This window comes from Loxodonta africana, chromosome 3 (genome assembly GCF_030014295.1).
Source record: "Loxodonta africana isolate mLoxAfr1 chromosome 3, mLoxAfr1.hap2, whole genome shotgun sequence".
NCBI classification, from domain to species: Eukaryota; Metazoa; Chordata; class Mammalia; order Proboscidea; family Elephantidae; genus Loxodonta; species Loxodonta africana.
In genome coordinates, this window is record NC_087344.1 from 63,476,060 (window position 1) to 63,548,148 (window position 72,089).

At 43.4% G+C, this 72,089-nt stretch overlaps 1 protein-coding gene across 1 annotated transcript; it reads left to right on the forward strand.

Moving 5' to 3' along the window:
• The first annotated feature begins 13,667 nt into the window (after positions 1-13,667).
• SESN2 (sestrin 2) lies at positions 13,668-36,148 on the forward strand. Its single transcript, XM_003415434.4, has 10 exons — positions 13,668-14,117; positions 21,986-22,051; positions 23,821-24,018; positions 24,332-24,514; positions 24,617-24,829; positions 25,413-25,563; positions 26,260-26,378; positions 26,768-26,958; positions 29,281-29,425; positions 30,106-36,148. Exons 1-10 carry the CDS (start codon positions 14,031-14,033, stop codon positions 30,190-30,192), a joined length of 1,440 nt encoding a protein of 479 aa, XP_003415482.1. The 5' UTR covers positions 13,668-14,030; the 3' UTR covers positions 30,193-36,148.
• Positions 36,149-72,089: the final 35,941 nt, after the last annotated feature.

Consider the following 72,089-nt stretch of genomic DNA (forward strand, 5'->3'; position numbering starts at 1 on the left):
AGCTGCTAATGAAAAACTCTGCAGTTTGAATTGACCAGCCACTCCTTGGAAACTCTACGGGACAGCTCTACTCTGTCCTATAGGTCACTATGAGTTGGAATTGACTCAACAGCAATCGGTTGTTGTTGTTTTTTTTTTAGTTGAGATAATGATATGTTTTTGTTTTATATTCTATTGATGTGATGTATTACATTAACTGATTTGCTAATGTTAAACTAACTGGCATTCCTGGGATAAATCTCACTTGGTTGTGGTGTATAATTCTTTTCCATGTTGCTTGATCTAATTTGCTAGTATGTTGTTGAATATTTTTTCATTCATATTCATAAGACATATCTGTCTGTAGTTTCCTTGTGATTTCTTTGTCTCATTTTGGTATCAGGATAATGCTGGCCTCATAAAATGAGTTATAAAGTATTTCCTTCTCTTCTAGTTCTTGAGAGAGTTTGTGAAGAATTGGTATTAATTATTCTTTAAATATTTGGTAAAATTCAGCAGTGGACTTGGGTTTTTCTTAGTGGGTAATTTTTTTTAATTATTACTAGTTCAATTTATTCACTTATTATAAGTCTATTCATATAGTTTATTTCTTCTTGATTCAGTTTTGGTAGTGTGTATCTTTCTAGGAATTTGTCCATTTGATCTAAGTTATCTAATTTATTGGAATATGATTGTTCATAGTATTCCTTTATAATACTTTTTATTTCTGTAAGGCTGGTTGTAATATTCCCTCTTTCATTTCTGATTCTAGTAATTTGAGTCTTCTCTCTTTTTTTTTTCTTGTAAATCTAGCTAAAGATTCGTCAGCTTTGTTAGTCTTTTCAAAGGCTAGGCTTTTGGTTTCATTGATTTTCTCCATTGCTTTTCTTTTTTTTTTTTTAATAATTTTTATTGTGCTTTAAGTGAAAGTTTACAAATCAAGTCAGTCTCTCACATATTAACTTACGTACACCTCACTACATACTCCCATTTACTCTCCCCCTAATGAGTCAGCCCGCTCCCTTCTTCCAGTCTTTCCTTTCGTGACCGTTTTGCCAGTTTCTAACCCTCTCTACCCTCCCATCTCCCCTCTAGACAGGAGATGCCAACACAGTCTCAAGTGTCCACCTGATACAAGTAGCTCACGCCTCATCAGCATCTCTCTCCAACCCATTGTCCAGTCCAATCCATGTCTGATGAGTTGTCTTCGGGAATGGTTCCTGTCCTGGGACAACAGAAGGTTTGGGGACCATGACTGCCGGGATTCTTCTAGTCTCAATCAGACCATTAAGTCTGGTCTTTTTATGAGAATTTGGGGTCTGCATCCCACTGATCTCCTGCTCCCTCAGGGGTTCTCTGTTGTGCTCCCTGTCAGGGCAGTCATCGGTTGTGGCCAGGCACCATCTAGTTCTTCTCGTCTCAGGATGATGTTAAGTCCCTAGTTCATGTGGCCCTTTCTGTCTCTTGGGCTCATAATTATCTTGTGACCTTGGTGTTGTTCATTCTCCTTTGATCCAGGTGGATTGAGACCAATTGATGCATCTTAGATGGCTGCTTGTTAGCGTGTAAGACCCCAGACACCACACTTCAAAGTGGGATGCAGAAAGTTTTCTTAATAGAATTTATTTTGCCAATTGGCTTAGATGTCCCCTGAAGCCATAGTCCCCAAACCCCACCCTTGCTCCGCTGACGTTTGAAGCATTCAGTTCATCCCCGAAACTTCTTTGCTTTTGGTCCAGTCCAGTTGAGCTGACCTTCCCTGTATTGAGAGTTGTCCTTCCCTTCACCTAAAGTAGTTCTTATCTACTATCTAATCAGTAAAATAACCCTCTCCCACCCTCCCTCGCTCCCCTCTCTGGTAACCATCAAAGAATGTGTTCTTCTCAGTTTAAACTCTTTCTGAAGATCTTATAACAGTGGTCTTATACGATATTTGTCCTTTTGCATGTGACTAATTTCACTCAGCATAATGCCTTCCAGGTTCCTCCATGTTATGAAATATTTCACAGATTCATCGCTGTTCTTTATCGATGCGTAGTATTCCATTGTGTGAATATACCATAATTTATTTATCCATTCATCCATTGATGGACATCCTGGTTGCTTCCAGCTTTTTGCTATTGTAATCAGTGCTGCAATAAACATGGGTGTGCATATATCTGTTCATGTAAAGGCTCTTATTTCTCTAGGATTTATTCCGAGGAGTGGGATTTCTCGGTTGTATGGTAGTTCTTTTTTTTTTTTTTAATAATTTTTATTGAGCTTTAAGTGAACGTTTACACATCAAGTCAGTCTGTCACATATAAGCTTATATACACCTTACTCCATACTCCCACTTACTCTCCCCCTGATGAGTCGGCCCTTCCAGTCTCTCCTTTCGTGACAATTTTGCCAGTTTCTAACCCTCTCTACCCTCCCATCTCCCCTCCAGACAGGCGATGCCAACACAGTCTTAAGTGTCCACCTGATACACGTAGCTCACTCTTCATCAGCATCTCTCTCCAACCCATTGTCCAGTCCCTTCCACGTTTGATGAGTTGTCTTCGGGAATGGTTCCTGTCCTGGGACAACAGAAGGTTTGGGGACCATGACTGCCGGGATTCCTCTAGTCTCAGTCAGACCATTAAGTCTGGTCTTTTTATGAGAATTTGGGGTCTGCATCCCACTGATCTCCTGCTCCCTCAGGGGTTCTCTGTTGTGCTCCCTGTCAGGGCAGTCATCGGTTGTGGCCGGGCACCATCTAGTTCTTCTGGTCGCAGGATGATGTAAGTCCCTAGTTCATGTGGCCCTTTCTGTCTCTTGGGCTCATAGCTGTTGTGTGACCTTGGTGTTGTTCATTCTCCTTTGATCCAGGTGGGTTGAGACCAATTGATGCATCTTAGATGGCCGCTTGTTAGCATTTAAGACCCCAGATGCCACATTTCAAAGTGGGATGCAGAATGTATTCATAATAGTATTATTTTGCCAATTGACTTAAAAGTCTCCTTAAGCCATAGTCCCCAAACCCCCGCCCTTGCTCCGCGGACCTTTGAAGCATTCAGTTTATCCTGGAAACTTCTCTGCTTTTGGTCCAGTCCAGTTGAGCTGACCTTCCGTGTATTGAGTATTGTCCTTCCCTTCACCTAAAGTGGTTCTTATCTGCTAACTAATCAGTAAGTAACCCTGTCCCACCCTCCCTCCCTCCCCGCCTTATAACCACAAAAGTATGTGTTCTTCTCAGTTTATACTATTTCTCAAGATCTTATAATAGTGGTCTTATACGATATTTGTCCTTTTGCCTCTGACTAATTTCACTCAGCATAATGCCTTCCAGGTTCCTCCATGTTATGAAATGTTTCAGAGATTCGTCACTGTTCTTTATCAATGTGTAGTATTCCATTGTGTGAATATACCACAATTTATTTAACCATTCATCCGTTGATGGACACCTTGGTTGCTTCCAGCTTTTTGCTATTGTAAACAGAGCTGCAATAAACATGGGTGTGCATATATCTGTTCCTGTGAAGGCTCTTATTTCTCTATGGCATATTCCGAGGAGTGGGATTTCTGGGTTGTATGGTAGTTCTATTTCTAGCTTTTTAAGAAAACAGCAGATAGATTTCCAAAGTGGTTGTACCATTTTACATTCCCACCAGCAGTGTATAAGAGTTCCAATCTCTCCGCAGCCTCTCCAACGTTTATTATTTTGTGTTTTTTGGATTAATGCCAGCTTTGTTGGAGTGAGATGGAATCTCATCGTAGTTTTAATTTGTATTTCTCTAATGGCTAATGATCGAGAGCATTTTCTCATGTATCTCTTAGCAGCCTGAATATCTTCTTTGGTGAAGTGCGTGTTCATATCCTTTGCCCAATCGTTGTTTGTCTTTTTGTGGTTGAGTTTTAACAGAATCATATAGATTTTAGAGATCAGGTGCTGGTCAGAGATGTCATAGCTGAAAATTTTTTCCCAATCTGTAGGTGGTCTTTTTACTCTTGGTGCAGTCTTCAGATGAGCATAGGTGTTTGATTTTTAGGAGCTCCCAGTTATCTGGTTTCTCTTCGTCATTTTTAACAATGTTTTGTATTCTGTTTATGCCTTGTATTAGGGCTCCTTATGTTGTCCCTATTTTTCCTTCCATGATCTTTATCGTTTTAGTCTTTATGTTTAGGTCTTTGATCCACTTGGAGTTAGTTTTTGTGCATGGTGTGAGGTATGGGTCCTGTTTCATTTTTTTGCAAATGGATATTCAGTTATGCCAGCACCATTTGTTAAAAAGACTATCTTTTCCTGAATTAACTGACACTGGGCCTTTGTCAAATATTAGCTGCTCATATGTGGATGGATTTATATCTGGGTTCTCAATTCTGTTCCATTGGTCTATGTGCCTGTTGTTGTACCAGTACCAGGTCGTCTTTGACTACTGTGGCTGTATAATATGTTCTAAAATCAGGTAGAGTGAGGCCTCCCACTTTCTTCTTCTTTTTCAGTAATGCTTTACTTATCCGGGGCTTCTTTTCCTTCCATATGAAGTTCGCGATTTGTTTCTCCATCACATTAAAAAATGTCATTGGAATTTGGATCAGAAGTGCATATAGATGGCTTTTGGTAGAATAGACATTTTTACTACTCCATTGCTTTTCTATTCCGTATTTCATTTATTTCCAGTCTTATCTTTATTTTTCTCTTACTTCTGCTTGCCTTAGGTTTATTTTACTCTTCTTTTTCCAGTATCTTAGGGTAAAAAGTTATGTTGATCTGAAATCTATTTTCTTAACATATGCGTTTACAGCTATAAATTTCCTGCTAAGCCCTGCTTTAGCTATATCACATAAGTTTTGGTATGTTGTGCCTTCATTTTCATTCATCTTGAAGTATTTTCTGATTTTCCTTTTGATTTCTTCTTTGTTCCATTATTATTTATGGGCATGTTGTTATTTTCCACGTATTTGTGATTTTCCAAATATTTTTTCTGTTATTTATTTCTAATACCATTCCATTGTTGTCAAAGAACATACTTTGTATTGTTTGTACTATTTTAAATTTATTGAGGTTTGCGTTATGGCCTAGTGTATGGTCTATCCTGTAGAATATTCCATGTTCACTTGAGAAAAATGTATATCCTACCATTTTTGGTTGGAGTGTTGTATAGATGTCTTTTAGGTGTAGTTGGTTTATAGTGTCATTCTGACTGTTTTTGACAGCTTAGTGGTTGCTTGAGTGGATGGAATGATTTGTGGAGCTCCTTATGCCACCATTTTCAATCACTGGGCTGCTTTTTAAAAATGCAAATTTCTAGCCCTTACCGCAGATCTCATGAATCCGAATATTGGGGAAAGGTCCAGGATTCTGCATTTTGGCAAGCTCCCAAATATTTCTTATACTCCAGAGCTACCATTAATGTGATTCAGCTCTAACAAGGGTCTGCTTTGTAAATTTCCAATTCCTGAGAAAAACTCAAGTCTAACTTTGGTCAGAGAATCACACTTATCCTAAAGGCTAGGTGATTACGGTTATTGTGCAGTCCCAGCTGTGGAGGCAGCAGGGCCTGCTCCTGTATATATGGGGCAGTTTCCAGAAGAGGGAATATGAGCCAGGCAAATATTTCAAGAGTTGTCTACTGTGGTCATTAACTCGAAGACCCTGATGGAATCTATTCTGAATGTTTGTCATCATTTCTCATCACTATGCTCTCATGTTTAATAAAGAACTAAAAGTGACTTATCACCTCAGAACAGTGTTACTTGGCCTAGTGCATCTTCTTCCATTTTCCCAAATGGATTAAGACAGGAAGATCCTGGCACTGCCATAAATGGCTCTGATAATGTCGGTTGTGTTCTAGCTGGTGTCTCTATGTTTCTCATCCCAAGAAACCTAAAGCTAGTTAGCTCTTGTGAGAAAGATGTAATGCACTGAGAAATCACCTGGTCTGTGAAAGAGGTGGAATTCTTCTAGAAGTATATCATTCATTTATTAAAACAAATACTTATTGAATGCCTACTATGTGCCAGATGCTGTGCTAGGTGCCAGGAATAGAACAGAAAACCAAACAAAGTCCTGCCTTCATGGAGCATACAGTATGTGAGAGAGGCAAAAAACAAGTGTTTTGTGTAAGAGGAAAGAAAAACGAAGCAGAATAAAGGGACATATAGTGACTGAAGATGAACTATTTTATATAATATGATCTGGAAGGTTGTCACCTTATAGATTGAACTGATAAGGGCGAGACTTGAAGGATATAATAGCTTGAGGTAGTAAAATATAGTGCATTCCAAGTCGAGGTCTAATAACAAGGGCAAAGGCCCTGAGACGAGAGTGGCTTGACAGTGTTAAAGAACAGCAAACTGGCCAGTATAGCTGGAGCAAAGTGAGCAAGAGGGAGAGAAACAGGAAATAATGAGTGAGAGCCATATGTGAGTACACATTCCATGGCAAAATTTCCATTTCTGGACATTATATCACATTTGGTTTGATGCAAATTGGTTGACTTTGGCCTGGTCTTATCAAGAAAAATAACATTCTGAGTCAATGAATGAAGAACTAAATGAGGTAGTTAAAAAAGCCCAGATAGTGTGATGAGAAACCCTGGTTCTAATCCCAGTTGTTCCCTGCTTTATGCTTTGACCTTGTGCAAGGGTATGTGTAAGCAAGGGTGAGCAAGAGTGGAGGTAAGTGAAGGTGTTAAGAAGGAAGTAATGTTAAGAAATCTGAACTTGACCCTGTCCAGAGGTATGAAACTCAGGTTCCTATGGAGGCCAGGCAGATGATGCAAATGAGCCAAATGGCCCAAGTGTTACTGTTATGGGAGCTGAGAACTGGAGAATATAGGCTCAGCTACTCATTTTTTTTTACTCAGGTTGAGTAAATCTAATTTTTAAATTTTAGCAATTATTTATTTATTTTACACCCAGAGTTCTGAACTACATATATCAGCAGACCAAATATGATCCTTTGTATGTCCAACCACACCCTGGGCAATGGGGAGCCACAAGATTTTTATACCCAGTATTGACTTGGTCCTACTATTTTCAGTTGTCTTTGCTTATCTGAGCTATTTAAATTTGCTTCTGATTCTTCACCTGATTTGTCTTGGCAGCCAGATTTTTGGACATTATTCAGCTCTGTACCTGCCCCCAAAGCACAGTGCCAGGTCTAACCATCTTAACCATCAAAGAAAGAAACTTAAAAAATGGTAAACTGAAAAATAAACTTAAAAAAGCATTGAGAGTCTTAAATGTTTGTTCATAGCCTTCAACTCATGAGTTTTCTTCTAGGAATTTAACCTAAGGAACTAGTCAGGGATATATAATGCAATATTTTTATATGAGATTTTTATTTCATCTCGGTGTATAATAGTGAAAAAATTAGGAAGAAAACTCTAAATGTCCAGTAAGAGGGATTAATCACCAAATTATTGCATGCATAAACATTCTGCAACCATTGCAAATTATGTTTAAAAATAATATTTAATATTATGAAAACTATCATAAAATGTACTAAGTGGAATAAACAGGCTATATAGTTATTCATTGTGAGAAAAAATTAGCATCAATTAAAGATAGAATAAATATATATTAATATATGTAATATAATAAATGCATATTAATAACTAAATGCAAATAAATAAAAATCAACATGTAAGAGTAGTTTCCCCTGTATAGTGGAATTAGGATTTGAAGCTTTTTTTTTGTCTCTTTAGAAGCATCTTTTTTTTTAATTACAAACTTAACACGTGGGGTCGCTATGAGTCGGAATCGAGTCTGTGGCAACTGGGAGTAATAATAAAAAAACATCTGGGCATTAAAAAAAATCAAATTTAAAAAAGGGTGTAAAACAGCCTTAAAACTTTTCCATTCTTCCTCCACCCAGGAGGTAATCAGTGTTAACACTTTAACTGTGCATCTTTCCAGATTTTTGTTTCCTCTGTGTAATCACGTACACATCTATGAGATCGTTCTATATGTATCATTGTGCAACTTGTTTTTATGTTTTGTTTTAACCTAACCTTAAATCCTGCCCACCTTTCCACGTCAGATCATTTCAGGGTACGTAAAAGCTACCTCCTCCTGTTTGATGTTCCATTGTGTGAACAAATCCGTTTATTACTTGAACCAGTCCCCTATGATGCGTATTTTAGGCCCTTACAGTTTTATGCTTTTACAACAAAAGAGCAACCAACGAACAGGAGTAAATACCAGCTTAGGACAGAAAGCCTGAAAAACATCGAAAAACACAAAGGGGAGAAATAGCATTTCGGGTTCTTTTTTACCTTTATACTTTTCTGTATTTTCTAAACTTTCTGCAATAAATACAAATCACTTATAATTTTGAGGGGCAAACAAAACTAAAACCAAACGATCGTTGTAAAGAAAAAATTCAAAGCGGACACGGCAGTCCCGGCCCCCTCACGCGAAAGCAGGGCTAGGCGGAGAGAGGGGAGGGGCGCCGCAGTCTGCACCAATCAGAGCCCCGTTGATAGGTAGAGCCAGAAGAATTTGGAGACACTCCCCGCCCCGCAAACAGCGTCAATCAGCTTCCTCAACCAGCCTGGAAACCGACCCTGGCCTATCCTGCGCCCGCTGAAGGCTGCTATTGGCTGACAGAAAACCCCGCCCATCTTCCTGCTGATTGGCCTTCGTCGCTTATGTAAGAGGAGCCTGTTGCTGAGCGAAAAAGTGAAGGCTTTAGCTTTCGCTGAGCAAAGAAATAAGGGCTGCAAAGGTATTGGGCGCCCTTGCGTCAGAAAAGCAACAATACTAGCCACCGTTTACTAAGTTCCTGCTAAATGGTAGGCTTCGTGCCCCAAACTTAAATATGAATGGTAATGGCTACCTTTCTTTAGCACTGGCAGTCACTAGGCTAGACGTTTTAAAATAAGAACACTTAAACTCCGCATCAAGCCTTATTAAGGGATTTGTATTCATTAGCTCTCATCCTCATTATAACAGCCCTGTGAGGTAAACTTTATAGCCATTATACACAGGAGGAAACCGGTTCTGAGAAGTGGCTTAACTTGCCCAAGTTCACATAGAAAAGGTTAGAACTAGAACCTTCAACTCAGATAGCCTGACTCCACGCCCAGCTTTTTTTTTTTTTTGGAGCGAAACGAAGTCTGGAGGGTAGAGCGAGGTGGGACAAGATGGTGGCAAGGGCTAGGGGCATTGTTCCAGGGACAGGACTCAGATCAGCTCTCTGGGGACATATAGGTCCTCTAAGAATGGAAAGGAGGTGGGAAAGAGAGGGGAATACACTAGAGCAAAGACAAGTTGTTCTTTCTGGAAATGTGAGGCTCCTAGGACAGCCTATTATAGTGCAAGTAGCCCTGGACTAGAGGCCTGGACCCCAGGGTTCTAGTCTCTGCTCTGTGGCCATCTTGCTCGGTGACCCTGGGCAAATTCTTTTCTCTCTGTGCCTCAGGTTTCCAGTCTGTAAGACAAAGAAACAAATGGGAAGTGCATTCAGGCTATAAAGTCTCCTGGGAGTCTGGTCCCTCTGGGCAGCAGGGGAATGCTCTGCAACCACGCTGTCTTTATTTAGCTGTCACCTAGCCGTTTTCCAGGACTTCCCGGCGGTGACATGGAACCTCACAATCCTGTAAACTCAAAACTGGGGTGACCCTCAAGCCACCCCTTTTACAAGCCTGTTCGGGCTCAGCTGTAGCAGAGTCCGGCCTGCAGGGGGCGCCGAGGGCTCCCTCACCCGACAAAACAAGCTGGTCAGTTTTCATATTGTATTTATTAAGAAGGGAGAGTTTTTTCAAACTTGAAGTTTTTGTCCTTAGTATTCAGCCGAGGAAACAGAATTATATGCATTGCCCAACACCAGTACTCTCCACAGTGGCTCTTGAGGGTTAGAGCTAATTTCAATTCCTTTTGTTTTGCAAACAAGGAAACATCCTAAAAGCTGAAAAAATTCACCTTGGGTCACACAGCTAAAAACTAGCACCTGAGTTTCCTGATTCCTGGGCCATACTCCTTCTGTTCCACTTACCCAGGAGGTAGCTGGCTTCTTCTCCAAGGGTCTGTGGAGCCTGCCCCCTAATTCGCAGCTCCAGGAGACAATTCCAATTGTGATTCTGAAGCTTGACAGTTCTGGACCTGTCAGCTAGGTGAGTGAAGGACCTCCCTCAGCACGTAGCACCATGCCCGCTTAATGAGTAATTAAAAAGAATGAATCTGTGAATAAACCATGGAGGGTGGGTCTCCCTTGGCTTTATCAAACCAGATGGGATTTGGCTTCTTACCTGAAAGCTCCCCCAGGGCCAGAATTGTGTTCTGAGATGAGAGTGGAAATGGGGAGAAACAAGAACAATATGAAGAACCAAAAAAAATGACATCTGGGGTGATAAATCACTGCCCCAGGAATAGTCAAGATACAAGGTCATTATAGTAAAATGACCCCAGAATATGTGATTGGAAAATTAATCCAGGAAGAATGAAAATAGAACACATGAGGACTACCATTAGAGTCATAATCTGAGAGGGGTCCGAGACTGAGGAAATCTCAGAAATACTTCAAGCCAAATCTAGATGTCACTTCAGGCCTGGAATATGATTGAGGAATAAAAAAGCTTTGGCCAATCAGTGTCCTCAACACAGCTGGTGCAAGAGAGTATGGCAACAGGAGGGAGGAGATCTTTACAGAACTCAAAACTCAAGGTGAGGAGAGCGAAACACAAAGTGTGGAGGAGAGGGAATGTGTCCAGCCTGTGTCACCAGGCCACACCTCACGGGGCTGGATGCTTCACTACTGAATTTCCAGAGCCCAGCACAGTGCCTGGTATACACTAACCAGTTGCCATTGAGTCAGTTCCAACTCATGGCGACCTCATATGTCTCGGTGTAGAACTGTGCCCCACAGGGTGTTCGATGTGCTGATTTTTTGGATGTTGCCAGGCCTTTCTTCCAAGGCACCTCTGGGTAGACTCAAACTACTAACCTTTCAATTAGCAGCCAAGCATGTTAACTGCACCACTCACGGACTCCTGGTGTACATTAGATGGTCAATAAAACTTACTGAATTGAAAGAGGGAGGGAAGCAGCCAGGGCCCTAACCAGCAGGTTTGCCCTGAATAGAGCCAGTTCAATGATTCACCTTTTCCTTGGTTCCTTTTGCTCAGATTCCAGCTGTCCTAGTCACCTTCAGATGATAACTTGGCTTTTCATGGAGACTTTCTCACAAGAAGGGATGTGCCGGCCCACCAAGTATAAGCCACCTGACAGTAATGTTTTTTGCTCTCAATTAATATATTAGAATTCTGCTTTAAGCATCAGTTTCTTATACCAGCCTGCTCCTTACATGTTCACTTCCATCTTTCATTAGTGACACAGTGGTGTTTTTTGCTTTGGAGTCATTCCTGCCTGGGTTTGATTCCTTGCTCGGCCTATTATGAGCTATCTGACCTTGGTCAACACACTTCTTGAGTCTCAGTTTCCTTATGTGTCAAATAGGAGCATACTGCCAACCTCAGAAAGTTGTGGTAAGAGTTACATGAGACAACGGATGTATCCTGGACCAATGTCAGTGTCCCTGCCTCTTCCAATCTTTCCTTCCTTGGAGACTGGGTCACAAAAGAGCATCCACTTTAGAATATCAGTATCTCTGCTTTTCCTTTTCACAAAATTACTAACTTTGTAAGTGAAACCATGGGAATGATTTAGTCACATCCTTGAAGATTCTGAAGGGTTATTCTACAGAGGAAAGTAATTAAAACTCATTACTTCAAAATATTTACTGAGGATCCACTGCATGCTGTTAGGGAATACAGAGACAATTAGACAATTTCTGCCTTAAAGGAGCTCTGGCACAGCCTGGTGCAGTCAAAAGAAGATCTCTTGTGATGTTGGACAAGCAATTTTACCTGTTTGAGCTTGCTCCCTAACTTTGTAAAAGTAATTGATAACATATTCCATTGTTATCTGGAGGGAGAAGGTAAACATACAGACATGATAGCAAAGCTGTATCCAGTTTAGAAACCAGAAGTATAATAAGGTAGAAACAATGTGTTGTAGGAGTTGAGTAAGAGAGATTACTTTTAGCTGGGCCGAAAAAGCAACACCTGGAGGAGGAAGTGGTAGCTGGAAACCTTCATTCAGACCACGAAGAACTGAAGGCATTGAATTCTGGATTGGGTTTCAATGGGCAGAGATTTGCAGAGAGAACTACTGGAAGAAAAGCTTGAAGGTCAAACAAGGACATGGGTGTGGCAAGTAGAACTGGAAAGGTAAGTTGAGGCAGGTCTTGGTAGGCCTTGAATGTCAGTCTAGGGGTTTGACCTTTATTCTGTAGTTGATGAAATACCATTAAAGCTTTTTGATCTGAAGATTGACATTACAGAGTAAATTTTTTCAATGAACGTTCAATCTGACATAAGGTGGTTTAGAGGAGAATTCCATTCAAAGGAAAATTCAGTTACCAAGGGTGTATTATTGGCAGGACATTGTGCTAGGAGGAATAGGGCAGGAGACAAAGATGTCAAGGAACTCAAAAGGGTCAGATGAGACCTATACACAGAAAATTACCATACAGGGTAGAGTATGGTAAGTGTTATAATAGAGACCCAGCCCAAGTGCCTTGGGAACTCGACAGAAGGTGAAATTAATTTCCATCTCCCAAAAGGCTGGAGGCAGGAGACCAAGTCAGAGGCTCATCTTTGGAATCATAATCCTAGACTCTATCAGAGAAGACCCCTGCTCTGCCAGGATCCATGTCCAGGGTAGACAATGCCTTTAAAATTGAAACAAAAAGTGGAACTCAAGAAAATCTGTGAAGGCTCTGAGTGAAGAGGATGGGGGGGGAATTCAGCTTTGAGGTGTTGGTGGGGTGACTTCCTTGCCAAAAGCCAGGAAGTGGATGAGATCAGGGAGTGAGAGTGTGCCTGGAGAGAAGAATAAAAACAGAAACTTGGGGAACACCCACTTTCAGGGGGTGGGGGGAGAAAGAGGAGTCAGAGGAGAGGCCAGAGAGAGGGGAGAAGAGACCCAGCACAACACCTTGTCACAGTTTCAAGTAGGTGGCTGGCAAGAATGGAAAACAGGACCTGAGGTCCCAGGGAAGCAGAGGGAGGAAACTGCGGCAATAGGGATTGAGGTTAGACATAGGTTGCCAATGGCATTTCAATGAATGAAGGCTTTTTCCAGAGACTCCCCAAATAGGGTGGTTTCCCTATTCGTGGTACATTTGAAAGTTGAGTCCTCCCGGAGCCTAGGGGGAATAGGGCTCTGCCCTCTGACTTCCGAAGATCTGATGTTCAGCTCTACTATTGTAGTTGTTGTTAGGTGTTCTCAAGTAGTAGAAATACTCTACTATTAGCACCATTGAACAAAGTGGGCCAAAACCTCTCCTAACTCTAACCAGTCTCTCCAGGAGCGAGAAAGTTGAAGGATGCACTTGGGAGGGATTTCACACTTGGCTCTCAGGTCCAGCCTGGTGAAGTCCCGTTTCATCATACAGTCCTAATGACTCTCCGGGCCGTCACTCTCGTCTGGTATTGCCTGCGCTCTGACAAAACCCTGTTGCAAAAGTTTGCAGCATTCGTTTGGGCCAGACTACAGCTCCCAGAGTTCCCGGGCGCTTCCCGGTGCCGATTGGCTGAGTAGTCGGCCCTAGAGGGAGATGTCGCCCCGCCTACCCGGGAAACAGGCATCTGATTGGCTGTGGCGCGGGGCTTTTGTGTCCCCGCCCTCCCCCGGGGACCGCAGCGGGCTGAGTGTCAGAGCCGAGCGAGCGCTGGCAGTTCCGCGGCGGGGATGCTGAGGAGCGCAGAGTCCGCGAGCAGCCCTGGCCATTGCGGACTTCCGAGGCGCCCCGGGCCGTGAAAACCCCCGCGCTGCGACCAGTCGTCGGAGCCCGAAGCCATTTACCGTTCCAGAAACCGGGCTGGAGGAGAATCCAGTGCAGCAGCGGCCGTTCTCGGATTCTGGGCTTTCGGAGCGTTCTGGAGCCCCGAGAGGCACCTCAGGGTTCTAGAACCTCCCGTGCTGCCCGGGGTCCCGGCTTCCTACGTGCGTCCGACCAAACTCCCGCTCCGGTGCACCGGTCGTCTGCGAGCAGAGGCTCGATCTTGGCGCATACCATGATCGTTGCGGACTCCGAGCGCCGCGCGGAGCTCAAGGGCTACCTGCCGTTCACCCGGGGCGGCGGCGGCGCTGGAGCCGGAGAGGTAAGCAGAGGCCGAGCGACGCCACTCTTCTCTTGAAGCCCGAACCGCGTCCAAGCCTCGGGCTGTCCCGAGATAAGTCCGTGCGCCCCGCGAGCTCGGGGAAGCGGGGCGAAGCGCGTAACCCAGGAGCAGGGTTGCATCAACTGGCAGCCTTGGCCCTCGCCCCCCTCCCCCCGGGGCTGCGCAGCCCTCCCAGCTCCCTCGGACCCCTGGCCAATGAGAAGGGAGCCTTCCCGAGGTTCTCTAGTGTCTGGTCTCTTGTCGAGAGCGTCTTCAAGTCCAGGCAAATCCCGTCCCGAGCGGCCCGACCGCTCCTCCCCGCCCCCTTCCGTAGATTCCCTTCCTCTTGGCGGGGGCAGGCGGGCAGGGGACTCTTTCTAGGATACGTCCCCGCTCCGATCCCCCAGCGCCGGCAGTCGGGCACCTAGGGCTGGCCGGCGAAGGCCGACCTGGTCCCCCTCCCTGCACCCTCGCTCCTCCTGCACCCCCTGTTTTGGAGAGGGCTGCGGTCTGCTAGCGAGAGGGGGCGGGGCCGCGGGCGCTCCGGGGGCTTGGCTGGCTGCCCGGCCGGTGGTGGCCGCGGCCAGAGATGGCAGGAGAGGGGCTTGGGGTGGGGGGAACCCAGGCTGCGCTCCCAAAGCCTAGCGCAGATTAGGCAGTGCCCTTCTGAGTGGTCTGATGGCCCTGAAGTTTGTTTTGTACCCCGGAAAGGCATTGCGGTGAGGCCAGGAATAAGGTTGGGCCTAATCTGACTGACATTCACCTACAAGCGATAATGGACCTACTAGATGCCAGGCCTGCTTTTTCTCTGAATCCTCAGGACTAAACCAGCAAAATGCGAGCTATACTATAGCCCCCTTTTACAGATGAGAAAATTGAAGCCCAGGAGGGGCTTAGGGAGAGATTCCCTTCTCTAACCTCACCCAGGGAGCTCATTCTTTGGCCTGAGTGTCCCTAGGATTTCAGAGTGTGCTTGGCACTTCAGAGAGTTTTGCTTGTTTCTTTTCTTTCCAGGCAGCTTGAAGCAGGTGTATTCCTGGGGATGGGAGTCAGAATAGTGATAGTCCTGAGCTGTGTGACAGGGAAAATCTCTGCCCTTCTCTGAGCAACATGGTTTCTGGGGCTCCTAGCTTCAGTGGTAGAGGGATTGTGTCCTAGATTTCTGTTAGTTTGAGTTTAATCCCCCCTCCCCCACCGTGGTTTAAGGAGCCCTGCTGACACAGTGTTAAGAGCTCTGCTGCTAACCAAAAGGTTGAAAAGGTTGGTGGTTCAACCCACCAGCCACTCAGGGAGGAAGATGTGGCAGTCTGTTTCAGTAAAGACTTACAGCCTTGGGAACTCTATGAGACAGTTCTATTCTGTCCTATAGGGTCTCTATAAGGACAGAGGGAGGCGAGTCTCAGATCATCTCAATGGCAACAGGTTTGGTTTTTCTGTTTGGACCATAGTTAGGAGCTACATGGGGAGGAATGGCCCCCACTCTTGTTCCTTCTCAGCCATGTGACTTTGACCAAGTCATTTTACTCTCTGAGTCTGTTTCTTTCTTTGTGAAAAAAACAGAAATGTTATTACTGAGAGCACTTGGGCACTGGAGCCAGAGTTAGCTGGGTTCATGTGCCAGCCCTCCCACTCACTCACTGTGTGACCTTGGCCAAGTGATCACCTTCTCTGGTCCACACCTTCTTCACATGGGGATTTGATAGTATCCCTGAATGACAATCGGGAGAATTAACTGAGAATACAAGCAAAAGACCAAAGCACAATGCCTGGAACATAGTAACTGCATCTGACATGCTAACTGTTGTGAGAATGTGGCCATGACATACATTTCCCATTACTCAGTGTCTCACAGGGGGATGCCTGAGCTTACCCTCCTGTCTGAGATGAGAGTAGTGTGCATCCCTCTCTGGGACAGTGCCTGAGAAGTGGTCAGAGGAGAATGGAGTGGCTCAGGTGGCTGGGGCAGGCTGTGAGGGAGTGGCATTTAGATGTCAGCAGTGGGGAAAGCTGGTGGTGTCTGGTAGAAAAGAGGACCTTGTGAAGGAGCTGTGTGCTTAAGCAGGAACCCTCAGAAGACAGTGGGGTGCTCCTGATCTTACAGAGCATGGTACCCAAGGCCCCACTGAAGACCCAGATGTGCAGCCCCCTCAGCACTCTGGTGAGTTCACAACATGCCCTTTGAGGGGGTGAAGGCCTTGAGATAGATGTATCTCCAGTAAGTTCTGAGAGCTTCACTCTAGTGCTGGTAGTATGCTTTCAGAGTCTTATTGGGCTGTTAAATTACTTCTTCAAATATCACTTCCTTGGGGAGGCCTTTCCTCCCCCATCAGATAAGTCCCTTGTGCATACCGACTTCAGTCCCCCTGCCGCTGCCTAGGAGCTTTTGTCCCAATTGTAGTGAAACCGTTGTATAATTTAATTAGGTATTTCTTTTCTGTTTCTCTTGCTGGACTAGAAGCACCCAAAGGATACATCCTGCAGGTCTCATCCCCTGCCCTCCACTGTTCTTAGCACCTAATAAATGCTCATAACTATTTGCCTCATAATAGCTTAGCTGGCACTTACGAACTGTGCAGGCTTTGAAGTCAGATCTGAGCTTGTGCCTGTCTGGGACAGGACCTTTCTGAGCCTTGGTGACTGTGTCTAAAAAGGGATAACAAGACCCGTTTCCCAGGGTGGTTGTGTGAAGTCGGTGAGAGCAGATGCGTGAAGCACATAGCCTAGTGCCAGCTCTTGGCGGGCATACAAGAGTTTGGCGCCTCTCCCCCTCCCCCCATCAGAGATGGTCAGGGGCTGCTTGGGCTGTATCTTCTTCTCAGGTATAAACCCAGGCAGTTGTCAGTTCAGGTGACCAGAGAAGCCGATGAGCGTAGTGGGGCTCTTCCCCTCCCCAGCCAGCAGAGTGACTTTGCAGGTGCCTGTAACTGAGTCCTGGCAGAAGTCACAGACTGGGGCTACTCCAAGAGGCCGACGTAGCTGGTTGACAGAACCCTCGGAAGCCAGACTGAGCTGAATTCAAATCTCCAGGCCTTTGTTCACTCCAACGGGCTATAGTAGTGGAGTGGAAAGGACCTTGGAAGCTAGGCAGACCTGGATTCAAATCTCAAATTGACCACTTCTCACCAAAAAAAACAAACACGTTGCTGTCGAGTTGATCCTGGCTCATAGCAACCCTATGGGACAGAGTAGAACTGCCCCACAGGGTTTCCAAGGATGTAATCTTTATGGAAAGCAGACTGCCACATCTTTCGCCTGTGGCAGAGCGGCTGGTGGGTTCTAACCACCAACCTTTTGGTTAGCAGTCAAGCGCTTAACCACTGTGCCACCAGGGCTCATTGGCCACTTCTCAACTGATGCATAACCTTTGGAACCTTAAACTTTATTTGTGAGCAAAATAGAGATCTCTCCCCACCCCCACTCCTAAAAGCTGATGTAACAATTAAGTGAAACCTGTATAAAGTGCCCAAGCTAATGTAAAAGTTTAGTGTGAGCTTAAGTTAGGAGCCAGACACTGAAATGAGGTGATTATCCTCTTTTTACAACTTGCCTGAAGCCTTGTTTGTTGTTTGACCGCCTGTCTTGTGACCCTATGTGACCCACTCAGTTGGAACTATAGAAACAGCCACCGTTGGCCCTCTCTTGGCCCCACACTAGCTGTACTACCCGTGGGCATGGCACCTGCCCACACTGGGTTTCATTTTCTTCATCTGTAGAGATGGAGATCATCCCTTTATCTGATAATGCTGAACCTGCACCATCCAATATGGCGGCCCCTAGCCAATGTGGCTTCTTAGATTTAAGTAAATTAAAATTAAAAGCTCAGTTTTTTAGTCGCATCCTGGTGGTGTAGTGGTTAAGAGCCCAGCTGCTAACCAAAAGGTCAGCAGTTCCAATCCACCAGCCACTCCTTGGAAACCCTATGAGGCAGTTCTACTCTGTCTTACAGGTTTTGCTATGAGTCGGAACAGACTCGATGGCACCTAACGACAACAGTCACATTTCAAATGTTTAGCCACAGTGGCTCTAAGCTACTGTATTTACTGGGCAGTACAGATATAGAACATTCCATCATCACCGAAAGTTCTCTTGGACTGTATGTGTTACACTGGGGTAACAACAGGAAACTAGATGCAGTGTGTATCCTCAAGATGAGAAAGAACACAGTATGATAGGTGCTGTGACTGAGGGATCCCGGGATCAGTGGGCGGAGAGAAGGGGATTCTCATGGCTGAGGAACCCCAGATGCAAAAGCCTTGAGGCTATTGAGACCTTGAGAAATTTAGAGAATGAGAATCCCAATTCTGTCACCTCCTTCCCAGCTGAGGTGGTGGGAGTGATTTGATTTGATGTCTCTGTGCCTTATTCTTTATCTGTAAAATGGGGGCAATAGTAGCAGTTAATAGGAGTCCCTGGGTGCCACAAGTGGTTAAGCCCTCAGCTGCTAACCAAGAGGTTGGCACTTTGAACCCACCGAGAGGCACCTTGCAAGAAAGGCCTGGTGATCTGCTTCCAAAAGATTACAGCCATGAAAATCCTATGGAGTACAGTTCTGCTCTGACACACATGGGGCCCGTGAGTTAGAATCAACAGTAACTGGTTAGTTAGTTTTGTAGTAGCTCCTTCCTTGGAAGTGTAGGCGGTGCATATGAACTCAGTGCTTAGCCAGTGGTAGCCAGTGTTGTCATTTACTGTCATTATTGACTCCCTACCCCAGGAATAGGAGTCCTTGGGTGGTATAAAAGGTTCAGTGCTTGACTACTAGCAGAAAGGCTGGCAGTTCAAACCCAGCCACAGGCACCTCGGAAGACATGCCTGACAATCTTCTTCTGAAAGGTCACAACCTTGAAAACCCTATGAAGCAGTCTACTCTGCACACATAGGGTCACCATTAGTCAGAATCGACTTGACGGCAACTAACAGCAACTCCAGAAACGAGAGAAGAGCTGGTTTGGAGGTGTCATTTTTTGGCAGTGGGACCCTGCCCATCTGCTTCACCTGGAGTTCTGGGTGTCAAGGTTAGAGAACCATCTAGATTTTCCAGCCATAGATTAGAATCTACTTGGTTTTGTCTTCAGGGCCTTGCACTGTCCCTTCTCTCTGGAATGCTCACCCCCTCCCCCAGATCTTTACAAGCCCTGCTGTCTTCTCATCATTTAGGTATCAGCTCAAAGATTACCTCTGAAGCTGTCTAAACCAAAACCAAACCTATTGCTGTCCAGTCAATTCTGATTCATAGAGACCCTCTAGACAGAGTAGAACTGCCCCATAGGGTTTCCAAGGAGTGGCTGGTGGATTCGAACTGCTGACCTTTTTTAGTTAGCACCCAAGCTCTTAACCACTGCGCATCCAGGGCTCCTGTCTACTCGAACTAAAATACTGCACGCAGCCCTACTCCATCATAACACTACCTCATTGTTGTATTTCATTTGCTTTCTAGAACTTATGATTTGAAATCCTATTCATCTATTGTTTGTCTTACTGCATTATATCGTAAGTTCTACAAGGGCTGAGACTTTTGTCTGGCAAATAGTCATCAAAAACATTTGTTGGGTGAACAGGTTAATTCTGGTTCTACCGGGAAAGCACTTAGCACAATGCTTTATACTTGTTAAAGTGATCAGTAAATAGTACAAAACAAGGGTCCTCTACCCTGACTGGATATTATGCTGGGGCCCCACTCCAGACCAATTAGTAGAATTACTGGAGGTGGGACCTGGGGGTATTTTTTTTTTAAAGCTTCTCCAAGGGATTCCGATATAGGTCTGGATTGAGAGGCCCTTGTTTGGAATTAACAATGAGGTTAATGATAGCTGACTTTTATTAAGTACTTAATGTGATATAGGTACTGTGCTAAGCATTATCGCATTAACTCTCATGACTACTCAGTGAGAATAGGTACTGTTATCCCCATTATTTGTTGAGGAAACTGAGGTTCACATAGCTAGCAGATAGCAGGTGGTAGAGTTGTAATTTGAGCCCAGGCAGTTTGTGTCCAGAGCCTCTATCTTTTAACTGCACTCTACTATGATAATAGTATTAATAATAACTGTTATTGTTATTAGGGCTGAAAATATTGGGGGATCCGGACCCTTCACTTACAGACCCACACATAGCAGCTCCTCCCTTCGCAGCCCCAGGGAAGATTTTGCAGTGAGAAGGGATCCCAAGGCTGCTCGCAGCACCTCTGGTGGGCCCTTCCTGCCTGCCTTCCAGTCCTGCCCCACCCTGTTGTTTCTATCTGTCCTCAGCTCCCCTGAGGGGGAGGCCCAGTGTGTGGAGTCAGCAATCCTTATCTCGCAGACTGTGCTGTTGGGCTTTTTCCCTTAGACGAGGGAGGAGGGGAGCTGAAAGGGGAGTGCTTGGGGATTGTGGCGATTACTACGCCAGACTTGGAACGGCTTGGCCTGGTAGGTCCCAAAAGTGTGGGCTGAAAGGGGCCTGAGTAGTCCAGCCCAGCCACCTTCTCTGTCTAGGATTGAGACTCAGAGAATCTTAGATTACTTTTCCAAGTCTGGATTTTAGTTGGGAAGGGGGACTTTCCCTGTCCAGTGAGGGGCATGACTCTGGTTTTGGTTAACTGTTTCCAAGGCCAGTGCTGAGATGACCCTTCTTCTCCCCTCCCTGTCCCAATTAACAAAACAAATGAATTAAAAAAAAAAAAAAAAAAAAACTCCTCCTAAATCCCATTCTTTTTTGTGTTTAAATCCCATTCTAGGACTGTTGTTGTTAGGTGCCATCGAGTCGGTTCTGACTCAGGAAACACTGCCTGGTCCTGAGCCATCCTTACAATCGTTGTTATGATTGAGCTCATTGTTGCAGCCATTGTGTCAACCCACCTCATCGAGGGTCTTCCTATTTTCCGCTGACCCTGTACTCTGCCTAGCATTCCAGGACTAGGAAAGAAGATTCCCTAAGTACATGACCCTGATGGTTTCTGAAGAGGCTCAAATACATGCAGATAGGAGCAGCTCCTCCCACATGTCATAATAGCTGCTTCCATCAGCCTTGCACACACACCCTGCTCCCATTCCCTCCACACTCTCTGCTTTCTCCATTCGCAGGCTGGTGTGAATGACCTGACTCCACCCCGCTCTCAGCAAAATGTGGTCTGGTAGTAAGGAGACTTGAAACAGATAATTGCAGGATAGTGTTTTTAGGAATGAAAACTGAAAATTGTGGGGTCACAAACGAGGGGCCTTCTGAGGGCCAGGGAGAAGGTTCCCAGACCCTGATATACTGTAACAATTAGCTCTGCAAAAGGAATGACCAGTGGGAGGGGAGTGGGCCTGGGCCACTGGTTTATCTGAGGGGTTATGGGAAGTTGAGACAGGGTTTGAAGCCAGTTGATAAGATCTGTACTTCAGAAAGTTGACTCTGACTGCTGGATAGAGGATGGATAGGAGAGGGCAGGCTGTGGAGGCAGGAAGGCCTTTTGTGGAGCTGGGGGTGGTGGTTCAGACACGGCATGGTGGTAGTCTGTGAGGTGGCAGTGGTGATTTTTCCTGGCTAGGAGTGGTCAAACCATGCCTTATGTGGGTTCTTCAGGGCTGCCAAAAAGGTGGCCCCTGGAGATGTGCGACATGGCGACTTCCCAGATCCCTCTCACCCAGCAATGCTGGGGCTCCTGGGTTGCTGCTCAGTTCCTGATGAAATCAGCCCTCTTGCTATGCTTGAGAATGGACGCGATGGCAATGGGACTGCTCTACCCGCCAGTGTGTTTATCTCCCAACTGAGTCCTTCATGCTGGGTGTACCAGAAAGGTGGTTTAAAGCTCACTGTGGTCTCTTGTGTGAGAAGGAAGCTGGAGAGATAACTGTCCACTTAGCCTTCCCCTCTACACCAACTAACCATGATGTATCTTCTGCCAGGAACAGAGGGAGAGACCGTCTTGGAGAGGCCATCGAGGGCCCAGCGCCTTCATCCCAATGGAGGAGGTAAGCTTGGAAGGGGTTAGGAATCTTTTGTCCTTGGAAAGAAAGGATGGAATATTGAGTAGGCAGGAGTCTTCACATCCCTTGAAATAGCAGCTTTGAAACTACCCCTTCAGATTCCTGACTTGTTTAATCCACAAAACAGCTCTGTAAAATAGGTACTATCAAACCCATTTTACTGGGAAGAAACAGGCTTGAAGAGGTAACGTAGTAATAATACAGCTAGGTAAGAGCCAATTTTTAGATTCCCAGATTAGTGCTCCTTTTTCCTTAAGAAGATAGAACTATCTGTGTTTTATCTTCTTATTCTTTTTCACAGTGCATATATTAAAACTTTTTTTTTCTGTGTTAAAAGTAATATATGTTCATTGTAAAAAAAAAAAATAATAATAATCCAGTATTTCAGAAAAAGCTTTGGTCTCCTGTAATCCCAGCCCCCACAGAGATAATCACAACCATTTGCTGCTGTTTTTGGACTTTTTTTTTCATGCAGACACTTATTTTCAGTACAAAACGAAGGCCATAGTTTACAACTTGGGTTTTTTTGTTTGTTTTCACTTAACAATGCAACTGAGATATCTTTCATCTACTGAGTCAGTTCCTTCTTTCATTTATTCAGTAGATACCAATGGAATGACTAATCTGTGCTAGGCACTGTTCTAGGTGCTGAGAATACAGCAGTGAACAAAACAGCCAAAAATCTTTGGCATCACGGAGCTTACATTCTAACGTGTACATGTGTGTATGTGTGCATCCTTGTATGTGTACGGGGGTGGGGGGAGTGTATTAGTACCTTCAAAATACGTGTATGAAAAAAATAAGTTTCCTCATTTTCCTTTGGCTTTTTATCAGCGAAGATGAATGTTTTGTTTCCTTGTCCTTTTGTTCTCCTAAATGTATAGGCCAAGTGGTGAATGAGCTGGTTAAAGATGTTTAAATGCCCAAATCTCCGTCCCCCTTGTAAATATAAGATGAAGAAGAACCACCCACAGATCTCTTACGTCTGTAGCCAGAATTTTTTAAGCTCAAAGTATTGTTCATATATGTGTGTGTATATATATATATATATTTACCGTTTATAAATAACCAGTCCCCTTTTATAATAAAGAAAAGAAATAGGTTTGGGGGTTAATCTGACATTTGCCAGATCTGTGAGCAAGGACTAAACCTCTCTGGGCCTTGATGTCCTCATCTGTCAACTGGGGAAAATAATAGCATTCACTTTACTGGATTATTGGGATGATTCATTGAGGTAATGCAGGAAAGCTCCAGGCTGCTCAGCGTGAACTCCTTTGCACAGCCCCACCTCCCGCGTGGTTGTATGAATTTGCATTGTTAGAACAAAAGTTTCATGAGGGGAGAAAAAACTGCACTTTAATCTTTGTGCCTATTTCCCTATCTAAAAATGATAAGATGCCTAATACATATTTGTTTAATCACTTAATGAAATAATATCTTTTCCTCCCCTAAAAAACCAAACGCTTTGCCGTCGAGTTCATTCCGACTCATAGCGACCCCGTAGGACAGAGTAGAACTGCCTCATAGGGTTTCCAAGGAGCAGCTGGTGGATTCGAACTGCTGACCTTTTGGTTAGTAGACAAGCTCTTAACCTCTACACCACCATGGCTTCTTCTTCCCCTAGTCTCCCCTTTTTTGGGACGTGATGGTTGTTTTCGTTTTCTTGCTGTTATAAACCCACCACAATGAATATCTTCGTCTCTGGTGGGGAGGGCAGGAGGTTAACCTGTGTTCTCCTTATCTTTTCCTGGTAGATTCTTCAGGAGGGGTCTGAGAGCCTGGAGCAGCACCTGGGGCTGGAGGTGCTGATGTCTTCAGGGCGGGTGGACAACCTGGCAGTGGTGATGGGTCTGCACCCTGATTACCTTAGCAGCTTCTGGCGCCTGCACTACCTGCTGCTGCACACGGATGGGCCCCTGGCCAGCTCCTGGCGCCACTACATTGCCATCATGGTGAGCCTGTCAGGCCTGACTCTTGTTGGGGTGGGCCACACGGAGGCTTCTGCCCTGGGATCTCTCTGCTGGGGGCTTCCCAAGCTGTTTCCATAGACGCGAGAGAGAGAGAGAGAGAGAGAGAGAGAGAGAGAGGAAGCGTAGAGCAGAGGAAAGCCTGGTTCTGTGTGACCATCCATAGAATTTTAGATTTTGGAGTTATCTTTAGTGTCTTGCAACAGTTTGTCCTGTGATGTCTCCTCCATGGGGCATCCACCCTGACCAGGGCACAGAAGGAGGGAGGGTAACCCAGGCTCTGGCCTTCACCCCACAGGCTGCTGCCCGCCACCAGTGCTCCTACCTGGTGGGCTCCCACATGGCTGAGTTTCTGCAGACTGGTGGTGACCCCGAGTGGCTGCTGGGTCTCCACCGTGCACCCAAAAAGCTACGCAAACTCAGCGAGATCAACAAGTTGCTGGCGCATCGGCCATGGCTCATCACCAAGGATCATATCCAGGTGCAGTGGGCAGAGAGGCGGGTCCTCAAGGGACCCCAGGGGCCAGGCTGGGGGCAGCCGAGGGACAGGCACTGAGTGGGTCTGGCCTTCCTTCTCCTCCAGGCCCTGCTGAAGACGGGTGAGCACAGCTGGTCCCTGGCGGAGCTCATTCAAGCCCTGGTCCTGCTCACTCACTGCCACTCCCTGGCCTCCTTTGTATTTGGCTGTGGCATCCTTCCCGATGGGGACCCAGAGGGCAGCCCTGCCCCCCAGGCACCTTCGCCCCCCAGTGAGCAGAGCAGCCCCCCGAGCAGGGACCCACTCAACAACTCTGGGGTAAGTCACCATCAGCTGGGACTTGGGGAGGAAGCCAACATGGCCTCTGGTCCTTTGGTGAAGCTCCTGCTTCCTTGTCTCTTCACACTGAGAGGCCTTAGGAAAGTTATTTGACTTTGAAGCTCAATTTCCTCATCTCTGAAATGGGAATAAAGAGGATTGTAAGGATTAATCACAGTGGGTTGTGAGGATTAAGTGAAATAGCTATATGACTGGCCTCTCAGCATGTAGCCCTGTAGACTCAAAGTCTACTGGTTTTTAGCATTTCAAAAAGATAAAGTGAGGTGACCTCTTACTCCATGAGGTAGTCTTGTTAGTTTTAATATAAAAATACAGTTACTTCAAAAATGTCTTCCCTGTGAGGGAAGCTGATGCTCAGAGAAGACGTGTTTATCCTGTAACTTCTTAAACTTCACTTTTGGAAGCCCGGTCGTGTGAGCCGCACAGCATGTGCCTGGCACAGAGGGTGCGCTGGGCCTTTACAGCCCTCCGGGAAGCCTGCACGTAGGAAGGGTGTGTGGAGTGTTCTGGGGCTGAGGGAGGAAGGAGGAATAGATGGTCACCATTGGGCCCCCTCCACCAGGGCTTTGAGGCCGCACGTGACGTGGAGGCTCTGATGGAACGCATGAGGCAGCTTCAGGAGAGCCTGCTGCGGGACGAGGGGGCGTCCCAGGAGGAGATGGAGAGCCGCTTTGAGCTGGAGAAGTCAGAGAGTCTGCTGGTGACCCCCTCAGGTACAGGATCACAGGCATCCAGGTTCTCGGGGTTCCCCCCTGCTTAAACCACCTCGGGTGAGGACCAGTCACCTCTGTACCCTATACCTCCTCTGCTCTGGAGGCAGCCAGGCCTTGACCATCCTTTCGCTAGGTGTCTGAGCATGGGCTTTGGGATGAGACTGGGGTTTGAATTCTGACCTCTTCCCCTTACTGGCTACTGACAAGTCACAGTCTCAAGGCCTCAGTCTCCTCACATGTCAAGGATTGGTGTGTAGAATAAATGGGGCAGCAGGGTCAAAGCTCTTAGTATAGAGCCTGGCCAAGGATAAGCAGCTCCATAAAAAACTGCCACTATTATTATTGCTTGGAGCCCTGATGGTGCAGTGGTTAGAGTTTAGCTGCTAACCAAAAGGTTGGCAGTTTGAACCCACCAGCCGCTGCATGGAAACCCTATGGGGCAGTTCTGTTCTGTGCTATAGGGTAGCTATGAGTTGGAATCAGCTATTGTGATTACTGGGGGCCTTATCTCCCTTCCTCCCCCAGGCCTGACCCCAACTGTAGCCTGGCCCCACTCACTGTAGTAAGGGACTTTCTCTGGCCCTCTACTCTGTGCCTTCCCCTGCCCCTATTGATCATTATTTAGGAGTTGAGGCCTGCCTGTGTGTGTGCTCCATGCATCAGCCTCATGGTGGCTCTTTCTGACATGGTTTTCAGCTGACATCCTGGAGCTCTCACCACGCCCAGACATGCTGTGCTTTGTGGAAGACCCCACTTTTGGATATGAAGACTTCACCCGGCGAGGGGCTGAGGCACCCCCCACCTTCCGTGCCCAGGTAGGCCTCTCCCTATGAGTCTTGGCCATTACCCCAGATTAACGAATAGGTAGGGGATAGATGGTTTAAGTAATTATGGAGTTGGGCACCTCTCTTCCTACCTGGAATCCCTCAAAATTCCATGAGGGGAGTGGGGGACCCTCTGAATCCTGAAGGAACTCATCTATGCCCCAAACTCAGGGGGTCCTGATCTTAGGGAAGAGGTCATCACCAAGATGCATCCTCCTCAGCTTCTTAGGCCCAGAGCAAGAGGTATGTTATATTTGTGGGGTGGGAAGAGAACATTGTAGAGAGCAAAGGTATGCTCCAGAGGTCCAGAGGATGGGGCCTGGATGGCCAGCCTTGGGCTGCAAAGTCCCTGCTGACTGACCTCTTCCTGTGTTTCTCAGGATTACACCTGGGAAGACCATGGCTACTCGCTGATCCAGCGGCTCTACCCCGAGGGTGGACAGCTGCTGGATGAGAAGTTCCAGGCAGCCTACAGTCTCACCTACAACACCATGGCCATGCACAGCGGTGTGGACACCTCCATGCTCCGCAGGGCCATCTGGAACTACATCCACTGCGTCTTTGGCATCAGGTGGGCACCTGATGTGCCTGATGGGCACCTAGTGTGACCTCACTGAGGGTGTGTGTATGGTGTAAATCCTGCATTGGAACTCCCAGTTCTGTTTCATTTTCCTTCTTTTTTCCTCCTTTCTTTCTGCCTATACTGCTTTTCAAAACAAATGTATTTCTTTGCTGATTATAAAAGATAATAGAAGTGCTCATTATTTGAACCTTCTAAAATGAAACTCTTTAAGCTCTTCTCCTAGAGATAACTATGGCTGTATTTGAAGTTTTATTTCCATTCCAAGGAGCAGTCCTTCCCTCGTAATAAATAAGGACAACATAAATGCCTATAAATGGGGGCCTTTCAATATTGCCACACATGTTCATTCAGTGAAATATTACGCAGCTGTTAAAAATGACAGTAGAAGATTGCATATATTGATGCGGGAGAATGTTCAAAATGAATTGAGAGAAAAGAAAGCTGGTTGTCAAGCAGAATCTTCTTTTTGCTCATTTTTTACTTGAAATGTATACATGTGTGAAAAATACATGGAAGGTTGAACTCTAAAATGTCATTTAATAGTGATTGTCTCTGTATAGTACAGTGTGATGAATTACATTTTCATCTTGTTGTTTAAGTATTTCCTGATTTTTTAAGTAGAGTTTCTTTTTTTTTTAATTAATGAGATTATATTCCACATATTCTGCAACCTACCTTTTCACCTGTTGATCATTGTGAATCACCTTCCTTTCAATATTTCTAGGTCTTTTATACTTTTTAACAGCTCCTGGTATTCTGTTAGGGACGTATCACAGTTACTCAAACGTTCTCCTGTTGGGCACTTAGGGCATTTGCAGTTTTTCACTATTTCAGTCACCATGGGCACTGACTAGCCTTACAGGTGAGAAACTACTTGTCAAGGATGTCACAAATGGATTATTTTTTTACTTAAAAAAAATCTCATTTCCTACTCTGGATTATGGAAAATTCAAAGATTAAGGAGAAAAGCAATTTCCCAAAATTCTACCACTCTATTACAACCACACCCACATCCTGGGATGTTTTTCTCCATTACCTTTTTTCTTTTCTATGCAATTGCTTTCATATAGTTGAAATTATAGTGGTTATTTTATTTTAAATTATCATAGTATGTTTGATGTAAAGATAAACAGCCTGATTTTAGAAAATTCAGGAACCATAAAAACAACACCCATCCATGATCTCAGCAGCTCTTATTGTTGTCAGGTATTTCCTTTCTGTGCTTTTTTGTGTGCAAATAGCCAAAGCGTATATAAGTTCACAAAAACAAGATCTGTTACCATTTTTTTCCTGCTCATTTTACTTATTTTGCTCATTTAATAAAGCGTAAGCATGTTCCAGTGAACACATATTTTTTTTTTCTTTTCTCATTTAACAGTTTATTCCAAGCGTCTAAAAATTACTCCCGATTTTAAAAAATGTACAGGTTCCTTGTAGAAAACATGTGTTTCTGTGTATTCCTGGCTATAAAATCCTATTTCACAGAGTGAGCTGACCTGTACTTCACTGGCTATCCTCTTATTGGTTGTTGGCAAGTTTAGAACCTAGGAAGGGCCAAGAATAGGCGTCTTAATAGGTTGCACAGGCTAGTCTGCTCAGCTCTCAGGTCCAGGCTTCACTCTTCACATGGTCCTTTGTCTTCTGAATCTGTCTCCCAATTTTCAGCCAGCCTTTCCCATCCACGCTGATCTGTGATGCCTTTGGCTGCCCTGGCTCACTGGTCTAGGGAGTGGACAACGTGCCTTCTAGACTTGTCACCAACTTTGACTTTGAACAAATGAATTGTCTTCTGCAGGCCTAAGTTTGCCCATCTGTAAAATGAATACCAGCTCCTTTTGACCCCTTCCCTCTTCCATCTCCAGAGTGGATATTTGCACTGACCTCCTGCCCCACTTTCCGTGGCTGTTACTGTAAAGTAGTAAATACGGCCTTGGCACTGGGCAGAGCTGGATTTGAATTCTGGTTCTAGCTGCATGACCTAGGACAAGTGACTTCACTTCTCTGAATCTCAGTTCCCTCATCTAGTAAGTGGGGATGATGAAACTCATTGTATACAGTAGTTTTGAAGATTCCACGAAGTACTTGGCACATAGTTGGTGCTCAATGTAGCATGCTCATTCTCCGTGCATCCCTATGAGTCTGGTGGCCACTGCTACATGGCATCAGCTTTTTCTCAGGGGAACTGGCTTCTCGTTGCTTCCTGACTTCTGCCTGTTCTCTCTGTCCCTTCCTCTGTAGGGCAAGGGTTGGGGAGGGGAGCTACCTCTAGGAGTAGAGGGTAAGTGACATTGTTGGGGCCTCTCCATCCAGATATGACGACTATGACTATGGGGAGGTGAACCAGCTCCTGGAGCGGAACCTCAAGGTCTATATCAAGACAGTAGCCTGCTACCCAGAGAAGACCACTCGGAGGATGTACAAGCTTTTCTGGAGGCATTTCCGCCACTCAGAGAAGGTACAGCCCATCAGGGAGGGGTGGGCCCCCCTTCCAGGGAGGTGCTGAGGCTAGAGGAACAGAATGGAGTACACAAGTCCAGCCAGTGGAGGGGACAAGGGATCAGGACCCAATAAGGAAACCCCAGACTGAGGCTGTTCTGCCAGGTGGAACACCTGGGCCTATTGTCCTGGGTTTAAGTCCTACTCCACTATATGATTTCAGACCTCATTTACTCATCTGAAAAATAGAAATATGTGTGCCTACTTCACAGCATCCTCAGTGGCAGCCAGGTGGACCTGAGTTAAATGGTAGCACTATCACTCAGTTGCTGTGTGACCCTGGGCAAGACATTTTGCCTCTCTGAGCTTTTTATCTTTACAGTGGGAATAGAAACTGCTTGCATTTCAAGGCTACTGGGAAGAGGAAATGTATTTGAACCCCTGATCCCTAGTAGGTGATCAGTTAGTAGTGGTTCTTGTTATTAGCTTGGGAAGATAAAGATACTAGTCATGACAGGGATGAATGTGCTTCAAATTCTTCAGCAGTCATCACACCAAATTGCTGAGAGCCTTAGGAAAGGGCAGGGCATCTCTGTAGGGATGGTGACAAGGCGAGGGGTCAGGGATAGTGACAGTCTGGGAGGAATGGGGAGGGCAGGGGTTAACGCAGTTGCTAACAATCCATTATCTGTACCCCAGGTCCACGTGAACTTGCTGCTCCTGGAGGCCCGAATGCAAGCTGCCCTGCTCTACGCCCTTCGCGCCATCACCCGCTACATGACCTGACTCCTGCACAGGATCTGGGCCAGGAGCAGCTGACCCTGCAAGGACTTCTCTGTCTGGAGACAGACCCAGACCCTTTTCCTGTCCCACGCCCACCCACCCCACTCTGGGGGTGGGCTTGTGTGTGACCTGCAGCCCCAAGCTACACCCTCCTTTTTCTCACTGGAATGGACAGGATCATTGCACTGACTCTGGGATCCCAGCACTGCCCCTGGGAGCTGGACGAGGACTAGGAGACCCCGGGGGCTATGCCCTTTTTCCTGCCCCTGCCCCCAGAGGCAGAGGGCACAGGAAGGAAAATGGGCCCAGCATGGTCATGTCTACCAGCAGGCTGGGCCTCAGGCACCACGAGTGCTGTGACCTCCCTGGACTGGGAAGTCCCTGGCTGGCCCTGAGAGAGGGGCATACATCTCCAGGGATTGACACTCCAGGCAGCTCTGCCCTCCCTACCCCGCATCCCCAGATTTCATTACCTCCTACCTGCAATTCACCCATCAATGTGAAAGTCAGGGTCCCAGCTGGTCTGTGTGCCTACTCCCCATCATCGTGCTCTGTTGGGCAGTCAGAAGGCCCCTTGTTCCCCAGTTGCCCCAATCCTAGTGTAGTTCTTTTGACCTTCTCCCTCTCCACCCTTTTTTTCCCCTGTCTGATGGTGTGGGACCCCAGGAGAGAGACCAAGCACATCAAAAAAATACATGTTTAGAGACTTTGGGCCTCTGTTGGTCACATTGCCTTCTGAAGAAGAGGGAGTATTAGGTTATAAATTCTCTGCTTTTTGGTTCTTTTTGGTTGTGGGTCAAACCTCCTCGGGGCTCCTTCCCTGGAGCCACAGTCAGGGGAGGGGGAAAAATCTGGTTCTCCCCAGAGTTGCGCCTGCCCTGCAGAGACTGGCACCCCACTCTCCTATCTCCAGTGGGTCTACCACAGATGTTTGCCAAAAAGTCGAACGTTTATTGGTGGCTCAGATGGCACTGTGGCCCAGTGGGAGAGGCAGGAGTCACCAGTGTTCTTGTTTGGGCCTTGCCACCGGCCAGGGTGACTGTGGCTATGTTGTCAAAGGCCTCTGTTTCCGCAGTCGTAGACTAAGAGGTGGTCTCGATTTCTGAGTCATCTGACTCTTCACCCTGGAATTCCCAGGCCAATTTACCAGCACCAAACTGATTTCCATGCAGAATCTTGAAGGCCTCTGGGGACCCCTTTCCTGCTGCCAGTCTGTCCTTGCTGCCTTCTGAAGATCCCTGTCCCCATCCGTTTCTGTCCCCTCTCCTCAGTTTTAGGCAAGTTGCTTGGAGGCAGAAGCAGCCAAGGACTGATCCCAGGCACTTTCTATAGCAAATAAGCTGTGAATTCTGACTTATCTTGCCCTACTTCCAGCAGTATATGCCTCCCCTCTGACTAGTTTGGAGGTGACTGAAGAAAGACAAGGGCCAAGATGCTGCTGCTTCTGACCCTCCTCTCTGGAGCGGAGTGGGAGAGGAGCTGGGTCAGTGTGCCACACTTCATACCCGTGCAGGCACGGAAAGCTACTGGCACCCCCTTCAGGCCTCAGACCCCTCTCTGCAAAGAGACTGGGCAGGAGGGAAAGGGCCCCAGCATTAGGATTTGGGTTCTGGAGGAGACATGATAACTCTGTGACTGTCCCCTGGATGGGTGGGAAGGGTATCCAGTGTTCAAGTGCAGAAATCTTTGGCTTTGCTACCAGTTCCGTATGACGACAAATAAAGGTTCACCGAGGTTTGGTTTTGTACTTCTTGTTAATGGTCTCTTTCTACTTCCTGGGGGCCGTGGTTCACTTCCTAGCACAAACAGGGAGCTGCAATCGCATCATGAACTTGACCTGCTACCCTTGCTCTGCCAGGCCCTTGTACCCAGTGACTACAGGTTTGGGAATGGTTGGCATTGAAAGTACTTCTGTCCCTTGGGTATCCATCTGTAGCTGGCTCGGTGTTATGGAATAATAATGACCGTGTTATTTTTCTGACAAAACCTGGCCCTGTGCTGGCTACTTGGAGGTCATTTCTCTCAACCTGCAGCACTCCTGCAAAAGAACTGAGACTCAAAGGTGAAATGACATTGCCAGGGCCACAGCTAGTCAGTGGTGGAGCCAGGATCCCAACCTGGGTCTGCTTGACCCTGAGGCCTTGGCATTTTACCTTGGTGCTTTTACCACTACTGGGCTCACCTGGAGCGAGGAAGGCTGTTTGAGAATCTCTGGGGAGACCTCTAGTGTCCTCTGCCCCACCACACTGTGCCTACCTGCTTCTGATCCTTCCCTCTCCAGCACCAAGGAGACAGAACCAGGCATCGGGTTAGATGTGACCCCCAAGTTGTACCAGTGCCACTTAGTAGCTGTGTGACTTTGGTCAAGTTTCTTAACTTCTCTGAACACCAGGAACTAGTGAGCTTACCAGGAAAACCACATCATGACTTAAGAGCTAAGCCTTCTTCCACTTCCTCTAAATACCCTGCTATTATACAATGACAGCTGGATTTCCTACAGGAAGCTCTCCCTGATTGACTCCTCATCCCTTTTCCCTTTGAGGTACTTCATTTTTGCCGTATTCCTTTACACTTACTCTTCCTTCTAGAATCATTTGAGAGGGTGTGAAAGTGAATCAGGCTTGGAGTTCAAAAATCAGATTCTAGTCCTGATTTTGCCACTTATTAGTCAAGGGGCCCCAGAGGATTGATTAATCTCATTGTGCCAAACATTTCCTCAGCCATAAAGATGGTGGTAAAATGTTTACCTTGCCTATTGTACCTAAAGATAATGGATGTGTAAGCTATAAGGTGCTGAAGGGGTGCAAGGAATGTGGAAGCTTGATACTTCTGCTTCTCCCAGAGCCGTGTCTTCATTTCTTTCCCAGACAGCATTTACTGAATGTGATTGTGCCAGACGTTTTCAAAATTAATCTCTTACTCTTTACAACAACGCTGGGAGAAAGGGGTGGTGTTCCCATTTTGCAGATATGGAAATGGACCCTCAAGTGAAAGTCTAGGGAATGCCAACGTAACAGACAGAGGTTCAAATTCTAGCATGAACATTTAATGTCTGTTTATGCAAATTACTTTAATCCTCCCTTACATTCTCTATCTTTGGGAAGGAATGAATACCTAGGTCTTGGAGGTTGTGAGGATTAAATAATGCATGAAAACCACCTAGCACTGTTCAGGTAACCTGGCACCTAGCATTAGTGAGCCGTTCAGTATGCCCAGGGTCGAGCTGCTGAACTAGGATTTGAATCCTTGTCAGTCTGATTCCAGAGCTCTTTGTTTTGCATTGTTTTTGTCCCCAAATTCCCTAGGCCTTTGATCTGCATATTTTTTTATCTTGTTCATTTCCATGGGCATGTGGAATTGAAAATGCTAGGCTCCAGATTCTGTCTAATCTGTCTTATCCTTCTGCAGCCTGCAACCCAGGACCTGGGCACACCTAAAATGCAAAGTTTGGAGTTTAGGGGAAGTTGCTGATGGCTAGATTCTTTGTCTCGTTTTTGAAGCCGAGCTTGGTTTGAGAGTGGATAGAAAAAGGAGCTGGATGGGCCTCCAGCAAGTTTGAAAGGTTCACCTGAGTCCTGGACAGGTGGAATGGAGCAGTGCTTCACAAACTTTTATGTGCCTTAGAAGGTGGTTGAAGGTGGAGATTGGAAATTTGCATTTTTAACAGGCTCCCTGGTGTTCTGATGCCATGGTTATTTCTTTCACTCAGCAGATGTTGAGCACCTAATATGTACCATGCCCTGATATAGCACTGAACAGGACAGGCATGTTCCTGCCCTCTTAGGATTCACCATTTAGTGGAAAACATAGACATGGGATCGTTACACAACTAATTATTTAAATTACAATTGTGATCAGCACCTCAAAGGAGAAATACGAAGTGCTGTAAGAGCATTTATTAGTTTCTCAAACCTAGCAGCAGAGACCTTTCCTCCAAGGAAGTATGTTGGACTTCTACAGAAGCTGAAACACATCCAAGAAGAAAATTTCCTACCCACTGAAGCACCTTCTGGGAACCTGAGAGCTCCGTGGAACAGAATTAGAAAACTACTAATCTCCAGTTCTCTGTAGTGGATGCTGTGGTGGGCTACATAGATGGAGGCACTCATTCCTTCCCCCGACCCCGAGCTCCACTGTTGGCTGCTGAAAGATTTCAGCTGAGCCCCTCTCTGGTTGAAAGGAGCTACCTAGCTCAAGGTTTTGCCCCCTACAGGCAGTCTACCTCCAATAGTTGGTTGATTGGAGATGGGTATACAGAGACCTGGCTCCTTTGCCTCCATTTGAAACAACTCCAAAGGATTATCCCAGTTCCAGAGCTCCATGTAGGATTAAGTGAGGCCTCTGTTACAGCTTCATTACAGCCCAACTTCTCCTTTTGTCCAGTCTTGCTTCTCATTCTTCTATGACCTTGATCCCCAATAAACCTCCTGTATGTAAATTTCTATCTCAGAGTCTGATTACCAGTATACTTGACCTAAGATACCCTCTTATGACAGATGGTGAAACTGAAGACCAGAGAGGGGAAATGACTTGCTCGAGGTTTCACAAGCCTGTACCTTCGTAGTTTGTCACCCCCTGTCCCAGAGTCCTATAACTTCTCTCTCCACTTTCTCTTCCTGAGGTTGGAGGTAACAGCTGCAATGCTGAGAGAGGCAGAATACAGTCTCACTCCCATCTCCACCCATATGGCTGGAGGCCTCGGGCAAGTCACTTCCCTCTCTGGGGAGAAGGTCAAGTACACAGTCTGTGTGCCCCATTTTCTTTCAGATCCGCCTGGGCGTGGTGCCCCCGGTCCTGCAAGAAACTGTCTCAACTGGTTATGGCATCGGAAGCCCTTTGCCTCATGTCTGAATCAGCTCTGACCCTGCGATGGGTTCCCATCGATTCTGTCTCATTTCTGAGTATCCAAACTCACATTTCCAGAAGGAATGCCTTTTCCTTGTTCCCATGTCCCGGGCCCTTCCTAATGCTGACTGTTTGGCAGTAAATGAGACAGACACAGCCCTGGCCCTCAAGGGCCTTATAGTCCAGTGGGAAAGACAAACATCGCACAAATAATTGTGATAAATCCTGGAGAGAAAAGCACATGTTGCTACTGAGGGATACAGCACTCTGGACCTGAAGGGTAAGAAGGGATTGGCCAAGGATAGGAGGTGAAAGGAGAGTGTGGAGCAAAGGTTTCTGGCCGAGGAAGCAGCATGGGAGAAGATTTGAAGCAGGAATGAGAAGGCTGCGTGGTAAGGAGAGTGGGAGAAGGGTGAGACTGGAGAAGGGAGCCCAGGGCGGATCCAGCAGGGCCTTGCAGGGCACATTAAGAATTTTGGACTTTGTTCTATGGACAAAATAAAGTTTTCAAAGCAAATTTTGTTGTTTATTACAAAATAGATAATATTTATTAGAAGAGGGAGTGGAGAAGGCAGTAAGACTTATTTAGGATTCCCAATGTGGTGCAGTGACATTTTAGCTCTTCAACACTTCAAAGAGGTCCTTTGCAGAGGATTTACCCAATGCAATGCATCTTTCGATTTCTTGACTGCTGCTTCCATGGCTCTTGAGTATGGATCCAAGTAAAATGAAATCCTTGACAACTTCAATCTTTTCTCCGTTTATCATGATGTTGCTCACTGGTCCAGTTGTGAGGATTTTTGTTTTCTTTATGTTGAGGTGTAATCCATACTGAAGGCTGCGGTCTTTGATCTTCATTAGCAAGTGCTTCAAGTCCTCTTCACTTTCAGCAAGCAAGGTTGTGTCATTTGCATAATGCGGGTTGTTAATGAATCTTTCTCCAATCCTGATGCTACTTTCTTCTTCATATAGTCCAGCTTCTCGGATTATTTGCTCAATATACAGATTGAATAGGTATGGTGAAAGGATACAACCCTGACGCACACCTTTCCTGACTTTAAACCACATGGTATTCCCTTGTTCTGTCCGAACAGCCGCCTCTTGATCTATGTAAATGTTCCTCATGAGCACAATTAAGTGTTCTGGAATTCCCATTCTTCGCAGTATTATCCATAGTTTGTTATGATCCACACAGTCGAATGCCTTTGCATAGGCAATAAAACACAGGTAAACATCCTTCTGGTATTCTCTGCTTTCAGCCAGGATCCATCTCACATCAGCAATAATATCCCTGGTTCCACATCCTCTTCTGAAACTGGCCTGAATTTCTGGCAGTTCTCTGTTAATACACTGCTGCAGCCATTTTTGAATGATCTTCAGCAGAATTTTGCTTGCGTGTGATATTAATGACATTGTTCTATAATTTCCACATTGGGTTGGATCACCTTTCTTGGGAATAGGCATAAATATGGATCTCTTCCAGTCAGTTGGCCAGGAAGCCGTCTTCCATATTTCTTGGCATAGATGAGTGAGCACATCCAGCACTGCATCTGTTTGTTGAAACATCTCAACTGATATTCCATCAATTCCTGGAGCCTTGTTTTTCACCAGTGCCTTCAGAGCAGCTTGGACTTCTTCCCTCAGTACCATCAGTTCCTGATCATACGCCACCTCTTGAAATGGTTGAACATCGACTAATTCTTTTTGGTATAATGACTCTGTGTATTTCTTCCATCTTCTTTGATGCTTCCTGCGTCGTTTAATATTTTTCCCATGGAATCCTTTACTATTGCAACTTGAGGCTTGAATTTTTTCCTCAGTTCTTTCAGCTTGAGAAACACTGAGCGTGTTCTTCCCTTTTGGTTTTCCATCTCCAGCTCTTTGCACATGTCATTATAATACTTTGTCTTCTCCAGCCACCCTTTGAAATCTTCTGTTCAGTTCTTTTACGTCATCATTTCTTCCTTTTGCTTTAGCTGCTCGATGTTCAAGAGCAAGTTTCAGAGTCTCCTCTGATATCCATCTTGGGCTTTACCTTCTTTCCTGTCTTTTCAATGACCTCTTGCTTTCTTCATGTATGATGTTCTTGATGTCATTCCACAACTCGTCTGGTCTTCGGTCACTAGTGTTCAATGCATCAAATCTATTCTTCAGATGTTCTCTAAATTCGGGTGGGATATACTCAAGGTCATATTTTGGCTCTCGTGGACTTCCTCTGATTTTCTTCAGTTTCAGCTTGAACTTGTATATGAGCAATTGATGGTTTGTTCCACAGTTTGTTCTGACTGATGATATTGAGCTTTTCCACTGTCTTTTTCCACAGATGTAGTCAATTTGATTTCTGTGTGTTCCATCTGGTGAGGTCCATGTGTATAGTGGCCGTTTATGCTGCTGAAAGAAGGTATTTGCAATGAAGAAGTCATTGGTCTTGGAAAATTCTATCATTCGATCTCTGGCATTGTTTCTATCACCAAGGCCATATTTTCCAACTAGTGATCCTTCTTCTTTGTTTCCAACTTTCCCATTCCAATCCCCAGTAATTATCAACGCATCTTGATTGCATGTTTGATCAATTTCAGACTGCAGAAGCTGATAAAAATATTGTATTTCTTCATCTTTGGCCCTAGTGGTTGGTGCATAAATTCGAATAATAGTCGTATTAACTGGTCTTCCTCGTAGGCGTATGAATATTATCCCATCACTGGCAGCATTGTACTTCAGGATAGATCTTGAAACGTCCTTTTTGACGATGAATGCAACACCATTCCTCTTCGAGTTGTCATTCCCAGCATAGTAGACTATATGATTGTCTGATTCAAAATGGCCATACCAGTCCATTTCAGTTCACTAATGCCTAGGATATCAATGTTTAAGCGTTCCATTTCATTTTTGATGATTTCCAATTTTCCTAGATTCATACTTCGTACATTCCATGTTCTGATTATTAATGGATGTTTGCAGCTCTTTCTTCTCATTTTGAGTTGGGCCACATCAGCAGCGAATGAAGGTCCTGAAAGCTTTACTCCATCCACGTCATTAAGGCCAACTCTACTTTGAGGAGGCAGCTCTTCCCCAGTTATCTTTTGAGTGCTTTCCAGCCTGGGGGGCTCATCTTCCAGCACTGTATCAGACAATGTTCCAGTGCTATTCATAAGGTTTTCACTGGCTAATGCTTTTCAGATGTAGACTGCTGGGTCCTTCTTCCTAGTCTGTCTTAGCCTGGAAGCTCAGCTGAAACCTGTCCTCCTTGGGTGACCCTGCTGGTATCTGAATACCAGTGGCGTAGCTTCCAGCATCATAGCAACATGCAAGCCCCCACAGTAAGACAAACTGACAGACACATGACCAAAGATGTCACCTTGAAGACTAAGGTGCACCTGACCCAAGCCATGGTATTTGCAATGGCATCATATGCATGTGAAAGCTGGACAATGAATAAGGAAGACCAAAGAAGAATTGACACCTTTGAATTGTGGTGTTGGCAAAGAATATTGAATATACCATGGACTGCCAAAAGAACGAACAAATCTGTCTTAGAAGAAGTACAACCAGAATGTTCCTTAGAAGCAAGGATGGCGAGACTGTGTCTTACATACTTTGGACATATTGTCAGGAGGGATCAGTCCCTGGAGAAGGACATCATGCTTGGCAGAGTACAGGGTCAGTGGAAAACAGAAAGATCCTCAGCAAGGTGGGTTAACACAGTAGCTGCAACAATGAGCTCAAGCGTAACAAGGATTGTAAAGATGGCTCAGGACTGGGCATGTTTCGTTCTCCGTGCGTAAGGTTGCTATGGGTTTGAACTGACTCGATGGCACCTAACAACAACAACAACATGCTGTGCAGTGGTTAAGCGCTCGGATACTAACCAGAAGGTCGGTAGTTCAAATCTACCAGTGGCTCCATGGGAAAAAGATGTGGCAATCTGCTCCTATAAAGATTACAGCCTTGGAAACACTATGAGGTACTTCTACTCTGTCCTATAGGATCACTATGAGTCAGAACTGACTTGATGGCAATGAATTTGGTTTTGGGTTTATGTAGGGGCACTGATGGTTCAGTGGTAGAATTCTTGCCTTCCAGGCCAGAGGCCCAGGTTTGATTCCTGGCCAATGCGCCTCATGTGCAACTACCATTCATCTGTTAGCTGAGGCTTGCTTGTTGCTAAATGCTGAACAGGTTTGAGCGGAGCTTCTAGGCTAAGATGAGCTAGGAAGAAAGGCCTGGTGACCTACTTCTGAAACTCAGCCAATGAAAACCCTCTGGATCACAATAGACCAATCCAAAACCTATCATGGGGTAGTAGTTCATTCCATTGTGCCTGGGGCCACTATGAGTTGAGGGGCAACTCGTCAGCAGCTTACAACAACTGTGCCAGGCACCCGCCTAAGTACTTCACAGGCACGATCTCATTTAATCTTTACAGCAGTTTTACAATGTAGAGGTAATTACTATGCCCATTTTGCAGATGAGTATAATTGAACTTAGGCTCAAGAGTCCCCTCATTCAAAGAAATTTCTTTTGTTTTCCCTCCTCACCCAGAGGATACATCTTCCTTCTTTGAACCCTACAAAATACTTCTGTTTTTCCAAGGCATTTTTTTCTGTCTAATATAATCATTTGTGTGGCCTGCTAACCACCCCATTAGATTACAAGCTTTATGAGGGCAGGACTTTTTGTCTGGCATATTCACTGCTTTATCTCCAGAGCCTAAAATAGGACCTGGCACATAGTAGGTGCTGAATAAATACGTGTGGAATACATGTTCGTATCTGCTAGGATGCCTGATCTCTTGCCGGGCCCTGGGGTAGTACTCAAGAATTAAGTCTCTCGACGTGTGGGCTCAACCTCCTGGCCTGTTGTCTGTTTCATAGCTAGCACTCAGACGCTCAGTATCGGCAAAAGAGCTTGGACTTTGGAACCAGACAGATGAGGCTCAAATCTGAGTACAAGTCCATCTGGAATGAGGCAGAATATAAATAAACAAACCTAAGTACCTGTACGACCTTTAGTAACTCTTTAAAATTTCTTCATCTCTAAAATGGGAACACGACCATCTACGTCAAAAAATTGTTTTCAAATAAGAAAACGTTTATAAAGCACCTGTTTAACTAATTTGGTAGATCTCTTCAGCAGAACACGACGTCATGTTCTTAGACTGATAGCCTCCGTTTCCTCATCTATGAAATGGGAGAGGTGAGGATGCAAAATAATGTAGAATTCCTGCAAACTTGAATGCTTTTTTCCCCAGCCTTGGGTGGCTATCATCTTCGAAACCTCCAGGTCTCACCTTAAATATCAACTCACCAGAGAGTTCTGACTTGCTCCCTGTTTCTCAACCTAACCCACTCCTTCCCATTTCTTTCCTCTTTAGTACTTTTCATAATCTTTTGGGTTTCTTGACTGTCTTCTTGTTCCCTGTTGTATCCCTAATGCTCACTACCGCACCAGAGTAAGTGCTCAATAAGTGTTCATTAATTGCACCAAATACTTATTAATAGCTTATTTATGAGCCAGGGACCGTTCCAGGCAATTCTAACCACAACCCTTGGACATAGGCAGGGCAGCAATTTTACCCATTTTATAGCTGTGGAAGCTGAAGTTTAGAAACATTAACATCACCCAGGGATTTCTCAAGTGAATTAGCAGCAGTTCTAGGTTCATTGGCCAGGGCTCCTTCCACCCACCTCCCCCAGCTTCCCCCACTGCCACCCAAGGGAAAGGGCACAGCAGGAACCAACAAGAAACCTGGATACTAGCCCAGGCTCTGCCCTAATTTGTGGCTGTAAGATTTGGACAAGGCACTACCCTCCCTGAGCCTTGGCTTCCCCATCTCTAAAATGGGTAGAATAATTCTTTTCCTAACTGATGGTTAAGGCGAGAATCAGCTGAGATAATGGGCTAAAAGCATTTAATAAACTGAAAGGCACTATACTTGTATATGCAGGATTTAAAAAATATTAATATGCAGGAAGAACATTGAGTTCAAAGATGAGATAACTCATGGTGGGCTGGAGAAGCCAGGGAAGTTTCCTGGAAGCGATGGCATTTCACCCAGGCCTTGAAGGATAAGTAAGATGTTTGGGAAAAAAAAAAGCTTAGGCCAAATTCACAGACCATCAAAAGCAGTGTCATAAGACCCTCTAGCCTCTATGAGTTTTATATTTTCCCCTGAGGTTGATATTCTCCTTGAATTTGCATTTTCCCTGCCCTGATTTATTTTTCCTTTCAAATCAGCTTTATTGAAGTATAAACCAAAAAACTTGTTGCCGTCAAGTTGATTCTGACTCATAGCAGCCCTATGGAATAGAGCAGAACTGCAGCATAGGGTGGATTCAAACTGCCGAACTTTCGGTTACCAGCTGAGCTCTTAACCACTGTGCCACCAGGGCTCTGTTGAAGTACCATTTGCATATAATAAAATGTATACATTTTTAGTGTACACAGTTGCAACCGAGTTTTTACAAAGGCATACATCTAGGCAACCACCATCTAAATCAAGTTCCTTTGTGCCCCTTCAACGAATCTCCCATCCCCCCTTCCTGGCCCCAGGCAACCACTTAACTGCTTTCTATCACTACAGATCAGTTTTGCCTGTTCTATAATTTCACATAAATGGAATTGCCCAATATGTAAGGGCAGTGGTGGTTCAGTGATAGAATTCTTACCTTTCATGCAAGAGAACCAGATTTGATTTCTGGCCAAGGCACCTCATGCATAGCCACCACCCATCTGTCAGTGGAGGCTTGAGTGTTACTATGATGCTAAACAGGTTTCTGCAGAGCTTCCAGACTAAGACAGACTAGGAAGAAAGGCCTAGCCAACCTACTTTTGAAAATCAACCAATGAAAATCCTATGGCTCACAAGGTCTGATCCTCAGTCAATCCTGAGGATGGTGCAGGGTCAGGCAGTGTTTTGCTCTGTCATACACGGGGTTACCAGGAGTCAGGGATGGCTCAACGGCAGCTAACAACAACATACAGTATGTACTTCTTGGTATGGCTTCTTCTGCTCTGCATAATGTTTTTGAAGACCATTCAGTAGTTCATTTCTTTTTATTGCTGAATGTTATTTCATTGTATGAACATATCACAAGTTTATCTGTTCCCCAGTAGGCAAGCAATTGACTTTTGCAGCTTTGGGCTATTGTAAGTTAAACTGCTGTGAATATTCGGTTACAGATCTTTTTGTGAACCTGTGTTCACATTTCTCTTGGTAAAAATTTAGGAGTGGAATTGCTGGGTTATATGGTAAATGTGTATTTAACATTACCCAAAACTGCCAAACTGTTTCCTAAAGCGAGTGTACCATTTTACATTTACACGACCATCAACAATTTATGAGCGTACTAATTTGTAAAAAGGTATTGGCAACTGTAAAATGGTGTAGCAGCAGCTTCTGACCTCCTCAAACTTCAAAAGCGGGAAGGAGAATCAAGATCAACAGCTTAAGGCTGATTGCTATTAGGCGGAGGTCAAACATACCTCCACCCTCCAATCTTTTTACCAATTGTGACACCAGCCATCCCCCCCTCCACATGGCACTCTTTACTTTTTTGCTGGATTCAATAATTCATTGCAATGGCCACATAAAACTCACAGATAATACTCACAGTTATGGGGTTTATTAGGGAAGTAACAGGTTACAATCTAGGGTCAGGAATGACTCAAAATACAGTTCTTTGGTCAGGATTGCTTCTCAGCCATCCCCATAGGCACGCTGTCCCTGGCTGTTGGCCTCCGAGCCATTGGCCCCTCAGGCCTCTTGGGCCTTTTGGGCTTGCCCGGTTTCTGCCCTGCTTGGGCAAGTGTTACAAAGGTCTTTAGCTCTGCCAACAAGTGCCCAGGGACATCACACTCCGCCAGTAAACCTCAACCCGAAGGCGCTCTGTTCTCTCACCCATAGTAACCACCTTGTTCCACGGGTCAGGAAGCCTATTGTGCCATCTCTCACCAGTCTTCTAGTTGTGCTGCTGCCATTTCTCTGCTGCTGCTTCTCCATGTCTTGTGCCGTCTCCCGTGTTACAGCTCTCTCTCTCTCTGTCTCCTGGGTCTAGGAGGTTCTCAGTGCAAGGACCCCAGGGCCAAAGGACACTATCCACTCCGGTCTCTTCTTTTTGGTGGTAGCGAGGTCTCCTTTTTCTGCCTCTGTGACGGCTCATTTTAAGTCTAGCGGGATGGCAAAATTAACCAATTCCTTTGTTAGGGTTCCATACACCTTATTTGCATGATACCACCCCAACAAGTGTGCTATGCACCTTATTTGCATTAATAGAAAGCCATCCAATCCCCTTGGTAGGCCATAAGCATTTCATTTGCATAGCTCTACCCAAACATTTGGTGAGAGTTACAAGACCACGGAGTGAAAGCCATATAAAAGCTATCCATCTCACTGCACAATTGCTCCACATTCTCTCCAACATTTGTTATAGTGAGTCTTTTCATTTTAGCCATGCTAATGGATTTATAATGGTACCTAATGTTTTTTGAGAGAGCCTTATTGAGGTATAATAGAATTCATACATTAAGTACACAGATTTTTTAGTTTGACAAATGTATATAGGCATGTAACCACTGCCAGAATCATGATATAAAACACTTCAAACTCCCCTTAAAATTTTCTTGTGTTCCTTTGCTGTCAATCCTCCCACCAATCCCTAGCCCCTAGCAACCACTGAGCTACTTTTTTCACTATAGTTTTGATCTTTCTACGATGTCACATAAATGAAATAATTCACTGCATGATCTATGGTAGCTGGCTTCTCCACTAGCATAACGTTTTTGAAATTCATCTATGTTGTTGCCTGATCAGGAGTTCGTTACTTTCTACTGCTCGGTAGAATTCTATTGTGTGGATATATTGTAATTTGTCTACCACTTGTCTGTCAGTTTTTTGTAGTGTGGTGCCTTATGTGTTGCTGTGATGCTGGAAGCTATGCCACTGGTATTTCAAATACCAGCAGGGTCATCCATGGTGGACAAATTTCAGCAGAGCTTCCACACTAAGACAGACTGGGAAGAAGGACCTGGTGATCTATTTCTGAAAATATTGGCCAGAGAAAACCTTATGAATAGCAGTGGTACATAGTGATAAAATGCCAAAGATAAGCCCCTGAGTTTAGAGTTTGGAAAACCAAAAAACCAAACCCAGTGCCGTCGAGTCAATTACAACTCATAGCGACCCTATAGGACAGAGTAGAACTGCCCCATAGGATTTCCAAGGAGCGCCTGGCGGCTGAGTTTGGAAGGCACTCAGAATATGACTGAAGAAGAGCTGCCTCCTCAAAATAGAGTTCACCTTTATGACATGGATGTAGTAAAGCTTTCAGGACCTTCGTTTGCCGATGTGGCACGACTTAAAATGAGAAGAAACAACTTCAAACATTCATTAGTAATCACAACGTGAAATGTATGAAGTATGAATCAAGGAACACTAGAAATTGTCAAAAATGAAATGGAACACATAAAGATCGATATCCTAGGCATTACTGAGCTGAAATGGAGTGACACTGGACATTTTGAATTCAACAATCGTATGGTCTAGTGTGCCAGGAAAGACATATTGAAGAGGAATGGCATTGAATTTATTGTCAAAAAGAACATTTCAAGATCTATCCTGAAGCACAACGGTATTGGTGATGGGATAAACATTGGATACCATTACAAATCCATGAGCATGGCTAAAATAAAAAGACTGACTATATCAAATGTTGGAAAGAATGTGCAGTATGATGGATGACTTTTATATGGCTTTCACCCCATGGTCAGCATAATATCCTTACCGCTACAGGTAAGACCAGTTAATACAACTATTATTTAAATTTGCGCATCAACCACTAAGGCCAAAGATGAAGAAATTGAAGATTTTTACCAACTTCTGCTGTCTGAAATTGATCAAACATGCAATCAAGATGCTTTGATAATTACTGGTGATTGGAACACGAAAGTTAGAAACAAAGAAGAGGGATTAATAGTTGGAAAATATGGTCTTGGTGATAGAAGTGGTACCAGAGAGCACATGATAGAATTTTGCAAGGCCAACGACTTACTCACTGCAAATACATTTTTTCAGCAACATAAATGGTGAGTATACATGTGGACCTCACCAGATGAAATACACAGAAATCAAATTGACTACATTTGTGGAACAGAAAGATGGAGAAGCTAAATACCATCACTCAGAACAAGGCCGGGGCCAATTGTGGAACAGGCCATCAAATGCTTATAAGCAAGTTCAAGTTGAAGCTCAAGAAAATGAAAACAAGTCCATGAGGGCAAAAATATGACCTTTAGTATACCCCACTGGAATTTAGAGATCAACTCAAGAATAGATTTGATGCATTGAACACTAATGACCAAAGACCAGACAATTTATAGGATGACACCAAGGACATCATACGTGAAGAAAGTAAAAGGTTATTAAAAAGACAGAAAAGTGTGGCGTCTAGGGTTTTAAATGCTAACAAGTGGCCATCTAAGATGCATCAATTGGTCCCAACCCACCTGGATCAAAGAAGAATGAAGAACACCAAGGTCACAAGATAATTATGAGCCCAAGAGACAGAAAGGGCCACATGAACTAGAGATTTAACATCATCCTAAGACGAGAAGAACTAGATGGTGCCCGGCCATAACCGATGACTGCCCTGACAGGGAACACAACAGAGAACCCCTGAGGGAGCAGGAGATCAGTGGGATGCAGACCCCAAATTCTCATAAAAAGACCAGGCTTAATGGTCTGACTGAGACCAGAAGAATCCCGGCGGTCATGGTCCCCAAACCTTCCGTTGGCCCAGGACAGGAACCATTCCCGAAGACAACTCATCAGACATGGATTGGACTGGACAATGGGTTGGAGAGAGAGGCTGATGAGGAGTGAGCTACTTGTATCTGGTAGACACTTGAGACTGTGCTGGCATCTCCTGTCTGCAGGGGAGATGGGAGGGTAGAGAGGGTTAGAAACTGGCAAAATGGTCACAAAAGGAGAGACTGGAAGGAGGGAGTGGGCTGACTTATTAGGGGGAGAGTAAATGGGAGTATGTAGTAAGGTGTATATAGGTTTATATGTGAGAGACTGACTTGATTTGAAAACTTTCACTTAAAGCACAATAAAAATTATTTAAAAGACAGAAAAGAAGAAAAAGACCAAAATGGATACCAGAAGAGACTCAGAAATTTGCTCTTAAACACAGAGCAGCTAAAACAAAAGGAAGAAATGATGAAGTAAAAGAGTGGAACAGATTTCAAAGAGTGGCTTGAGAAGACAAAGTAAAATACTATACTGAAATGTGCCGAGACCTTGAGTTACAAAACCAAAAGGGAAGAATACACTGGTATTTCTCAAGATGAATGAACGGAAGAAAAAATTCAAGCCTTGAGTTGCAATATTGAAGGATTCTATGGACAAAATATTGAATGACACACGAAGCATCAAAAGAAGATGAAAGGAATACATAGTCACTATACCAAAAAGAATTGGTATATGTTCAACATTTCAGTTGGTATCATATGGTCAAGAACCAAGCTACACTGAAGGCATTCCTGAAAAACAAGGCCCCAGGAATTCATGGAATACCAACTGACATGTTTCAACAAATGAATGCAACATTGGAAGCACTTACTCGTCTATGGGAAGAAATTTAGAAGACAGCTACCGGGCCAACTGAGTGGGAGAGATCCATATTCACGTCCATTCCAAAGAAAGGTGAACCAACAGAATGGGGAAATTATCGAACAATATCATTAATATCACATGCAAGTAAAATTATGCTGAAAATAATTCAAAATGGTTGCGGTAGCACATCGACAAGGAACTGCCTGAAATTGGAGCCGGATTCAGAAGAGGAAGTGGAACGATGTCAGATGGATCTTGGCTGAAAGCAGGGAATACCAAAAAGATGTTTACCTGTGTTTTATTGACAGTGCAAAGGCATTTGACTGTGAGGGTTGTAACAAATTATCGATAACATTGAGAAGAATGGGAATTCCAGAACACTTTACTGTGCTCATGAGGAATCTGTACATAGACCAACAGGCAGTTGTTTGAACAAAACAAGAGGATACTAACTCAGTGCCATCGAGTCGATTCTGACTCATAGTGACCCTATAGGACAGAGTAGAACTGCCTCCATAGAGTTTCCGAGGAGCGCCTGGTGGATTCGAGCCACCAACCCTTTGGTTAGCAGCCGTAGCGTGGAACCACTACTCCACCAGGGTTTCCAACAGGATACTGCATGGTCTAATATTAGGAAAGGTGTTGGTCAGGTTGTATCCTTTTACCATACTTATTCAATCTATATGCTGAGAAAATAATCTGAGAAGCTGGACTATATGGGGAGAAACGTGGCATCAGGATTGGAGGAAGGCTCATTCAGAACCTGCCATAGGCAGATGACATAAACTTGCTTGCTGAATGTGAAGAGGACCTGAAGAATTTACTGATGAAGATCAAAGACTACAGCCTTCAGTATGGATTACATCTCAACATAAAGAAAACAAAAATCTTCACAACTGGACTAATAAGCAACATCATGATAAATGTGGAAAATATTGAAATTCTCAAGGATTTCGTTTTACTTGGATCCACACTCATTACCCATGGAAGTAGCAGTCAAGAAATCAAATGATGTATTGGCAATCCGCTGCAAAAGATGTCTTTAAAGTGTTAAAAAGCAGTTACTTTAAGGACCAAAGTGTGCCTGACCCAAGCCATGGTATTTTCAGTCGATTCATATGCATATGAAAGCTGGACAATGAATAAGGTAGACTGAAGAAGAATTGATGCACTTCAATTATAGTGTTGCAGAAGAATATTGAATATATTGTGGACTTCCAGAAGAACGAACAAATCTGTACTGGAAGAAGTATAGCCAGAATGCTTCCTAGAAGTGAGTACAGTGAGACTTCGTCTCGCTTATTTTGGACATCATGCTTGGTAAAATGGGGGTCAAGGAAAGAAGACCTTCAACGAGATGAATTGACACAGTGGCTGCAACAATGGGAACAAACATAGCTATTATAAATAAAGCTGCTATTTGTGTGGACATCCATTTTTATTTTTCTTGGGTGAAAATACAAAGGAGTGAAATTTCTGAGACATATGGTAATGTTATATATAACTTTATAAGAAATTCACAAACCATTTTTCAAAGTGCCTATTTTGTTGTTGTTAGGTGCTGTCCAGTGGATTCCAACTCATAGGGACCCTGTGTACAACAGAATGAAACACTGCCCAGTCCTGTGCCATCCTCACAATCTTTGCTATGTTTGACCCCATTGTGGCAGTCACTGTGTCAATCCATATCCTTGAGGGTCTTCCTATTTTTCTTTGAGCCTCTACTTTACCAAGCATGATGTTCTTCTCCAGGGACCGATCCATCCTGATAACATGTCCAAAGTATGTGAGACATAGTCTCAATATCCTTGCTTCTAAGCAGCATTCTAGCTGTACTTCTTCCAAGACAGATTTTTTCGTTCTTTCCGTAGTCCATGGTATATTTGAGACAGAACCCCCACAGTGCTGTATTCTTTACCTGGCTTCCTCCCCTACAGCGTTGTATTGCAAAATCGTTTCCCTTGCTGAGCTCCACCACCAGCCCCACCCCCACCACTGCATTCAGCTTTGCATTTGAATCTTGCTTTTGTTTGGAGGTTATATGTAAACCCCATGGGGGCCTGCGTAGTATGATTAAGAATGTTGCTGAGGGAACTTGTACGAACTCCCTATTTGTAAGCCCTTTGAAAAGTAACCTGCCTGCTTGCCCTTGGTGAGCTGTCTTGGCAGCAATAGCTCTGACTGCTCCATTTCCTCGTACAACGAAATAAAGGTGCCTTTCTTGTTCTCCCACCTCTGTCTCTCGTTTATTGGCCAATACAGGTCATGCCGAGTGAGAACCTGGGGTTTCCACCTGGTGACGTATTCGATATTCTTTGCCAACAGCACAATTCAAAGGCATCAATTCTTCTTTGGTCTTCCTTATTCATCGTCTAGCTTTCGCATGCGTTTGAGGTGATTGAAAACACCATGGCTTGGGCCAGGCGCACCTTAGTCTTCAAGGTGACACCTTTGCTTTTTAACACTTTAAAGGCATCTCTTGCAGCAGGTTTGCCCAGTGCAACAGCTTTGTTGGATTTCTTGACTGCTGCTTCCATGGGTGTTGATTGTGAATCTAAGTAAAATGAAATCATTGACAACTTCAATCTTTTCTTCATTTATCATGATGTTGCTTATTGGTCCAATTGTGAGGATTTTTGTCTTCTTTATGTTGAGGTGTAATCCATACTGAAGGCTGTAGTCTTTCAACTTCGTCAGTCACTGCTTCAAGTTCACTTTCAGCAAGCAAGGTTGTGTCATCAGCATACTGCAAATCATTAATGAGTCTTCCTCCAATCCTGATGGCACGTTTCTCCTCTTATAGTCCAGCTTCTCAGATTATTTGCTCAGCAGACAGATTGAATAAGTATAGTGAAAGGATACAACCCTGAGGCACACCGTTCCTGGCTTTAAACCACGAAGTATCCTCTTGCTCTATTCGAACAAGTGCCTCTTGATCTACATACAGTTTCCTCATGAGCACAGTAAGGGGTTCTGGAATTCTTATTTTTTGCAATGTTATCCATAATTTGTTGTGATCCACAAAGCCAAAAGCATTTGCATAGCCAATAAAACACAGGGAAACATCTTTCTGGTATTCTCTGCTTTCAGCCAGGATCCATCTGACATCGGCAATAATACCCCTCATTCCACACCCTCTCCTGTATCCGTCTTGAGTTTCTGGCTGTTGATGTACTTCTATGACTGCTTTTGAATGATCTTCACAAAAATTCTACTTTTGCGTGATACAAGGATATTGTTTGATAATTTCCGCATTCGGTTGGATCACCTTTCTTTGGAATAAGCATAAATATACATCACTTCCAGTCGGTTGGCCAGGTAGCTGTCTTCCAAATTTTTTGGCATAGACAAGTGCACACTTTCAGAGCTATGTTTGTTTGTTGAAACATCTCAATTGTATTCCTTCAATTCCTGGAGCCTTGTTTTGGAGCCTTGTTTTTCACCAATGCCTTCAGTGCAGCTTGGACCTCTTTGTTTAGTACCATTGGTTCCTGATCATATGCTACCTCCTGGTATAGTGACTGTGTATTCCCTCCATCTTTTTGATGCTTCCCACGTTGTGTAATATTTCCCCTACAGAATCCTTCAATATAATCCTTCAATATTGCAACTCGAAGCTTGATTTTTTTTTCAGGTCTTTCAGCCTGAGAAATGCAGACATGTTCTTCCCTTTTGGTTTTCTAACCAAAGCCCTTTGCACATGTCATTATAATACTTTACTTTGTCTTCTCAAGCTGCCCTTTCAAATCTTCTGTTCAGCTCTTTTACTTCATCATTTCTTCATTTTACTTTCGCTACTCGATGTTCACATGCAAGTTTCAGAGTCTCTTCTGACATCTATTTTGCTCTTTTCTTTCTCTCCTGTCTTTTTGATGACCTCTTGTGTTTTCCTATATGATGTCCTTGATGTCATTCCACAACTCCTCTGGTCTTCAGTCATTAGTGTCCAACACATCAAATCTACTCTTGAGGTGGTCTCTAAATTCAGATGGGATATAAGCCAGGTTGTATTTTGTCTCTCATGGACTCGTTCTAATTTTCTTCAGTTGGCCTTGCTCTGACTGATGATATCGAGCATTTTCCATAGACATATCATGGGTGATTTGATTCCTTTGTAGTCTGTTTAGCAAGGTTCACATGTATAGCCGCTGTTTATGTTGTTGAAAAAAGGAATCTGCAATGAAGAAGTCGTTGGTCTTGCAAAATGCTATCATGCAATCTGTGGCATCATTTCTATCACCAGTGCCATGTTTTCCAAGTACCAATCCTTCTTCTTTGTTTCCAACTTTTGAATTCCAATCACCAGTAATTATCAGTGTATCCTGATTGCATGTTCATTGAATTTCAGATGGTAGAAGCTATTAAAAATCTTCAATTTCTTCAACTTTGGTCTTAGTGTTTGGTGCATAAATTTGAATAACAGTCGTATTAACCAGTTTTCCTTATAGGCGTATTGATATTATCCTATCACTGACAGCATTATGTACTTCAGAACAGACCTTGAAATGTTCTTTTTGACGATGAATGTAACGTCTTCCAGTTGTCATTTCTGGTATAGTAGACCATATGATTACCTGATTCAAAATGGCCAATATCAGTCCATTTCAGCTCACTAATACCTAGGATATTGATGTTTATGCATTCCATTTCATTTTTGATGATTTCCAATTTTCCTAGATTCATACTTTGTACATTCCACATTCCAATTATTAATGGCTGTTTGCAGCTGTTTCTTCTCACCTTGACTTGTGCCACATCAGCTAATGAAGGTCCTGAAAGCTTGACTCCATTTGTGTCATTAAGGTTGACTCTACTTTGAGGAGCCCTCTCTTCTTCAGTTATCTTTTGAGTGCCTTCCAACCTGAGGGGCTCATCTTCCAGGGCAATACCAGACAATGTTCTGCTGCTATTCATAATGTTTTCACAGGCTAGTTCTTTTCAGAAGTAGACCACCAGGTTCTTCCTTTTAGTCTGTCTTAGTGTGGAAGCTCAGCCTATTCACCATGGGCGACCCTGCTGGTATTTGAATACCAGTGGCATAGATTCCAGCACCACACCAACAATCAAGCCCCCACAGTGCGATAAAATGGCAGATGCATAAAGTGCCTATACCATTTTCCATTTGTATCTGCAGTATATGAGAATTTCTGTTGCTCTGCATCCTTGTCAACACTTGTTATTGTCAACCTTTTTAATTGTAGCCATTATTATGGGTGTTAGTGGTATCTCATGGTTTTAATTTGTATTTCTGCAATGTAAAAGCCATCTTTTCATGGCTTATTAGCCAACTGTATCTTCTTGGGTGAAGCGTATCTTGAAATCTTTTCCTCATTTTTCAAAAAATTGGGTTGTTTGTTTTCTTATTATAGAGTATTAAGAGTATGCATATATTCTGGATTTATCCTTTGTCAGACGTATGAATTGCAAATATTTTGTCCCAGACTATGACTTGCCTTTTCATTCTCTGAATAATGTTTCTGGTGAAGAACATTTTAAATCTGATAAAGTTCGATGTATCAATATTTCTTTTTTTATGGTTTGGGCCTTTTCTAGTCTATCTAAGGGATCTTTGTCTACCCAAGGCTCGCAAGGATTTTTTTTCCTGTCCCACCACCCCCTCCCCGTCCCCAATGTTTTAACATTTAGGTCTATGATCTATTTTATGTTAATTTTTGTGTCTGGTGTGAGTTAATAGTAGAGATTCTTTTTTTTCCCACTAAATAGCCAGTTGTTTCAGTACCATTTGTTGAAAAGACTATTCTTAACCCCACTTAATTACTTTGTTACCTTGCTGAAAATGAATTGACAGAACACACATAGGTCTTTTTCTGATTTCTCCAATCTGTTTCAATGATCTATACGTCTATGCTGGCCCTGATATTTAAATTTTTGATCCAGTCTTCACTAGTAAACTCCATAGCTTACAAGTAAACTCCGTTCCTTTGTGGAACCAGGCAGGGGGAAAAAAAAAAGCTTTTTTGTTCACTGTAGAAAATCAGAAAACACAGATAGCAGAAATAAGAAAATCAAAGTAACCAATAATCCCCCTACAGACAGTATTAGTGTTATTTTTTATAGACTTATTTTCCAGATCATCTTTCTATGCTTGGATACCCTATCAAAATGGTAAAATATTAAACATTCTGTTTTATGATCTGTTTTTCCCCCATACTACATTATGAACATCTTTCTAAGTTAATAAATATATTTTTTACAGTATTATTTCTAACAGTTGCATGATAAAGTGCAGAGTTTCTCATTCTAGGCAATGTCAACATTTTGGGTCAAATGATTCTTCACTGGGAGTAGGAGTGGCAGAGGGCTGTCCTGTGCATTTGGAAGGTGTTTGGAAACATCTCTGGCTTCTACTCACTAGATGCCAGTAGCACCATCTGTGACAACCAAAAATGTCTCCAGACATTGCCAAGAGTCCCCTTGATTGAGAACCATTGGTCTAGTGGTTAAAAACATACGCACTGGAGTCAGAGTTCAAATTCCAGCTCTACCGCTTATTGTATGACCTTAGGTGTGTCACTTCACCACTTTAGACTCAGTTTCCTCCTCTGTAAAAAGGGATATTAATAGTACCTATTTTTTTTTTTTTATCTCATAGACTTGTTATATCTGTTCAATTAAATCAACCGGGGATAATTTTGCCCACATGGGTCATTTAGCAAAGTCTGGAGACATTTTTGGTTGTCACAAGTAGGAGGACACTTCTGGCATCTAGCAAGTTGAAGCTAGGAATGCTGCTAAACATCCTACAGTGCATAGGACAGTCCCTTACCACAAAGAATTGTCCAGTCCAAAATCTCAATAGTGCAGAGATTGAAAAATCCTGAACTAAATAACGCTCAATACGACACCTGGCACATATCAACTCCTTGGTAAATGGAAAAGAAATAGACTTTTGAACAAAATGTTTCCAGAAGCAGGAATATGTAGGAGTTTGGTAGATCCAGGTCTCCATGATATTCCCCAAAGATCTAGCTATGAGGCTGTTATGAAGTGAGAGGGCTCACAGTGAGTGAGAAGTGGTTCTGTCACCACAAATTCCTCGGAAACCAAAGGTGAGCAATATGCTCAAGACAAGACCTGCAGCCTGGGACACCTCTGTGTGAGGGAGGATGGGAAGGCTCACAGGTTCCCCTCCCCCGCCTGGCAGCATCTCCCCCAGCTGGAGTTCCAACTGTTGTCTGTGTCAGTGCAAACACAGACCTTTGAGCTGTCCCAGATCCAAGATTTACAGCCTGTGGGCTCCTCCCAGTTTCCCCGAGTGCTTGGAAGACTCATTCCCGGTCAGCAAGAATTAAGTGGGGCCTCCAGAGGGTGTGTGCATCACCTTATCTGATGACACAGCCAGAGTGAACCCGAGAGGGGCAAACCACAGTTCAGGAAAAAGTGCAGCCAAAGCAGGATTTCTTTCAGCTCAACAGAGTCAAGCATTTAGCAACATTCATTGCATTGCATTCAGGAGGGACCGGTCCCTGGAGAAGGACATCACGCTTGGTAAAGGGTCAGCAAGAAAGAGGAAGACCCTCAACAAGATGGATTGACATAGTGGCTGCAACGATGGGCTCAAACATAGCAATGATTATGAGGATGGCTCAGAACAGGGCAGTGGTTCATTCTGTTGTGCATGGGGTTTCTATGAGTCAGAACTGACTCGACAACACCTAACAATAACAACAACATTGTATTCTTACTGTGTCCCAGGTACGGTCCCTCTCCTAAGGGGGAGGCTGTTTGGAATAGTGGTTAGGAGCCCAGTCTCTATCTAGAGAAGGTCATTTGAATCCCTTTACAAGGCATGTCATTGTCTGACACACATAGTATATGTTCAATAAATTATGTGTGTGCCCTTCAGTCCTCATCAAAAATCTATGATGTAAGGGCTACCCTCACCCTTATTTTACAAAAGAGTAAACCAAGGTTCAAAGAGATGAAAGACTTTGCACAATGTCATAGAGGATCACTAGGGAAACAGAAAGATGAATAAGATGCAACAAACTTCAGAGACTCATGCTTTTGGGTGTTGTGACTCATAGTGACCCCATGTGACAGAGTAGAACTGCCCTATAGGGTTTCCAAGGCTGTAATCTTTACAGAAGCAGACAAGGCTGTAACCTTTACATTACAGACCACCACCACTACAGTTCCTTCTGTAAAGATTACAGCCTCGGAAACCTTATGGTGCAGTTCTATTCTATCCTTTGGGGTCGCTATGAGTTGAAATCAACTCAAAGGCACACAACAGCAACAACAACAAATATTCAATTCAAACAATTGAAAAGGCATAAGAGCCAACAAATCAGGTTGGGTGCTGAGCTGTAAACAAACCCCACCATGGCCACACTGGTGGGGAACAGCTGAATCCCCACTGAATATCCTGGAAAGGGTGTGGGCATTTACCTCACAACCTTCTTTCCACCTATTTTATTCTGGAGATCCACGTAGCCTCCTTAATCTTCCATACAGTTCTGGTGGGCCCGACCACCCTTTATATCTCTAGATGTGAACACACAATCTAATCTGGTCTAGCCAATCAGAACACAACAGCAGTTGGTTCCATGATGGAGAAGTAACCCAAGCTGGTGAGACAGTGAGAATCCTCTCCAACTGTTTGTTGAACTCTTGAGGCAAAAGCAGCTCTATTTCACCAGGGAAGTTAACAGAGAGGAAAGCCAAATTCAGAGACAAAAAAAGAGAAAAACCATTTTTCTTCATGATGTTATTTTAGTCTCTAGATCCAACCATGCCTGCCTGAAGTCTTCCCCTAGATGCTTCAATTACATGAGCAATAAAGACAGATTGAGTTGGTCTTTTTTTGTCACTTGCAACCAGAAGAATACCAACTAATACATTTATGAAGAGCCTTGAATGTCATTTTAAGGAGTTCTACGTATGGTCTAGAGAGACAGGAAAGGGAGAAGAAAAACAGGTAGAAAGAAAAAGGAAGTGGGACAATTGCAGAAGAAAGCTCCCTAGGGGCAGAAAGAATTGAAAGGGAAAGTACAGGGAAGTAGAGGGAGCTCTTACTAGATGCCTCTTCTCAGGGGAAGAGGGCAGCTAATTTTTTGCCTCAAGGCAGAGACAGAGGATACAAGAAACTAGGCTCTGCCATCCATTTCTTTATTGAATATAATTCTGATTTTAAGTACGCCAAGACAAGTTTAAAAATGCCTCTGTTTATCACAGAACTTAAAATACAAATGTCATTCAGCATTTAAAGTCACGTTATAAATAAATATGTATGATCTTGGAAAGATATATCCAGTATATGGTTCAGTGTTAAATTAAGTTATAAAGCTGTATATATAGCATGAGCTTTTTTTTTTGTTTGAAAATGTATTTGTATGTTTGTAAGTAAAACGTCTGAAAGACATTGTAGCAGAATATTGTTACCTACCCCAAATCTCTTTCCCTTTTCTTCTTTGTTCATTGAACCCCAAGTTTGTTCAGGTATTCACCTTTCAGGGAAGGGGTCTATATCCAGAGCCTAGCTGGAACTTAACTACAAGTCAATTATGGTAATGCCAGTGACTGGTTTAGTGGGAGCCACGTGATTTTGTTCTAGCCAATAAAACCTGAAGGGGAGTCTGCTGGGGAGCTTCTAGGAAAAGCTTCTTTGCTGATTAAAAAAAAAAGACTTACAGAGGAGGATGTGAAGAAATTGGAACCCTCCTACATTGCTGGTAGGAATGTAAAATGGTGCAACCACATTGAAAACTGTCAGGCAGCTCCTCAAAAGGTTAAACACAGAGTTACCATATGACCCAGCAATTCCACTCCTAGGGAATGTACCCAAGAGAAATGAAAGCGTATGTCTACACAAAAACTAGTACACACACAGATGTTCATAGCAGCATTGTGTATAATAACCAAACAGTGGAAACAACCCAAATGTGCATCAAGTGATAATGGGTAAAGAAATTGTGGTATAGCTACATAATGGAATATTGTTCAGCAATATAAAACAAGGAAGTACTGATATATGTTACAACATGAAATGAGCCTCGAAAATATTACACTAAGTGAAAGAAGCCAGTCACAAAAGACCACATACTGGATGATTCCATTTATATGAAATGTCTAAAATAGGCAAATATATAGGGACAGAAAGTAGACTAGTGGTTGCTAGGGCTGGGGCGGCAGAAGAGATTGTTGGAGGAAAATGGGGAGTGACTACTAATGAGTGCTAAGTTTCTAACTGAGGTGATAAAAATGTTCGAAAACTCATTGTGATGATAGTTGTACAACTTTGTGAACATACTGTATTAAAATACTATATTTTAAAAGGGTGAACTGTATAATTGATGTATGTGAATTATATCACAATAAAGATGTTGAGAGAAAGAGGGCCACTCACAGTATTTCTGTTATTGCATGTATCAATATTTCATTCTCTTTATTGCTGAGTAGTATTCCATGATATGGGTTTCCCATGGTTTGTTTAACCATCCACCCACTGAAGAACATCTGGGTTGTTTCTAATTTTTGGCTTTTTTTTTTTTTTTTTTTATCACTAAAGCTGCTCTAAACATTCACATGTAAGTTTTTGTGTGAACATAAGTCTTCATTAGTCTGGGACAAATGCCCAGAAGTGCAGTTACTGGGCTGTATGGTAGTTGCATGCTTAGTTTTTAAAGAAATTTCCAGACGTTTTCCAGCATGTAGAGCCCAGAATTTTAGTCACAATGTTGTATTGCCTTTGAATGAACTTTAGTAATAAAATTTTTTAGAAACCCATGATACAAGTTATTTTTAATTAAAAAAAAAAAAAAAAAATCACAGGGCCGTTACAGCAAAAGAAAACTTAAAGCAAAAGGCTGCTGAGCTGCTGGTCCAGGGGAAGCAGAAGCACTGAGTCTTTTCTGGGGCTTGTGGTCCCTGGGGCTTCCCAGGTGTCAGGGTCAGTGTGAACATGCTCAGTGCTTACCAAGCCCTCAGGAGGCCCCTGCTCTAGCCTAGAGTGGGTAGAATTTGCCCTTTTCTGAATCAGGGCCCTTTTGGATGTGAGTAACAGAAGCCTGCCCAGCTTTAAGCTAAAATGTGAAATCTATTGTGAAGATCCAGGAAGTGCAGCTGAGCCATGCAAAGGACTGGAGCTAGCAAATGGAAAGTTTTGCAGCTACAATGAGCCATTCCAGGGGGCCAGTCCCCATGGCGCAAGTGTGGCTGCAGGCAAACAGGATTGTTAAGATCTTGGACTCAGGAGTCCAAGGACTTGGGTTGAAATCCTGGTTCTACCACTTACCACTTACAAGATGTGTGACCTTAGGCAAGTTACTTAAGCTCTCAGTACCTAAGTTTCCTTATCTCAAAACGGGGTAATAATAATATCTACATCATTGGGTTGATATGAGGATTGTTGTTGTTGTTTTTAGTTGCTGTCAAGCCAATTCCGACTCGTGGTGACACCATGTGTACAGAGAAGAACAGCTCCATTAGATTTTCAAGGCTATCACCTTTTGGAAGCAGATGAACAGGTCTGTCTTTCAAGGCACTCTGGGTGGGTTCAAACCACCAACTTTTCAGCTAGTAGTTGGGCGCTTAACTGTTTGCACCACCCAGAGACGCCTATATGGGGATTAGAGGAATTCATACATGTAAAATATTTTAAAATAGTGCTGGGCATGTAACAAGTGCTAACATTAGTTATTATAATATTATTCCAGAATTAAATGAGAAGACACGTAAACTCTACCACCAAAACCAAAACCAAACTCCTTGACGTCAACTCGATTCTGACTCATAGCAACGCTATAGGACAGAGTAAAACAGCCCCATCGCGTTTCCAAGCAGCAGCTGGTGGATTCAAACTGCTGACCTTTTGGTTAGCAGCTGAACACTTAACCACTATTAAGACAGGGAGCAAAGACCTGGAGATCAGAGGGTGCCTATTTGAGGAATAGCGAAGAAACTGTTGTGGTTAGAGGAGAAACAAGTAAGAGGGAAATAGACTATACTATCAGGGAGGTAATAGGGGGTTGAGTGTGGAACCTAGAGACTTAGTAAAACAAGGAACAGAGGGGCCCCCAAATCTGCAAACAAAATAACAAGAAATGGTCCAGGTCGCAGAAACAAAGCCATTCCCCAGAACAACCAGGCAGGGTATCTAAAAACAGCCCACAAACTTCTTTAAAGTTGCCTTTCAGAAGCAGTTAGAGAAGACCAGGCCCAGGGACATGCGCAGAACATCCACCAGTGCCCGCTGTGTGACCTTCCACCAGGGGCGGTGAGGGGCTACAGCCCCAGCCGGGGAATGGAACCCAGGGAGCAGGACAGTGCGCAGGTGAGACACCCCATAATAAGTCCTGCTAAGAATCCCAGAGGCCTCGAGGACAGGAGCCATCTTGGAAAGCTGCAATGTGCACACCTTAGTTAACATATCCCCACCTGTGTCTATGAATAAATGTGAATCTTTTCCCACCCAAGAACTTTTAAAAACTCGGGCCTGTCTTTTGCTCTGTGAGGTAAGGGTGTGCGTTGCTTTAGGCCCTCGTCTCCGCATGCAAGCCTCTTCAATAAACCTTTGCTCCTGTGGAAAACTACGTGCCTTACCTGCTCATTCCTGACCAGTGAGAGGCAAGAACCTTATTCCCGTAACACTATGCCACAAGGGCTCCAAACTGTACCACAATGCGTGGCAAATGTTCAGTAAATGTTAGCTCTTAGTATTATTTTTTTAACAGTTTTTTTGAGATATAATTCACATACAGCATAATTCACCCATTTAAAGTTGTGCAGCCATCACCAAAATCAATTTTAGAACACTTTCATTATCCCAAAAAGAAGCCTTGTACCCTTTAGTAGTCATCTCCAATCCCTGCATCCCCGCCCCTTGAGCTGTAAGCAGCCACCATTTACTTTCTGTTCTATAGATTCGTTTTTTTGGTGAACATTTCATGTAAATGGGATCATTCAAAATACATGGTCTTTTGTGACTGGCTTCTTTTGCTTAGCATATATTCAAGGTTCATTCATATTGTCGTGTGTATCAGTACTTCATTTCTTTTTATTGCTGAATAATATTCCATTTCTGTAATATTGCAATATGAATATACCACAAGAATTAATTTTTATAATTGACAATTCTGCCACATCTCTTGTATTAATTTCCTGTTGCTGCTGTTCCAAATACCACAAAATTAGTGGCTTAAGCCAACAACAAAAAAAATTCCTCATATCGTTCTGGAGGCCAGAAACCCAAAATAAGTTTTACAGGGCTAAAATTAAGGTGCCAGCAGGTCTGGTTCCTTCTCAAGGCTCCAGAGAAGAAGCCGTTCCTGGATTTTCCCAGTTTCTGGTAACTCCCAGCATTTCTTGGCTTGCGGCCCCATCATTCCAATTTCTGCTTTCATTGTCACGTTGCCTTCTCCTCTCCTGGTCCAACTTCCTGTGTTTCCCTTTTATAAGCACATTTAGGATTACATTTAAAGCCCATCTGGATAATCCAGGATGATCTCCCCATCGCAAGATCCTTAACTTAATCACATCTGCAAAGTCCCTTCTGCCATATGAGGTAACATTCACAGGTTCCAGGGTTGGGATCTGAATGTATTTGGGGGCCATTATTCAGCCTACCGCACCTCTTGATTAAAAACATCTCCTTCTCTACTAATATTAAGAAATGAATCGAGGCGTGATCAATAGAATAACACTGATACATTTCACCTGGGGCATGTGTCTATACTGGTAGCTTTTCATATTTTTTTTTACTTTATTGTGGTAAAATATACATAACCAAAAGTTTGCGAGTTTAACCATTTTTAATTGCACACTTCAGTAACATTAATTACATTTATTGTGTTGTGCTGCTACCACCACTATCCATTTTCAAAAGTTTTTCATCATCCCAGACAGAAACTCAGGACCCCTTTACCAATAACTCTCATTTCTACTTCCCTCCAGCCCTTGGTAACCACTATGAAACTTTTTTGTGTGTGTGGTAAAACACACACAACAAAACATTTGCCATTTCAACATTTTTCACATGTGCAATTGAGTGACGTTAGTTATGGCCATCACGTTGTGCAAACATGACCACTATTCCTTTCCAGATGTTTCAATCACCCTTAACAGACGCTCAGTGCCCCCTAGGCAATGACTTCCCCTTCTCCCCTCCCTCTTACCCTTGGCAACCAATTAGTAAATTTCCTTCCCTATACATTTGTCTATTCTAGACATTTCATATAAGTGGGATCATACACTGTCATTTTGTTACTGACTTCTTTCACTCAGCATAATGTTTTCAAGGTTCATCCATGTTGTAGCATTTATCAGGATTTCACTTCTCTTTATGGCTGAGTAATATTCCATTGTATGTACGTACCAGTTTATCCATTCATCTTTGATGGACATTTAGGTTGTTTCTACCTTTTGGCTACTGTGAATAGTGCTCCAGTGAGCAACGGTGTACAAGTATTTGTTTTGTGTTCCTGCTTTCAATTCTTTTGGGTATGTGCCTAGGAGTGGAGCTGCTGGCTCATATGGCAATTCTATGTTTAACTTTTTAAGGAACCACCAAACTGTTTTCCAGAGGGGTTGCACCATTTTGCAAGCCCACCAGCAATGGATGAGGGTTCCAATTTCTCTACATCTTGGCCAGCACTTGTTGTTTTCAGTTTTCCTGATGGTAGCCATCCTAGTGGGTGTGAGGTGATATCTCATTGTGGTTTTGATTTTCATTTCCCTGATGACTAATGATGTTGAGCATCTTTTCATGTGTTTGTTAGCCATTTGTATATCTTTCTTAGAGCAATGTCTATTCAAGTCCTTTGCCCATTTTTTAAATTGGTTGCTTTTTGTTGTTGAGTTGTAGGTGTTCTTTATATATTCTATTTATATATTAAACCCTTATCAGATACGTTGTTGTTGTGTGCCGTCAAGTCAATTATGACTCATAGCAACCCTATGGGACAGAGTAGAACTGCCTCATAGGGTTTTCTAGTCTGTAATCTTTACAGAAGCAAATCGCCACATCTTTTCTCCCACAGAGCAGCTGGTAGGTTCCAACCGCTGACCTTTCAGATAGCAACCAAGAGCTTAACCACTGCGTCACCAGGACTCCTATCAGATATATGGTTCCCAAAATATTTTCCCGCATTCCTTAAGTTGTATCTTGACTTTCTTGAGAAAGGTCTTCGATTAATAGAAACTTATCCTGGTGATGAAGTCCAGTTTATTTTTTCTTTTGTTTTTCCTGGCTTTAGTGTCACAGTGGTTTCTTTTTTTTTTTTTTTACACTTTCTAAGTGGGTAGGAAAGTGCCACTACAATGCAAACCCTTAGTTGGCAAGAGGGGAGATTTAGGTTTGGGGTGGAGGTTGAGGCAGATTTTGGCACAGGATCCAATTAACAATTTAAGGAGAATATTCTGTGTTCCAAGACATTTACAACTTTTATCTCTAAAAGGCAATTTTGCAAGGAGGCATTTTATAGAATAAGGATATTGAAATTTAGAGGGGGTGAGCGACATGCTCAAGGTCACAAAGACAGTAAGAGGCAGAGCCAAGATTTGAAGCCAAAAGCCCAGGCCCTGGCCACACATCAACCTGCCTCTTGAGAAACAGGAGCTTGCCAGCCCCTAACACATCCCCCTCTTCCTGACATTGACCTTGGATGGCTGTTGGACTAGAATAACAACCAGGAAATGCTGTACACAGCTTAGACACCCGTGTTCCACCATCCATGACGCCTCAGGGACCAGAGTTCAATCTGCGCCTGGCACTCCCATCAGGGCTTTGACAAGCACGGTGTTTGTTAGACATGATGTCCTTTCAGGGCCCAACCAAACAGCTCCAGCCTGCCTGCACTGACCAGAGGAACAGGACTCCAGCCTGAGTCACTGCCCAGGTTGTTTCACAACCTGTTTGTGAGTCAAAGCAGCAGAGGCAGGGAAGGTCACTGTGAGTGGCTACTGTCTTCTTGAGCTCCTGGTTAAAAGGTGGCTCCCAATGACAGGTGCAAGGAGAGCCCACCTAATTTTTTCCCAGAGGTTCTTTGACTACTTATAGGCTCTCTTCTTGACCTGAAGTACAATGCTGAGCCAAGGGAAGTTTTAATAAGCCTTAGGTCCTCATCTGTGAAATGGGAAATGTACACATATTTCAATTATTATACACAGTACAATACATGCACTATATAATTTAATCTTTAGAGCAACCAATGAGGTAGATGCTATTATTTCTATTTAATAAATGCAGATACTGAGGATCAGAGATGTTATGTCACTCACCAAAGTCGTACAGCAGTTTAGTGCAGGGTCAGGAATCGACCTTAAGCTGTATGACTTAAAAGCTTGGGTTCAGAAAGAAATGGCAAGAGAAAAAAAGTCTGTCTGTAATTCAAGGTTTACCATCCTATGCTGAGTCATTTAGGCAAGTCCCTTCTCCTCCCTGGGTCTTGCTTTCTCCATCAGTTCTGTGTGGTGGTGTTAGGGAACTGAACTGAGATTGATGGCTTCTGTCACTTAAAAGTCTGTGGCCCCGTGATTTCACTTCAGAAGGTCTTTCTCTAAGTCACACATTGGGCATAGTCTCTGTTCCCTACACAGATGCTAGCTCACTTTTGAGTTTCCTCTCAGGAAAGAGCAGACAACAGTGATGAATTGATGAATTATTCCGCCTTAACGATTTCCCAGCAAGTCTCAACTCTTGCTCACCATGTTTTCATGAATTCTACTTACGTTCTTAGTGCTGAAGTAACAGAACTATCACAAGTGGGTGGCTTTAATGAACAGAAATTTATTTTTTCATAGTTTAGGAGGCTAGAAGTCTGAATTCAGAGTGCTGGCTCTAGAGGAAGGCTCCGTCTGTCAGCTCTGGGGAAAATTCTTGTCTCGGTTTCTCTAGAGTTCTTCTCGGCACACCGTGGAGATCTCCAAGTGGCATCTATCCTTCCCCCATCTGTGCTTGCTTGCCTCTGTGTCTGTGCTGCTCCTTATATCTCAAAAGTGGTTGGGTTTAAGACACACCCTACACAGATGTAGCCTCATCAATATAACAAAGCAAACTCTTTTTTCCAAATGAGGTTACATCCTAAGTAAAGGGGTTAGGATTTACAACACGTATTTTTGGGGGACACAAATCAATCCATAACAACTTCCGTTGGGCATGTCTACATCCACAAAGTATGGATGATCATAGTACGTACAACCCAGTCACAGGACATACCACTGTGCTACATCTGCCATATACATTGCCTTCTTATCATCATACTGGCCAGAGAAGGGAAGTTACTGTCCTAGGCCACCCAGCTTGTAGGAGGTGGAGTTGGGGTCTCAGCCTAGGTGTATCCACCTCTTTGCCCTTTGCCACATGACCCCTCCCCTCACCTCCCACCCCTGACAGTTGGAAAGCATGGAAATGATGGATGGAAGGCACTTGGTGTGCTGTAGAGTGCTGTGCACAAATGAGCTGTCACAGAGTTATTACAGGTTCTCTTTTTTCCACTGTAGGATAAGCTGGCACCTGAGTGTTCAACTGCTTTTGTATTTCCAAATAACGCCCATGTGGAACTTTCTATGGGTTCTTGGTGTGTAATTGCTCACTGACTGAATAGTTAGTTCCATTCACTAAGGACAAACAGGTAGGATCAGTCATCAATCCTTTGGCCAAGCAGCAAGGGCAACAACGTTAGGAATTAGCTCAACTTGGCCATTATCGAGAACTCTGTGCCCATTTCCTTATACATTTTCTCAGCTCTTCTTTGCCACTATCATTTTTGCTGTTGCCATATTCTTACTCTTTCCCCAGGGAAATGAGAGGAGGAAACCCTAAGAACTAGCAGAAAAGCCAATTAAACACAATTCCTTGTCACTTCACCTATTCTGACCTCCATCCGTCCTTCTTTCCCACCTGTCAGGGTCTCACAGAGGTCACACACCTGTCCTACCATTTGTGACAACAGGGCTTCTTGTAGATTTCTATGGTTCTTTCTGGTTGTTTCCCTCTATTCAATTCACTTTCCTCTACTTCTAATGGGGTTAATCCTCTCACTCCTTTTTATTTTTAATTTACCAGTATTTATTGTGCATCAAACCTTGTATTTAGAGTTGCAGTGACTTTCCAATTTCTCAAACTGGAGAAAGTAATTTTTTTCTGTAATTTTCTCTAAAATACAAGAATTTTTCACTGTGAGCATGTAACACTTTTGTAACCAGAAAAAAAAATAACTATAAAGTTTTTTCATTATTTTCTCAGTTTTATTGAGGCATCATTTACATACAATAAAAATACACCCATTTTAAGTGTACAGTTTGATAAGTTCAGACAAAGGTACACACCTGAGAAACTACTGCCACTGTTGAGATGTAGAACACTTCCATTTTCCCAGAAAGTTGCTTCTGTCCCTTTGCAATCAATCCTTCCCACCCCAGGCAAGCACAGATCTGATTTTTCCTACTATGGATTAGTTTTGTCCTATAACTTCATATAAATGGAATCACAAATGATATACTCTCTTGTGTTTGGCTTCTTTTGCTTACAATGTTTTTAGATTCAGTTATCTTGTTGCATAAGATCCCTGATGGTGCAAATGGTTTGTACTCTTCTACTAACTGAAAGGTTTGAATCCACCCAGCTGCACTGCAGAAGAAAGGCCTGGTGATCTATTTCTTTAAGATTACAGCCATTGAAAACCCCATGGAAGGCAATTCTACTCTGAAACATGTGGGGTTGCCATGAGTCCGAATCGAATTAATGACAACAATTTTTTTGTAATTTGTTTATCTTGTTGCATATATCAGTAGCTTATTCTTTTTTTTTTTTTTTTTTTTATTGCTTATAGTATTCCATTGTAGGAATATATTACACCTGCTCATCCATTCACTTGTGGACAGACATTTGGTTTGTTTCAAGTTTTTTTCTTATTCTAATTAGCTGGCAGCCTGGAAACATTTGTAAAACAGAGACATGTAGAGGAAAAATAATCTTTGGTCCCATTAACCAAACACAATCACTGTTAGCATTAGAGTTTTTTTTTTTTCCTCCTCTGTGGAGACTATATAGTTAAAATCATATTGTGTATATGATTTTACAACTGGCTTTTTTAGTCAACATTATATCATAAATATTTTCCACATTCTTTCTTTTGTAACCATCATTTGTCAATGATACATCTTATTCTATAACTGTAATTAAGACGAGGGCTCTGTAAGTGCAGAGGTTTAGGTTGCCTTGGATACTCTTGCATTCCAAGATCCCAGAACGGTGCTTAGTCTACAGCAAACACACAATAAATGTTTACTGAATGATATGTCACAGTTCGTTTTGCTATGTCCATACAGTTGTTGTTGTTAGGTGCTATTGAGTCAATTCTGACTTGTAGCAATCCCACATGACAGAGTAGGACTTCCCCATAGGGTTTTCTTGGCTGTAGTCTTTACAGGAGCAGATGACCAGTTCCTTCTCCCGTGGAGTCGCTGGGAACTTTCCAAAAACCAACCTTTTGGTTAGCAGCCCGTTGCTTAACTGTTGCGGCACCAGGGCTCCTTATGTCCATACAGAGAATATAATTCTCCTTAAAGTTTTCTTGTCATTAGTTCTCTATTAAAGGTTTATTCCTTGCCGCCTCAGCCAAGCTGCTTGAAGACAATGTCGGAGAACACCTGCTACACAAGCACATTGTGTATATTATCTATAATCTTAACAGTAATCCCATCAAGAAGATAATATCCCTGTTTTGACAAATTAAGAAGCAGATGCAGAGAACTTAAGTGACTGGCTCAAGGCCAAAGAGCCAATACATCGCTGAGCCCAGATGTTAACTGATGTTTAATAGAGTCCAAATCCTACAGTGACAGTATCTGAAAAAGAGTAAAACTGTTACTGGCACCTACTATGTGTCAGGTGTATCAGTCAATCCTCATAACAACCTTAGACAGAAGTACTAATGTTATCCCCATTCGAGAAATGAGGACATGAGGTTCAGAGAGGTCAAGTAACTTGCCCAATGTTACACCACTAGACAGTGTTAGAATTCAACTCAAGCAGCCTGATTCCAGGGCTCAACGTAAACCCTGAGCGCTAGCGTAATAACTCATGCCCTTCTGCTTCCCCTCGCAGAGTCCTTGGGCTTCTTAATCTCCTCTGGGCTGTTCATACAGTCTTGCTCAGAAAATTTTTGCATTGATGATGCAGATGATGGCATATGACTCTCTCATCCAAGGAAGGGGTTAATGCCAATGAGACCTTAGGGGATGTAAAGAAACAAGCCCTTTTACCTCCAAAGACACCACATGGCAGACTTGCAATTCTTGCAGCTGTATGACTGGGAGACTACTACCTGCGTCCAAGGGCTGGTGTGAGGAGTCAAGAAGTGAGTCACAAAAATCACTTAGCCCAAAGCCTGGTACCTAGGAAACACTCACTGAAAAAAACACTGAAGGGGAGCTGTTAAAGGGCCTACCTCTAGGAAATTTGAGACCCAATGGGTTAATTATCCTCAGACAGAAAATTGCACTGATTTCCCCAGACAGATCTGGGAGGGGAGAAACCCAAACAGACAGTTACAGTTCAGCTAAAACAGAGCTAATCTTTAATCTTTTATGGGTATGTGTAATACATTAACTATTATAGCTATCCCCTTGAGGCACCTCAACACCTGGTCAACCAGAGGCTGCGGTTGAGTTGGTTGGGCTAAGTGGAAAGGAGCAAGTAAATAGGCCAATTACCCTTCTCTGGGAGACTTTCTTAGGTCCCCGCCTTGAGATTAAGAGGATTAGATGGCTGATGCTGCCTGTCACACAGGGGGCGGGGTGGGGGGGGGTGAACTCTTGAGTCAGCAGCCAATGAAGAGCATTAGGCGCAAATGACCTGAGAAGTTTTACCTGTCTCTCTGCAAACCAGACTCCTTGAGGGCAAGAATTAAATCATTCATTATTTGTCATTAGATGTTTGCTGTTGGTGGTTACTATTAATAATGATGTTGCAGTCATCATAATAGGGGGAAAAAAAACACAAGTGCAGAATTGCTAAGGTTGGCTGTCTCTATGAATCATGAAATCATAAGATTCAACTACTGTATTCTCTCAACTCTGAGATGTACTTTGTGTCCCTGTTTATCAGGCTTTGTCTTATAATAACATGTGTACATGTATCTGGAAGTGTTTCTCAATTGCCTGAGACTCTATAATTAACTAAGAACCGTGCACTGAGTTTTTGTTTATGGGGATGGAAAATTTGGCAATGGATATCAGTGATGCCTGCACAACATGATTGACGTAATTGGCTTTTACTGAATGGTACACGTGAAAAACGCTGAATTGGCAAATGTCGTGTTATCTGTATTTTTACAACAATAAAAAAATTAAATTAAAAAAATAAATTCTATAACTTAGAATGGCTAGTGTCTAAGAATTGAGAAAATATTATAGTTCGACCTCCCACTCCAGGCAACAATTCTTTCCACCATAGCTTCTCCTTTAATATTTCCACTGGAAGGGAGTTTACTTCTCATCCAGGCAGCCCATCTCATTACTAGACCATGCTAAAATCTGTCGCCCTGCAATTTCCATCCAGCAATTCTAGTTTTGTCTTCTGGTACTACACAAAATGAATGAGATTTTTTTTTTCTCAGGAGGCAGGGTGGCTTAGAACAATGAACAAAGGCTCTGGAGGCACACAGATCTGGGTTTTAATCCTGACTCTGACACTTATTAACAAGTTACTTCACTTCTCTGAGCCTGTTTCATCTGTTAAGGGGGTTAATGCACCCAATGTTGCAAGATTTAAATGAGATCAGTATGTATGAAGTATTTGGCACCTGATGCTCAGTGAGTACTTCTTCCTTCTTCCCTCCTCACTGACCTTGCTGTATTTTTATCTACTTGAAGGCAGATGTTATGTTCCACCTTTGCCAAGTCTTTTCCAAGTTAAACATCACCAGTTCCTCAACCATTCTCTTAATATCTCTGAATCATTGCATACCTACAACATACAGTATGTGCCAGGCACTGCTGAAGGCCTAAGACATTAAATAATGTGCCTAGTGCCACATAAGCAGTGGCCAGGATTAAAGCCCAGTCCTGTCTGGCTCTAAAGCCACACTTTCAAATTTAGATCCCACATCAGTGTTATTCATTAGAAATATGACAGCCACATTTGTAACTTTAAATGTTCTAATTGCTACATTGGCCTCCCTGGGTGGTGCAAATGTTTAACTTACTCAGCAGCTAACCAAAAGGTTGGAACTTATAGTCTACCCAGAGGCAACTCAGAAGAAAGGCCTGGCAAACTATCCAAAAAAGCAGGAATTGAAAACTGTATGGAGTCCAGTTCTATTCTGATATTCACGGGGTCACCATGAATTGGAGGCAACTCTATGGCAACTGGTTTTTCTGGTTTAACAGTCACATTAAAAAAAAAAAAAAGTAAAAAGAAACAGGTGAAATTAAATTTAATAATATATTCTGCCCAAAATAGTATTGTTTCAGCAAGTGAGCAATACAAAAAAATTATTTATGAGATATTTCCCATCCTTTTTTTTTGTATTAAGTATTCAAAATCCAATTTGTATTTTATACTTACAGCATATCTTTATTTTTTTCTTCTTTTTTTTATTGTACTTTAGATGAAGGTTTACAGAACTAGTTTCTCATTAAACAGTTAGTACACATATTGTTTTGTGACATTGGTTAACAACCCTACAACATGTCAACACTCTCCCTTCTCAACCCTGGGCTCCCTATACCAGCTTTCCTGCCCCCTCCTGCCTTCTAGTTCCTCCGAGGGCTGTTGTGCCCCTTTAGTCTCGTTTTGTTTTAGGAGCCTGTTCAATCTTTGGCTGAAGAGTAAACCTCAGGAGTGACTTCATTACTGAGCTAAAAGGATGTCCGTGTGCCATACTCTCAGGGTTTCTCCAGTCTCTGTCAGGCCAGCAAGTCTGGTCTTTCTGAGTTAGAATTTTGTTCTACATTTTTCTCCAGCTCTTTCCAGGACCCTCTATTGTGATCCTTGTCAGAGGAGTCAGCGGTGGTAGCCAGGCACCATCAAGTTGTACTGCACTCAGTCTCGTGGAAGCCATGATAGATGTGGTCCATTAGTCCTTTGGACTAATTTTTCCCTTGTATGTTCAGTTTTCTTCATTCTTTCTTGCTCATGAAGGGGTGAGACCAGTGGATTATCCTAGATGGTTGCTCACAGGATTTTAAGACCCCAGACAATACTCACCAAAGTAGAATGTAGAACTTTTTTTTTATGAACTATGTTATGCCAATTGAGCTAGATGTTCCCTGAGTCCAGGGTCCCCACAGTCCTCAGGCCAGCAATTTGGTCCCTCAGGGAGTCTGGATGAGTCTGTGGAGCTTCCAGGCCATTGCCTTGTATAAGTTTTGCTGACTTCCCCAGTATTGTGTACTGTCTTACCCTTCACGGAAGTTACCACTTACCTATTGTCTATTTAGTGTTTTTCCATCCTCACCTCTCCCCTCCCTCGTAACCATCAAAGATTGTTTCTTTCTGTAAGCCTTTTCATGAGTTTTTACAGTAATGGTCTCATACAATATTTGTCCTTTCGTGATTGGCTTATTTCACTCAGCATAATGTCCTCCAGATTCATCCACGTTATGAGATGCTTCACAGATTCATTGTTTTTTTTATCATTGCATAATACTCCATTGTGTGTACGTACCACAGTTTGTTTATCAATTCATTTGTTTATGGGCATCTAGGTTGTTTCCATTTTTTGCTACTGTGAACAGCACTGCAATGAACATGGGTGCGCATGTTTATTTGTGTGACGACTCTTATTTCTCTAGAATATATTCTGATGAGTGGGATTGCTGTATCATATGGTATTTCTATTCCTAGCTTTCTAAGGAAGGGCTATATCGTTTTCAAAAATGGTTGTATCATTTTGCATTCCCACCAGCAGTACGTAAGTGTTCTGATCTCCCTAGAGCTTCTCCAACATTTGTTATTTCCTGTTTTTTTTATATTGTGCCAGTAATGCCGAGGTGAGATGGTTATTTCCTTGTGGTTTTCATTTGCATTTCTCTAAAAAAAAAACATTTCCTTATGCATCTGTTGGCCACTTGAATGTCTTCTTTGGTGAAGTGTCTGTTCATTTCTTTTGCCCATTTTTAACTGGATTATTTGTCTTTCTGTTGTACAGGTGTTGGATTTTCTTGTAGATTTTAAAGATTAGACCTTTGTCTGACTTGTAATAGCCAAATTTTTTCCCCAGTCTTATGGTTCTCTTTTTACTCTTTTGATGAAGTCTTTTGGTGAGCGTAAGTGTTTAGTTTTTTAGAAGATCCCAGTTATCTAACTTATCTTCTGGAGTTTGTGTGTTGTTGGTTGCGGTTTGTATCTGTTAATGCCATGTATTAGGGCCCCTAGTATTGATCCTACTTTTTCTTCCATGAACTTCATAGTTTTTGGCTTTGTATTTAGGTCTTTGATCCATTTTGAGTTAGTTTTTGTATATGGTGTGAGGTATGGGTCCTGTTTCATTTTTTTGCAGATGGGCATCCAGTTTTGCCAGCACTTGTTAAAAAGACTGTCTTTTCACTACAATGAGATTCCCTCTCACCCCAACAAGGCTGGCATTAATCCAAAAAACACAAAGTAATAACTGTTGGAGAGGTTGTCGAGAGACTGGAACATTTATACACTGCTGTTGGGAATGTAAAATGGTACAGCCAACCACTTTGGAAATTGATTTGATACTTCCTTAAAAAGCTAGAAAAAGAACTGCCATACAATCCAGCAATTCCACTCCTTGGAACACATCCTAGAGAAATAAGAGCCTTCACACGAACTGATATATGCACACCCATGTTCATTGCAGTACTGTTTACAATAGCAAAAAGTCGGGAGCAACCAAGATGCCCATCAACAGATGAATGGATAAATAAATTATGGTATATTCACATAATAGAATACTACACGATTAAGAACAATGATGAATCCGTGAAACATCTCATAACATGGAGGAATCTGGAAGGCATTATGCTGAGTGAAATTAGTCAGTTGCAAAAGAACAAATACCTTATGAGACCACTATCATAAGAACTCAAGAAAAAGCTTAAACACAGAAGAAAATATTCTTTGATGGTTATGAGTGTGGGGAGAGAGAGACAGGGGTATTCACTAATTAGATAGTAGACAAGAAGTATTTTAGGTGAACAGAAAGACAACACACAATACAGGAAAGGTCAGCACAACTGGACTAAAAACCAAAAGCAAAGAAGCTTTCCGAATACAACTGAACACTTCGAAGGTCACAGTAGCAGGGATGGGGGTCTGGGGACGATGATTTCAGGGGACATCTAGGTCAATTGGCATAACGAAATTATTAGGAAACATTCTGTATTCCACTTTGGTGAGTGGTGTCTGGGGTCTTAAATGCTAGCAAGTGGCCATCTAAGATGCATCAATTGGTTTCAACCTACCTGGATCAAAGGAGAATGAAGAACACCAAAGACATAAGGTAAA

Excerpts from the sequence above, each read along its gene's own strand:
- SESN2 (XM_003415434.4), top strand. The coding sequence starts at position 14,031 with ATGATCGTTGCGGACTCCGAGCGCCGCGCGGAGCTCAAGGGCTACCTG. Across the intron at positions 22,052-23,820 it reads CCTTCATCCCAATGGAGGAG|ATTCTTCAGGAGGGGTCTGA; the intron begins GTAAGCTTGGAA and ends TTTTCCTGGTAG. Across the intron at positions 26,959-29,280 it reads CACTGCGTCTTTGGCATCAG|ATATGACGACTATGACTATG; the intron begins GTGGGCACCTGA and ends CTCTCCATCCAG.